At 37.3% G+C, this 72,089-nt stretch overlaps 1 protein-coding gene across 3 annotated transcripts; it reads left to right on the top strand.

Annotated features, from left to right (window-relative positions):
- Positions 1-23,978: 23,978 nt before the first annotated feature.
- Positions 23,979-61,684, top strand: LNPK (lunapark, ER junction formation factor). 3 transcript variants are annotated; one of them, XM_065750279.1, is made up of 13 exons: positions 23,979-24,057; positions 27,434-27,515; positions 28,643-28,684; positions 29,874-30,061; positions 33,035-33,093; positions 36,025-36,065; positions 42,264-42,344; positions 42,431-42,482; positions 46,873-47,097; positions 52,811-52,916; positions 53,525-53,595; positions 54,862-55,032; positions 60,733-61,684. In XM_065750279.1, the coding sequence occupies exons 2-13, from the start codon at positions 27,489-27,491 to the stop codon at positions 60,927-60,929; spliced, it is 1,260 nt and encodes a 419-aa protein (XP_065606351.1). In that variant the 5' UTR covers positions 23,979-24,057; positions 27,434-27,488; the 3' UTR covers positions 60,930-61,684. The 3 variants fall into 3 exon arrangements, with proteins under 3 accessions (XP_065606351.1, XP_065606350.1, XP_065606349.1); XM_065750278.1 differs by having other exon boundaries at positions 28,640-28,684; XM_065750277.1 differs by lacking the exon at positions 27,434-27,515 and having other exon boundaries at positions 23,983-24,057; positions 28,640-28,684.
- The last annotated feature ends 10,405 nt before the right edge of the window (positions 61,685-72,089 follow it).

Here is a 72,089-nt window from a genome sequence, read left to right as displayed (position 1 = left end):
TTTGTCGAGTAAGTAATGCCAAAATGTCTTGGTTCCAAATCGATGCATCCTGACAGTGCAGGACTCAGCCCGCTTTCCTTACTGGACTGACTTTCCCCTCATTCCTATTGCAGCGCACCCCACAAAGAAAAAAAAAAAAAAAAAAAAAAAGTTCAGTATGACTCTGTAAAGTCAGGATTTAACTCCGTCTTTTAACTGGGACCCACAGTTTGGAGACAAATGAAAACTGTACTCTATATGGATGATACTGAGCTAATACTATCAGAATATTTAGCAATCTTATTTTCTCATTGCTTTGCAAAACAAAATATTGACTGTGATTTGGAGCCCTTAAGATGGAAATTACTGTTTGTAGCCAATTATGAAAAACTAGATTTAAATGATGTGCCTGCCATTTTACACAAGTTCTGTAGCAAAGCAGCGTTCATCTATGCCACAAAACCATTCCATCCCTTGCACAGTGGAATTTCCAAGTCACAGCCTGAACCAATGGTTGAACACCAGGTGAGAAGGTGTGGCTAACCCAGGGAACTCAGGTGCAACCAATGCACCTGAGTGATGAGAAGGGGTGGAGCCAGGAGCCCTCTTCTAACCCTCATTTAAGGGTTGGCAGCCAAGGGAGCATCTCTTTTCTGGGTAGATGTTGCACTCCTCTTCAGCTATTACTGGTCGTTAGAAGAGGTAAGCATGTTTTTTTTTTCCATTTTACTGTTGCTCTGTAGGATTTGTATACTAGAAGGTCCTGTCATTGCCTTCTTTGCCATATACCTTGTTTCATAAAGTGTTTCACACATTAATTAACTTCTCCAGGGTATGTTTGGGTTTTACTGATACTGAACTTGTGTGAAGCAATGCTGAGGCTCTTCCAGAGGAACCCGTATCAGCAATGTGCTCAGCAACAGAGATCAGGATCTTGTCCATGCCTGCATCACAGTGCAGCCCTATCTAGTAGTGAGAGGTAAGGACTCATAAGTCACCCTAAAAGTGGCAGTTCCTATGACCTAATTACTTGTCTCCTTAGTCAGCTTTTGAAATAGCTATTTGTATGCAGGCTTTGAGATTAGCAAATCAGCAAGTGATTCCCTCCTTCCTATAGAAAGCTCTCACCTGTGACCTGTCAGTCCCACACTAGAACCACAGACGTTATGTCAGAGCCACACTAGGTAGACATGTTAATCTAGTTTCACTGTTAAATCAGGAAGTAAGTTTGCTGTGGAGGACGTTGCCCCTTCTCTTGTTTCCACCAACTTTGTCTCCTTCTGGTTATGTAAATTTTCTTCTTCCTTTTCCCCCTGAGTTGCTGCTGCATTTCTTCCCACTGAGTCAAGGTGAGCTTAATCACAAGCAATCACTCTTGTGATTCGTCCAGATTTCAATGAGATCTCTCTGATTTGGATCAGACATGCAGCTGGGTCATGTAGCTCAGCAAGAAAGCCAAGTTGCATTTCTTTTGTTGTCATTTCCAGCCATTTACCAGAAATCTGGTTGTGCTTCAAACAGCTTAAAAAGAGGGCATGATCCTTGGATGGGGCACTTGGTTCAGGGGAAGCAAGGGAAGTCTTCTGGGTAGTACAACTTTTAATGGGTATGGAAGATACGGAGGTAATATGCTTGAGAGACCGAAGTGCTTTCATTAATACAGATAAATAAGCAAAGCTTGGGCTGTCACTTCAATTTTTCATAGGTTTGCTAATTCATGTGGGATATTAGGAAGGGTTTATTCCCAGAATGAGTGGTGAGGTATTGGAACAGGCTGCCTGGGGAGGTGGTCGAGTCACTGTTGTTTATGGAAGGGTTAGATGTGGCATTTAGGAACGTGGTTTGGTGGGTGATATTGATGGTGGCAAGATGATTGGAATAATCAATTTGGTGGCAACTGTTTGTAGACCTGGAGATCTATGTTTGGAGCTCTGATAAGGATGTTCAAGGAAGATGCTGACTGCCACATCTCATATAATATCAAAGGGCACGCTAAGGCACTGAGTGCTTGTGTGACATTGGGAAATCCCATTGCTGGTGCATGTACAGAAAATGGCTGAGAGTGGTATTACCACTCAGTGGATTTTTTTGCTTCAGACAAAGCAGAGGGCAAGAGAACAGTGTTTTAATACATGATCTGACCATAATTCTGTTTAGTTATGTTATCTTTACAGAGTTGCCTCTCACTCATTCATTAAACATGTATGAAATAAGTATTTTGGGAATCTCTGAGATATTTTCTTTTTTTTTTGAGATTGTAGGGAAAATATAGTTTGGTTTGAAGAGGCATGATATTTTTGAAGGAAGATAAGACCCTCTTTCCTTAAAGAAAATATTTATTTTTCATTGTCCCTCCTGTTCATGTCAATCTTCATGGTCTGTTTCTCATGGTAGGGCCCTTAAACCTTTCGAAGGGGACTTACTCTTTTGGAAGCGTGGATGAGAAGGAAAAAGTAGGAACAGTAACATTTCTGTGAGCTAGAATTGAATAGAAGTTCTTTTTCAGAGAAGCACTGAATCATTTCTAGAGCTTTATAAAGCATTATTTGGTTGACAATGTCTCTTAAAATATCTGTTTATGAAATGCTGTTTTACTTCCAGAAATCTACCATTTTGTGCCATGAAAAATAGCCTTTTTATTCTGTGGAAAATAAATAAATAAAAAGCAGAGTTAACAACAGGATCTTTAATGTCAAGAAATAGGCAAGATGTCAGTTTTATGCCACATCAGAAAGACAGATATATAATATATATTTCACCATTTCTCCTACCCTATTTATGTTTGCTGCAATCACAAATAATGTAGCTGATATCTCGTATCTATTTGACCTGTATGTATTGCTGCTTCTTGCTCTTAGGGTAGCAGCACTTTGTCATATCTATTTCTCTTCCTTGGGTTCTTATCTAGTAGTTAACTCTCTCTGTTCTTTGGAGCCTGGAAGCATGACTGTGCAGTAGGCAGCACTTTGCTTTAAATAGACTCAGTGCTGTGCAAAGGCTGTAACTTACATGTTAATGTATGATATCCTAATTAAAAAGCTGGAGATAACACCTTTTTTTTGTCTGTGCATGTTATGGCTTGAGTGGCACCATTCAGATGATAAAGTCAGTGTGATGCTCTTTATTTGGGGAGAAGCTTGTTGTGTGCTTCAGTGTGTTGCAGTGTCTTCTCATACACCACTTAAGTACTTTTCTCTACTATGTCTTGAAGGTAGCCATTTGTTTATCCAGAAATGATTCTTATTTAACTTAAAGTTGCATTTAGCTTTCATTAACTTAATCTCAGTTCCCATATCAATTTATGGACTATTACTTACGTTCGTGGCAGACCTTTGTAATCTGTAAATTAGCAATTCCATGCAATTTGTCTTAGATCATTGCAGAGTTCTGGAATGCTGGATCTTCTGCTTGAATAGCTGAGTATGCCTACAGCTCCCCAACTTGTTTTGGGGCAGATAAAGACATTTTCAAAGCCAAACTTGGGGGAAAGCTTATCTCCGTCTTTTCCTCTTTCTATACCTTTTTATTCTAGATAATTAGTACAGTTAAAACCCCTTCCTGACATACGGGAAATAAAGCACACTAATACCCTTTTACTCAGCCTGTTATCAGTCTGTTGAAGAATAAAATGTTCTTTTTCTCCTGCGAAGTAGTGTGAAAACATCAGCAGGAAGCGTTTCCAAATTATTGTATTTCATCTGAATGGGTGAAAATGGTTACATGTGATTCATTTTGGGTAATAAAATGCTTAAAGTCCCCCTATCCTTGAGAAATATCAATACATTTGCATTCTCATGCAAGCTATTGCATATATTTTTGGGAAGATTTCTTGTGGATTTGGAACATTACTTTTTTTTTTCTAAAAGACCCTTTGTGACTTGTTCTTGGATGTTGTAAACAGCAACTGGACAGGGCTAGAAAAAGAACCTTTGTAAAATGTCTATTTTGTGGCTGTACCTGTCAGGAAAAGTACCTTTGACCACAAGTTGAAAACACCTCTCAATTAGAGGAAAATAAGATAAATTGTTACATCAGTTTGTTTTGATAGATTTGTGAACAGCTGCATTCAAAACTAGTCAGATATTGTGGAAGAATGAATACAGTGACTGTGGCAAGGTGTTAGAGAAGTAATGCAGGTGAGGTTTGCCATAGTTTTCTTGTGTAGCGCTAAATGAAGTGAAACTGTTGCTCTGCTGTATGCCCCACTGCTCCACCTCAGACCAGGGATCAAAGCCAAGCATGTTGTCAGCAAGTGAGTTTTCTGAGTTGCTGGAGGAATGTTTCGTGAGTTAAATGACCCTCTTCTTGGCTGGGATACTGAGTGATAGCTGGAGAAATACTGAAGGAAAATGTAGGAAATGAACAACAACAAAACCCTATGCACTTCAGTTATGTTTGGATCTTGTACTGTGTTTGTGACTGAGGTTCATTCCTTCTCATGCGCACTCTGTAACATGCTGAAATTCCAACCAAGTAAAATGTTTTCTTCTGAATCTATTGGCTGCCCTTCTTCATGTAAAGAAAATAAGGATTCACTGGAAAAGCAGGTGACTGCAGCCAACTCAAGTAATGCCTGGCTCTCACTTATTCATTATAGAAAAAGTGTTTAGATCTGTACTTGACTTGCCAACAGCATCAGCACTTGACCTACAGAAAGATCTGTCAGGGAAGACATCACCCAGGTCTGTTAGCAACCCTGCAATTATAGCCTTTTAAAGGCTCATTATAACTGGTCCCGTAATGAGCTGAGACAACATGTTGCAATGTCTCTCTCACTCTGGACAATCAGAGTGACTCATTAGAGCTACATGGCATGAATGCAAACACAAACAGCATCCTCCCACTCAGCCTCCTTTGAGCCAGGGGCGGGAGTGCTGCCCTTTCTGCAGCAAGAGCAGTCACATTCTGGTGACCTTTAAACAGACCAGGGGTGTAGCTGGAACAGCAGTGCTGGGTGCGGAGCTGGAGCCATCCAAAAAACCTCAGCACTTACACCATCTGTTGATGGAGTGGTTATATGGTGAGCACCCTGCTGCCCTGCGTGGGCTGCCAGCTACCTTGTGAGCCTGAGGAGCTCAATAGTAGCTCAAGAGTGCCTCCATTTGATGGCATTTTAGACATGTATTTGAAATAGCCTTTTTTTTTCCCTGCTGGATGAAGTATTCTGCAGTGATCCCTGCTGTCTCCCACGGAGTCACTTACGACATAATTGAGTTGCCATCTTGACTGACAAACTAAACAGGTCAAGTTGTTCAATTCCATACTATTTTCCAAAGGTAAGGAACTTCTATTAGGTCTTGATTAATTTTTGGTCATCTTTGGCGTGTTTTCCATACATATTTCAGTCTGGCTGCAGAGCAGAACTGCTGTGACTGGGACATTTGAGTGCTGATCTCATTGATGCTGTGACTGGAAATGAAATCAAGTCCCTACTTTGCCTCATTATCCGTGAGACAGAGTAGATTAATATACATCAGTATGAAAGGAAATGCCTCAGTATTACTTAAGTGTTACATGGAATTCATGAGTTGAGATTGTGGAGGGGTAAACAAGGACTTGGGACACAATCTGGCTCCAGTACTCTTTTGAGTGGTACGCTGGGTGCCTGGCTGTGGTGATGAAGAAGCTCAACGAGATACAGCCTGACAGTCATTTAGAGCTCAGGTTTCTACACGAGGTGTGCACACATGCTGAGATTGACTTGGTTTGGAAGCACAGCCTGAAGAGGGAGCTCTTTGTGCTGTGCTTCCAATTGCTGTCTAACCCTGGAGCACACCTGGTTTCATTCTGGATGAATGAACTTGGCTGACAACCTCCTGCACACCCACTGTAAAAGGCTTTCAGCCTATGGGCTTGATCAAGAGCTGTCAGAAGTAGGAAACCCCTGTAATATGTACGGTGCAGCTGCCAAGTCCCAGCACCATCAGCTTGTGCTGCTTGTGCATGGTGGTGTGACTCATGGCTCATGCTGGTGGGCAAGAAGGAGGAGAGGCATTTGCACATCATTCAGAGCTTCTGTGGGTTTTCTTTTCAGCTCATTTTGAAAATCTTTTGTTTATTGAAGTGAACTACTCTCATAGCAAAACAAAGGGGCTGCATTATGATGTTGTCAGTACAGTGTGCCACTCCCTGAGTGAGCATCTATCTCCTTGGAAAAGGAACTTTGATATTCTTCCAGTCCAGCCATACAACTCAAAGTGAGCTAGAGAAAGCATGAACCACTGACGACATATGTATTTCTCCATGAATTATTTAAATGTTGTTTTAGCTGTGTTGATTTGGAGGCCATCACATGTTGTGGGGTTCTCTGATGTTTTTTTCATTCCAGCTGATACATTTCAGCCAAGTGCTAATGGTTGCCATCTTGCTGCGAAGTCATCTGTGACACTTGCAGGTGAGAGGCCAATGCAGAGGCATGAGAACATCTCAGACATCTTTTTAAATAGTTCTAACAATCAGAAGAAAAAGTTTTATTATTTAAACAGTGCTTTAATATAATCTTCATATTAAACTTTGCTTAAATAATAAAGTTTTTTTCTTCTGATTGTTAAACCAATATTAAAGCAGGTTGAAAAACAGTTCTCAGTTTCTTCTACCAGGTTCACATGCTTTTAGCATACATTTATAACTACTCCCCTGCCTATTTCTTTTGTGTGTCATAAACTTCTCTCATTTACTGTTGGGTGATGCTGAGTACCCCAGCTGAGAGTTCACGGGATTACCTGTACAGTAAATGAGAAAAATTTATGACACTCAGAAGAGATATGCAGGGAAACCATTATAACTTGTCTTAAGACTCCATACATTTCTTGCTGGTGCTGTACAGCTTGGTCACTCCTGGAAACACTGCATTCATTGAGGTTTCCCATTGGTGTAAAGGAAGCTGAGCTCACGGTCCTGGGGTGAATAGAAGAGATTGATCAGAACTGGTTTGGAAAGAAGTGCTGTTGAAGGAGCAGTATGAAGAAAGCCTCCATGTGATAAAGCTTTAACAAGAAAGTGCTACTGCACTGGGGATTTGTGTAGGTGCTGTGGGATGGTACAAACACATCACTTCCCTGTATGATGCTGTTTGCACTCTTACCTGAGGTCTGTCCACATCTATAGCTGAAAAACATGGTAATGGAAAGTATTTTGTAGGTTGAAAATAGCACCCTGTTCTCACTGAAGAATACCAAACACTCATTTGGCTCTAAACTAGTAGATGGTGCAAAACAACCTGTTTTAGAACTGCTGCAAGAATGTTCACATGCTATACATATATATATTTTTTTGCATCTTGTGGAGAGATGCCTTAGTAATATTTTGTCTGGTAGTGCTATGGTTCCTTTTATGAGAACTGAACTATTTTGCAATTATTCCAGCCTAGATATTGCCTGGTCTGTTTTGAGTTTTATTGCTTAAGTCTATCATTCTCTTATTATGTAGAGCTGATGCTGACCCTATTTCAGTATCAAATGGATCTTGTCACAGGGACACAACTGTTTTTTTTTTCCAGTTACTATGGGATAGAGCAACTGAACATATCCTGTTATGTTTCTGATTTGCTATAATTTCATTATTTTCTCTCCATGAAATCTGGCTGTTAAGTTCTAGGGATAATCCAGTGTTCATACTATAGGTGTGGAGGCACCAGATGCTGGAGATGCAGTAATTGAGGTCCATGGCACACAGGCTGACTAGAGCACCTTTTGTGTGGTGCTGGCCTGGCTGGACTACTGCTTGAGCCCAGAGCAGCTCCAGATCTGGGAGACAGCCTCTCTGGCCAAAGGAATGGGGCTGCTCACTGAGGGCCACTGTTCTGAAGACTCAGTGCTTTGTGTTAGACTCCTACAGCACATACAGTAACCACACAGAATGAAAAAAATCAAAACTATGAAGAGTCATTAATGAATAAGAAACATCACTAAGAACTTCAGATCTTGGTTATCCTATCAGGTTGTAGGGTAAATCACCCTTTCTTTTGCTTTTCAGAAAGCAGCTCTTTCTCACATATGCAGATCTGTCTCCATGTCTGCAGTGTGCTTCAGGAGTATTATTTTTAATACACTATTAAACAATTGTGAAGAAAGTGATTTCAAAGGAATAAGTAGAATAGACAATTTTTCTTAAACAGCATCTCTTTCTGCTTTATGCAATTGATAAGCCACAGGTATATGAGTTGGTACAAAGGCATCACTTCCTAATAAGATGATGTTTGTAGCCTTAGATGTAGAGAGACCTCTGGTATAGCTGAAGAACAAACTCTGGAAGATTAGAATTTGCTGTAAAACGGATAAGGTGGTTATGCTTATCCAACAGTGGAAAACCAGAGGCAGACACTGAGTAAATAGCTGAAGATAACCAAACTGAAACCAACCCCTGATCATTTAAACCTTAAGAGGGCTGTAGCTCTGTTAACAATCCTAAAGTTTTTCAAATAATCCTAACATTAAGTTGTAAGGCATGAGGTGTGTACATCAATCAGAAGACATAAACTTTGTGGATTTTACTATTTTGATACTTTCTTCAGCTTCAAGGAAAGGAAAACATCTTAGTGTTTTTTAAAAATGTGCATTGATATGTTGGTGGCAAATAAGGTTAAATAGGAATTGGAAATATTTTCTAGAAAATAATAAAAGAAAATTTTGCTCTTCCCAAGGCACTCTACTAAAGGCAGTGATCGCTAGCCTTTAGTTCTGTAAAGGCTGGTATTTAAAGTAGAGATGCTATCCGTCTAATTGTAACTTACATCGCGTGTTGTCATCTGATCTCTCCTAGTAGTTGCTATATTTAATTTTGTGGGATAACCTACATTTACCTGAATTGAACTCAGGCTTCAGGGGAAATGAAAGACTAAAAAGACTGATCATGTGATTTGTATGTAATAATTTGCAAAATGAAAAATTGAAGAGAGCACAATGCTCTGTGCAGATGTGGGCATATCTGTCCCCAGGTACACACAAGTCCATTGATTCAGAGCCAGTGTCAGTAGCCACCAAACAAATGATAATTTTCCTTCAGAGCAGTTTGATGGCATTTTCCTGGGGAGTAAGTATTCTGCTCTCACAGGACTTGCCTTTGTGTGGGAAAACTGGTAGAAAACTTATAACTGTCCTTGGGAATGTGACTTCTGAGACATGCACAGAAATAGCAAACAAAAACTAAGCGTCTGTCTTTCACCCAGTTTTGCAATAGATTTCGTAGCAGAATCAAAGCAGATGTATATCAGAATTCAGAATGTATTCAGAGCTTGATTCTTTTTTTTAAATAATTAAATGCTGTTCAGTGGCACTCAGTCTTTTAAAACTGTCATTACTAGACATCTCTTTAATGGTGAACAAATGATAGGTTTCATCTGTGGAGACACCACTTTCAGCCCATGCCTGTGGAATGCATATATGTATGTTTGAAAATGTATTTTACAGGACTCACGTATCAGTAGCATGTAATTGCATTTGCTTTCTGAATGTGTTGTCAGTTTGCTTCCTGGCTGTGCAAGTGATAGCTTTTCCAGCTATCCATTAACATCTATGCAACCTCAGAGTTCTTTTGTCCTTCAGCTGCTGATTTCTTCCTTGTAATCTTTCTCTGAATATTGTTTACTCACTGTTATCCCTTTTTCAGTAAATTCTATTCTATGGGGGCTTACTCACTAACTGAAATTAAGTGATATGCAGCTATGTGTGCTTAGGTATGTAGCCTAGAGATTAACTATGCCATGTGAAGAATTCTCAGCATCTGTATTTTCCACAAGTTCATCTTTGACCATAGCTGACTGTAACTCATATCTGTGAAGTTTCCTGGTTTAGTAACATTTTTAATGATCTATGTTACAGTTAGAAATTTTCTATTATCTTTTTATTGTATTCCTACAATAGTTATGAAAATTAATATTCAGAGTGCCATTGGTGTTCTGATTTCCCAGCACCTCAGCATCTACCCAGTTTTGTTTTGCTGTCCTCTTTCCCATTAATGTGCCTCCAAAGTCTTGCAGCAGAAATTCCTGACCCACCAGGTACTTTCACTTTCTCATTAGAAAAGGCCAAACTTTCTCAGGACATGCTCTAGCTCCATGCATTGTTCAAGACCTCTTCTCTGACAATACTTGAAACGGAAGCAGGAATGCAAAGTATTGAGACTCTTCCTGGAGTACTTCCCTGAGATAATAGTTCCCTCAGAGAATGTTTTGTTTAATAACAGCATTTATAAATGGTTTGCTATACTTTTTCAGGAAATGCAGAAGGCCTAGTTTGGCTTTACTGCATAGGAGCTCAGCCTGTTGACCATAATAGGAGTTCCAGTTTATGGGCAAAAATGTTCTTAATGACACATAGGATTTCAACATACACATTTGCTTTTGATTAAATTCTGTAACACATCAGTACACCCATGTAGAATTGACATTCATCTTTATGAATCTCATGTAAAATGACACTTTGAGTCATGCTTAAGGAATTTACAAGAAGAACATGACAAAACAATGTCCTTTTTGTGAATAGAGCCCATATTGTAAGCTTTTATTGCTTTACCAGTAATACACAATTAAATATGTCTACAAAGTCTGGCTTTGATCCTGGGGCTTTCTTCCCTGGGTTTAAGCTAGATACAGTTCCTGTATCCACAATATGACTACATAGTAGGTAAGGTTTATATCCAGGCTGCACTTTTAAAATCAAGTCTCTTGTGAATTCATTGTACTCTCAAAATAATCTCAAAGAACAGTTTGAAGTTGCAATTACACTTAGATTTAAAATCAAAAGGTCAATGGAGAGATTAAGGGTAGAACATGGCTGCAGATGGGCAACAGCAGATGGGACACGGCACAAAGAGCACTCCCTGTTGCTGTGAGGCAGCAGGTCTCATGCAGTGTGATCTCTGTAGAAAGCTGAGCCCAGTGCCAGCACAGATACCTGCTTTGCAGACATCATGGATGGGGGCTGACCCCCAGGCTCTGCACAGCAGATTATGGAAAAGCTGTAAGGAGGAAAGATATGTTGGAATTCTGTAGAAATACAAGAATGGTTCATTAAAAAATCATTTGCTCATGTTATCTTCTTCCTTTCCACATCATTGCTTTGCCAAATCCTTCTTACACAGGGAAATTATTAGCAGCTGACAGTTATTCTGTTTTTAGGTTGTCCTGAGCAATCTCTTTTCTGAGTAATGCTATGGGCCAAATCAAAGCAATTTGATAGAAAGCAACTAACTTGATATCTTTCCAGTGAGAAGTGGTTTACTTCGAAGTACTCAGCATCTGAAATTCCTTCATGAAACTTCTGAAGTAATAAATATCCATGTGTCTTCATGACAAAATACTGTCTTCAGTTACTCCATTATTTTATTCTTTGTTATATTTGCCCTCTAAGGTTGTTTGGTTATAATTCTTTGATTGAAAATCCTTGTGCAATTAATGTTACTAAAGATCTTTGGGTATCTCCTTAGGAAACCTGATCCTCACACATACACTGACTGCATACATTTTGCAGTGTTAACTTCCAATTCCATGTTTTGCAAACATTCCTAGGACAGTCCAGAGAGCAAGCAGAAGGGAAGGTGTGAATGCTGCCAGGGAGAATTTGCCCATTGTCTGGCACATCTGCGGAACTCCCCTTTTGACCCATACTATCAGGGCTGCTGTGTCTCACAGATGACTTGAGAGGCAGCCAGTCTGTGAAGGGTGAGGTAGTGGGTAGAAGAGGCAATGACTGTGTTTTTGACTAAGAGAAACATTTGCATAACGTATATGAAAACTGAAATGTTTGTGTCACCATAGAGCATGTTTTTAAAGGTTGGATGCTAGGTGGGGGAATTTAATAGTAGCTACTAGATGTGCTGAGTTCTCACTTCCCTGAGAAGGCAGAACTCACGCTTGTCAGAAGAGCAGCCTTCTTGAAAGGAGCTGGTATTTGTCCTGCTTCCATGCAGCAGGAAACACAGGAGGGTTTGATGGAGTTAATAACACCTTCATCTGTTCTTATAGTCAGGGTTCAGATATTCAGTTATATTCTATGTTCAGTGCTGGTTTTCCACTTCTGGAGAGATTACCTACATCATCAGTGTTGCTGTTCTATGGCATAAATTGGAGTCAAATATGGAGTCAAATGCCAAGCTTGGCAGGAATCTCATGGTAGAATATAGGAAACAAGAATAAACAACAGCAAGTTAATTCATGACTACAGGAAAGCACCTGAATTTGCACAGTTACAGCCATCAAACCATCTGAACATGGCTTTTAATCTTCATTTCTCAGTATGTGAATAGCACTTTTTATAGCTATGGTTTCTAACACCTCTTAGAAGTCCTCACTGTCCATTGTCCTTGGTATCCAAGCTTACACTGTTCATATGGGAATGCTGTGTATCTGCCTTTGATCAACATCAGAAAATGTCAGCAATGAGAGTTAAGCCATTGTATTCATGAAAGGCATGTTTTTTTTTTCCCCAAAGTAAAAAGCAAGTGAACAAACACTCTTACAAACATTAAAAAAAAAAAAAAGTTTTTAAAGCTTCTAGTTGCTGAGGACTTAAAACTAGCAGAGAAGTTGTCCTTGAGTTAGAGATCTGTTTTTTTTTTTAATTCCAATTTTTCCAGTAAGTCTTGTTGGGATTTTTCAAGGACAGAATAGCTAAGTTCTCAAAAATGTCCCACCTGCAGTGAAGGTGCTTTGCTCCCTCAGGGCGTATATGCTTGCTGCATGCATCTACATGCCTTTAAAGAGGATTTGAATGGACTTACCTTCCATTGCCTGTGCATGTAACTGTGTCACCAGGCCATGTGACTGGGACCTGGCTTCTCTCAGTGTCACTGTGCTGTTACCTTCTGGCCATAAAAGGAGGGAGAAGTGACTAGTTTTGCAAATCTCCTTGGTTAGATTACAGTGAAACTGACACCCAGAGTCCAAAGACAATCATCAATTTTAATGAGAATCTGCTACAATTATCTTAAATGTGTTGTCACTCTTGCAATTGTATCTATCAAAGCTGTGCAAATGAACTTTGCAACTCTATAAGAAATTGAAATAAACCTTGTGTTGCTTATCAGCTTTACAAGTGAGAAAGAAAGGTGGGGAAGGGAATAGAGATGGGCAGAGGAAGAGACCTCCAGTTTGTATTCCAGTGCTGATCCAGCCATTGGTCCTCTGTCCGTGAGAGTGTTCATCTAGAAGTCCTAAAGTTCTGACATCTCCCTTGAGATTCTCTGACATCTTTTTATCCCTGCTAAATTTGCAGCATTCACAGTCAACAAGTTCACTGTCAACAGCTCCACAGTCAAAATTCCACAATCAACAGCTCTGTTTGAATGGGGAGTTTTGGCTAAAGCAAGGCTGCCCTGTCTCCTGAGGGTTCCCTCCTCCAACCATATCTTCAGCCGTTAGTCTGTTGTCATGGCAATGTTTTTATCTTGCAACTGTTTGAGACAATTCCAGGCATACCACAGATAAAGGATTTTTCGTTGGTCTGCTTCTCTGTTTCATGAGTTGCCAGTCACTGTGCAGACAGTGTGGGATAGAAAGAGTAAGGATTTGGGAAGGACTGGAGAAGAGTTTGTGTGAGGAGGGAAGTCCGATCCAGGTCTGTTGTGTCACAATTAAGTTTTCCAAAAAACTTTGAAGTATTCACCTTCTCTCTAATGGCTTCCATGATAATAATGGTATCTTTGAAGTACTTTTACAGGTTCTTTCCCATCTACATCAGATCTTCTGAATACATCCAGTGCAACCTACTCTTGTACATAGTGATCACTCCCCACTCCACTTCCAAGGCTTGCTTCTTGCATAGTTGTATTCTCGTTCATGCTTTACTTATTGGAATCACTGTGATTTTATGTTTGTTACATCCTCAAAACAGAAATCTCCCATTTATCGCTCCTACTTATCAAACCAAGTCTCTTAGATTGCTGATGTATTGGGCAAACAGCAACCACTTAGAAGGTTTTGATGTTAAAAGTGAAGCAGAACAAGCCATGTGATCATTCTATTTTTAATAAGAATCTCTGGAAAAAGGAATTTAATTCAGTATGAGGCTGATCTTGAGGCTATTTCCTTGAATCTCGTAAGCAATCTGATAGCAAATTGCAATGCCTTTCTTTTTGTCAGCACATGGCTTTCTTTTTTTTCAAAGCTCTGGTTCAGTTTTAATTATCCTGGATGCAAAACTGTGTCTGTTTCTCTTCTTTAATTCTTCCTGTCTCTATTACACTGACAAAGTTACATGCCAAAGTTTGCCAAGCTACTCTTGTGCTTCTCCTTTACGTCATGTGGAGAACTGCCTGCCCCTGTGCTCATGTTTCTCCTGTGATTTCAGAGTCATTGACAGAAGTACGTTTTCTTTACGTTCTTTTGCACCAGAGCTATGGCAGGACTTTGCTTCATATTCACAAGAGTTTCTCACAACTCTTGGTTTCTCAGGTTTTGTGTGAAGGAGGCTGAATATTGGAAGTTATTAGAGAATTTAGGGCTGAATTTTCACGTGTGTACTTGGAAGTCATTTGTTCCTATGACTTTTAACTAAAGCTATGTTTCCTCTTACCATCTTACTATCTTACAGCAGCCGTAAACATAAAATGAGATAGGTGAGTAGTCTACTCATTTCATTAGTCTGAGAGACATACTGCGTGGAGACAAGTACAGGACTTAATAGTAGCAGTATAGAGGAAGCTGCATATAAAGTTGTCTCCTTCCTCTCAGTAATATGAGACTACAAGCAGCCTGTGTGACATCCTAACATCAGTAGTTGAACTGTATGCATGAAGCATGAGGTCACAGTACGCTTCCAGAAAGAACATAGCATTCCCATAGGACAGAGGACATTTTGAATGCACTAATAGCTGGCATTCAAAAATAAGGAGAATTAATGAAATATGGAGCCCAACCTGATTTCAATATTTCTGCAGCAATATTGGTTTTTAAAAAGCTATCACCGATAACTTGCATTGGAACTTGTAGTTAAGCCTTGTTCTGGTACTTTTTGATAGAAAGAGAACTCTCCAGCCTCATTCAAGTGAGGGTATTTCAAAGTAGATATTTGCAAACTTAGAAAAAAAGACTTTTTCATTAATCCATCATTCTGGAAACAGTCACACTTACCCACAACCACATACAAATACAAAAATCCTAATGGGACTATTTTCTTACTAAGCTTGTAATAGTTTACATTCACCTAATGGCCTGGGGTTATAAGCAAACTGCTCAATTAGAGAATTTAGGCTGGTTGCCCACATATTTTAGAGCAAATTATCCCTTCACAGATGCAGAACCCCCTATATAAAATGCCTAAACAGTATTTCCTGTCTAAAAAAAAAAAAGAAAAAGGAAAAAAAAATACTATTCCCTAAATTCCTAACTTAAGCCTACCAAGTTTTTTTTTTATGCTAGTATAGTCATTTTTATGGAGAAATATTTGTTTCTGCCTCACATAACTCAATCTAGACCCTTTTGCTGGAATGTTTTTAACCATCTGAGCAGCTAAAAAATGCTAATTCAACTTTTTTTTGCATGTTTTTGAGAAGCAGCTTCTCACTCTCCTTATCAGCAGTAGTGAAACACAGAGGTCTTCTGGAGTTATTCTTGCCTCCCGTAGCTTCAGGGATAATAGATCTTTCCCTTCAAAGGACAGTCTGATTTTGCTGTTATCTTTTAGCTCTAGTACTAGTGATATTTTTTTCTACTGCTTCTTTTGTTTAAAAGAGAGGCTGATGATTTCAACCTATAAACACCTATTAAAAGTTCCTCACCCTATTATGCCAAGCTGCTGCATTTAATTGTATGCAGCTGGGTGGGTCATTGAATTCTTCTTTCAAATACAAAGATTTTAAAACCAGAGTGACTCCTCGCATCACACCCACTTCTGGAATCAAGATAAGCGTGACTCTATGCAGAGAGCCAGAATCTTCCTCAGAGGGCTCTGTAAGCTGATGAGACACAGTCCCTTTCACAAATTGAAATATCTTATGTTTGTGCTGTGTGTGACTGTTGTGAGCATCAGTACAGTGACTTTTCTCCTGTCTGACATCCAGGCTAAAGAATCAGGTTGCTGCTACCTTTTGCCTTGCTGCTATGTTCTGAAGAATATGAAGGCTTTATCCCATAATTTCAGCCAAGACAGGGACTCAGTCCTCTAGCACAGAGTGGGTAGATGTACTTGCACAACGTTCCGCTTAAGGGAAGAGTAGGTTGTGTTCATAGTAAAACAGAATTGAACCCAAATATGTGCCTATACATAATATCTTTTAAATAAAAACTAAAAAGCAATAAAACAGTGAGAAAACACTTGAACATCCAAGGACATCTTAGAGCAGATATGCCTACTATTTTTGACATGCTTAACATTTTCAGTTCTAACTGCCTTGAGCATTGAAAAGCTTTATGTTGTCTGATATTCTGCAAAAGTCAGAATCTGTGGGATTTCTCCAGTGTGGCACCCATCAAAAGCTGTCACTTTTGAAGGAACAGTTATAAAATTTGGAGAACAAAACAATATCCTGGACATGCACACAGCTCAGATAATGCAGAAGCGATGATAAATAAAAAAATGCATATGCTTCCTTGCAACTTTGCTTGTCTGCAAAAATGGTGAAGGAAAATGGTAGAAATAAACTAAAATTCTCAAGTAATCTATGAGATAGGTGTCACAGAAGCATTAGAGGTAGTAGGCATTGAAAATACAAGTTATTTTTTTTAGTTCTATTTCTCCTCGGGATATACACAACTGTGCAGAACCTCAATAATGTTTTGAGAAAGCACCCAGCTATAAAATGTTCCATTTAGACAATGATGAAGGCATAGGATCTAAATTTGCTTAAAGAATAGAGAAGCTGCAAATCCAAGAGTAAGTATACTGGAAGATGAAGGTGATATCAGTGCCATACAATTGGTTGAGCACAGCATAAAGATACAAGGAATTATTTTAGATGTAAAAGAGTGAAATAATAGACAGATATCAATGCACATACTTTTGTAAGAATTGCTAAAGGAGGAATTTGGGAAATTTCAGGAGAAATTCAGAATCAGTGGACTGCAGTTGGATATTCCTCTAATAGGACAGTCATGTTCTTAGGGTGACTGGTAAAGAATAGCACTCCAGAAAACTCTGAACTTCACCAGGAAGACAAAAGGCAAACAGCCACTGTTTTTCTCAGATGTTCCTGTTAAGCAGGGTTTCTTCTATTAATACGAAATTTCCTTGTTAAAAAACAGATTCCTTCCAAATCTAAGGAACATATCAAAGAAATATGCTAGTATAATAGGGCTCAGGATCAAACCAGAAATTCTGTAGGAACCTGAGTAAAACCAAAATGTCCAATCTCTCTGTGTGATAGAATTTGATTAAGGTTTATTGGCTTTTTACTACAATTTCCAATTTGACAGGCCCTACTAAAGCTAAAATTGAATTTCATATACAAAGCTTGTGCGGTTATGTTTGTTATTAGCATTGTCCTCCCCGGAGATATTTGGATTTTGTTTAACTGAAAAATAAACAAGTTAAATAAATGAATTGCCTGACTAAGACAGTTATATGATGTGGTCTTTTCCTTTCATTCTAGAGATTGTGAGTTTTGGGGTACACGTTTAGGAGTTTGTGGTTGCTTTACTTTAAATCTAATACTATGAACTTATAATGTTTTTGTTCAATGTTCTGCTCTTTTCATATAAAGTTTTGTGTCCTGGCCAATTTATGACCAGACTTATCCAATAAACAAGTTTGTAGGAATTCATTTATAGATTGTTAGAAATATGTGTGGTGCCTGCACTTTTCCCAGCAATAATGTAATGATTTATTTTTACTGTTAATTTTAAGTTACATTACAACAGCAACAGAAAAAAAAAAAAAGGGGGGGGAGGAATAATTTGCATACATCAGAAGTTACTTTCCTATGTATACTGGAAAAAAATAGGAAGATGCCTATAGGTCAAGGCTGAAATAATACCTACTGAGTATGGAAGGGCTCCTCCACTTTTGGATGCCCCTAAAACATTTAAAAGAGACTTAATTTCAAAACTTTAGACACTTGGTACTTTCTTAAAATGGGATCCCTTGCAGTATTTCAGCTGAACCCACTGAAATTGTTTGAAAGTTTTCTTTGGAAAGTAAGCAAGCAAACCAAATAGGGAAGATTACGATCTGTAAAGATGCTTATTAGATCAGTATATTTCACTATGTTATGGAGTAGGAGGCATATATTTGTTCTGTGGAGGTTTTCAGGACCCAATTTGCTAGCCATGAGGTATTCAAGTGCAGAACAGAGACAGCATCAAACTGTTTATAGCTTACATAAGGGAAACAAACAAAAGACAGATGGGCCATGAATAAGATAAAATTCCTTTTTTTTTTTCCCCTCAAATAATTGTTTTCAGTGATCTTCTCTGTGTACAGTGGTGCTGGATCTTTTGTGAAAATGAAGAGGTTGTAATGTTTTGGAGAACAAATTCTGAAGAGACAGAACTAGCACAATGAGAAAAAGTGCATTTCCACTGTACATTAGATTAAGATATTCAAGATCAGCAGCTATCTGTCTTAAAGATAATTAAATTAATATGTAAAGTAAGACTGTCCATTGTAAAGAAGTGAAGTCACTGAAGCAGAAAAAGCATTATAACAAATTTTTGTGCTATTCTGACATGAAAGACTTGATCTACTACTGGGAAAAAAAATAAAACCCTAAATAAAATAACTCAGTCCCTCCAAAAATATATATTTTGCCCTAAAGCAAAGCTCCTGGACTTCACTATGTACTATTTTCTGTATCCCAGTAAATTCTTTTCTTCTCAAGAGGACTTAATTTGTGGTGCTGCCTGTATTGAAAATGAATCAGAGTTTGTCTTCTAATGCATTTTATTAAGGTTTACATTCCTTAAGTAACATAATCCAGATTTCATGTTTTTTTTTCCAACATCCCATCAACAGTCTACCTTTGACTTTTTACAGCTTGCTCTTACTTTCTATTGTCCTATCTACATCTGAATATGTGTCAGTTTAAGAGTGGAACATGAAGAGCACCCTAAGAATTTTCAGTTGAAACAAAACGAAATACCCCAAAATGAAAGTTTCCAAATGCATTTTGAAAACTTGAGACATATCAGTTTTACTGAAACACTTATGTATCATCAAAGTAGCCTTGGAATGACCTGGAATCCTATCATTTGGAATCACTGAAGTTATTTGTTATTATATAAAATATTCTTTTTTTTGTTCATCTTCTACGTGTATTTAAAGAAATTGCTTTATATTAAGAAAATAAGCCCATTTGACATCTTATTAACATAATTAATTCAAGTTTTGTTTCAGACATTTACTGATATGTTATAATAAAAGGAAGTCATGTTGACTTCACTGGAATTTCACATGTGAAGGTGTTATAAATTCAGAACTTATCTAAAGTTTGCAACTATAATAAATTTGGCAAAGAATAGTAGCTGAAATTCTGAATGCTTTTAAATTCCAGTTTTTTTGAAAGCTATTTGAAAACACTGTGTGAAAAGACTAACAGAGGTTATTAAATATAACACAAAACAATTGCTCTTTGTCCTTCTGCTTGCAAGACACTCATTTGCTTTGGGGAGCTCTAATATTTGTCATCTTTAACCAAATGAATTCACAGGTAGTTTTACATGTGGATTTTATTATATGAATTGTTTTATAACCCTGCTACTTAACATGACTATATGAATTACAAACTGTGATTTTACTTCTTTCATAATCTTTGTAGAACTTGCCATTACTTTCACATGTCTATGTCTGGTAATATGCACCTTTGAAATTTTGCCAAAAATATTTATTGTCCTTTTTCAGGCATTCTGGGACTATGTGGTTCTGTTTGGTTTCCAACTAGAACAAAGACTATTAGAAGATCCAGTACTCAGTACTTTGCTGAACACAATTGTATATGCATATTTAATACTTCATTAAAGTAAGCTTTTGTAACAATCAGTAGCATGTACAAAATGCTTTTAATGTAGGTAATGTTCTATCTACTATTTTGAACAGTTATCAAAAGCAAAATATATGTACTAATTAGAACTTTCCTTCTCATTGCTTGTCTCCTCCAGCTTGACTAATCGGCAAGCACTAAAATGCAGTCAGGTTGAATGGAAATGGCACACTGCTGCTGCACTTGCCTGTGCTCCATACACACAGTGCCCTGGAAGGGAGGCATGCTGCTGAAAGAACATTCCCATTCACCCCTTGAATCACATTCACTTGTTTCCAAATTCCATTATTCTTAATCGAGTAAAAATCTTAAGGTCAAAGGGAGTTTCACTCAAATTACTTCATAATTTGGCCCTCATTTTGTTGGGTTAGTTCCCACTTTGCCCAGTAGGCACAGCCACATTTAAAAGGCTATTGGATAGCATTCTTTATTTTATTTAGCTTCAAGGAGATGCATATTAATAAAATGCAAGGATGTATTTAGGTGTTTACTGAAGAGGAGGAATCCCATTGAATCAGAACCCTAATTTGTTTAAAGAGTAAACTGCTCCAGGAAACAAAAATAATATAGCTGAGTTAGGTATTAGTACAGCTCAAATACTTGCAGTGAGAATAATCAGGCTTTCACTGGAAGACTAGAGAAAATGATTTAGTATTTTTTTTCCCTACAGAACATTGAGTTATGGTTTATACAGTCATTTTTCTACCTATAAACATATATTACTCATTACAACCATGAAAGAGTCAGATGCTTGAAATTATGCCCATCAGGGAAGGGTATGCATTTCTGTGTATATCATAACTGCTTCTAAAGCTCCTTAGATGATTTGAAGCACAGCTTATCTTAAATACAGGCAAAACCATCTTCCTGCTTATCATGTGTTAATTTCATACTGAGCTTCTTCTGTTTGTTCATGAGATGCTAGTGACAGAATAAACACATATATGTCAATACTTTATGAGAAATTACTTTCCTGATTCATTGTGCCACAAAAATAACCCAGAGATTTACCATGTTTCCAAACACACTGTCAGAGACTTACAGCAGTCAAATGAAGATGACAGTGTAATTCCTATTTTAAACTTCATGGAAAAATTCATATTCTAGGGCACCAACTAAGAACCACAAAAGTGTTCTTTTTTATATATTTTATTTTATTTAGATCTTTCAAATGATTATATTTTTTTTTACTACAGAACAATAACAAGCAAAATAATAATTGTTTCCCAAGTTGGTAAAAATGAGAATGTTCGCATGTAGCTATATCAAATAATTTTTTTCCTTAAAATGGAATTATATAAAATGTTTACAGATTCCCAAAAATTACTATGTGTTTTTTGTTTATGAAATGCCACATGCACCCGTTCTATTCAGGATGCCAAGGAAGCAGAGTCTGGTCTCCCAAGAAATGTGGTCCACTGCTGGCTAGATTCAGTTTGGCTTCTGCCATTGCAGTTGGCTGGGTACATTCTGCTGGCGATGGCATAAGAGGAAGCTCCAGCAATCCAGCGCTGACAGCTTCACTTGGTTGGCCTTGTATGGTAGCTGTGCAGGTGGACGCCAGAGCTGAGAGGTGAGTGCCTGGACAGTGTTTCTGGCAGCTCAGTCTCGCTTTAATTACTGAAGTGCCTACAGCACGTTAGGAAGTGACCTGAAGAGAAGCTGTGCTGTTGAGGAAGTCCCTGTGGTGTATGGCAATGAACACACAACTGGTTAAGAGAAACAGAGGAGCTGTGGCACAGCATTCAGCCTGCTTTGCTCAATGTGTACATTGTCATGTAATTCTCAAACTCTCTTTCACTGACAGCACTGCAAAAGTACTGGTGAGCTGGGAAGACATGCAGACCATAGTCAGTAGTGCTATGGATTAGTAGTCAATGAACTTAAAGCCAGCTGCATACACTAGTTTACTGCAGTGACATTTCAGACTGCAATGTAGACAATGTTGCAGCTTCAATATCCAAATGAGTTAAACTCAGTGGCCTCACTTAGTCTGCTTAGTCCACTTAGGGTCTGCTTTCAGAGAATGCAAGACATAATTTGGAAGCCTAATAAAAAAACTTCAAGTAAACACAAATTAGCAACGTTGAGCTTCTCTTAACCAAATAGTGTTTTCCTAGGGATGTATGGGACCTTATATTTATTGAGAAAATAAATCAGATTACTCAGACTCCATTTGTCACTGACCTATTTGTGCTACAGTGTTATCGCTTCTCAAAGGCAAAAAACAGGGTGTGAGATGAAAACATTTAGAAGGAGTTTATTACTGATTGTTTAGTATTCTGGGTGTGGAGGGGCTAAAGGTGCTAAATACTACATATGATGATGAGGAAAATTCTGGAGATGTTCTCTGCTGTTAGAGTGGTTATACAGAATCATGTCCAACACCAATCCCAGTGATAATGTTTTATCACTGTTTTAATACTCTGTAGGGGGCAGTTTTGAACCAGATTAATTAAAATTTTAGTCTGTTTTGAAGTTATGGTTCTATACTCAAATCTATTATGCTCACCAGCTACATGGGCACAATTTCGTCTTTTAGGTAGATCTGAGCTAGTTACACTCTGAAGCAAACAGGTCACTGCATACTATCATGTAATGTCACGTAGCTGAGAGACTCCTCTATTTGAAAGGTTCAATAATGGTAGCTATCAACACCTTTTTAAACCTAACAGTTAAATAGATTAATGATTGTATAGAGGCGATTAGAACTTAATGGAGGAGGTCTGCTTCAAAATAGTTTTTATGGCAGGGCTCAAGGACAAAGTACAGTCTGGGATTCCCCTCATGATTCTGGTTCAACCTGAGCTGGGGCTGGTTCTTGTGGTGACTTCAAGTTTATGTCAATAAAAAAGGTGGAGAGGCTTCTTGGAGATCTTACTATTGGCTGTAGCACTACAAAAACAGGCAAACAAGCAAACACTTCAAAGCAAACACCACAAAACATGGTACCATCACTAGCTAGGTTTATTTTAAAGTGGATGCTTTGCTAGACCTTGGAAATAAGATGTTAGTGTGCTTGAAGATTTTAGCTTAAGATTTAAATCAGCTGCTCTCCAGCAACAGACCTCACTGAGGTATGAAGACCAGGAGTAGGCTACATCTGTGCTCGTCAGAAAGCAAATAAAAAACCAAATACATTCTGTCAGCAGAAAAATAGTGATAGCTACAAGGATATAAGCAGATGTGGCTCTGGAGAACAAGCTGAAGAGAAGGTACCCACTCTTGGAAAGGAAGGGTCTCATAGTGAGGAAAACAAAGCTGGATATGTAGCTTACAGCTGTGACCTCTGCAGCTGGTGCCAAAGCAACTTCAGTTCATCCTCTGGCTCTGCACTGACTGCTACTATTTTGTTTTGAAATCCGTTCTAAACTGTCACTGACAGTGAAAGCTGTTAGTTAGCTGGCACTGTAACTAATAATGTAGAGTAGCGGGATGCACTGTGAACACTTGTCAGAAGCTAAAATAATTAATTTCCTAATGTCAAAACTAAGAAAGGATGCCTGGCAGATGACCAGACTCAGCAGCTCCACTACTTAAAGCCCAAAGCTGATCAATTATCTGAAAAGCAGCTGGAATGTCTTGTTTGTCTTCCTCCAACCTTGTTTATTTTCCGTGACATTTGAAATTGGTGAACTGCATGTAGCTGGGATGGAGTTAGCTTTTGTCCCAGCAGCTCCAATGTTTTTGTTTTGGATTTTTTTACTTCAAAAGCATCGATAACACATTAGTGTTTTGGCTATTGCTGAACAGCACTTGCACAGCTTGCTTTTTTTTTTCTTTTTGCATTCTGCCCCTCAGTGAAAAGGCTGTGGTGGGCAGGAAGTTAAGAGAGCACATGGTTTACTGGCCAAAGGGATATTCCATATTAGAGCACGTCACGGTCAGCAACAGAACTGGGATAATAGAAGGTGAGAGACTTTGTCTTCCAGGTAGACACCGCTTGGAGACTGGCTGGGCAACGCAACACAGCAGCATTCCGGTCCCCTCCGCACCGCCTGCGCCCGCCCGCAAAGCTGCTCTCCCCCCCTCCCCGCTGCAGCGCGCTCCGCGGCGGCGCGGCGCTGATTGGCTGCCGGGGCCGCGCGGGGGCTGATGGGAGCGCCGCCGGGGCGGCTGGGCCCCTCCTTCGGCGGGCGGCGGCGGGATGCGCGGCCCGGCGCGCTGCAGGTACGTGGGACGGGGAGGAGCGCCCGGCCCGGCTCGGCTCCGCGGCGGGGACTCGTTCGCCTAAGGGGCGGACGGGGAGCCCGGCGCTTCCCACGTGGCGGGACGTGGAGCCGCCGGCACGGCCGCCGCCCTCCCCTCGCCCGTTGACAGCCTGCGGCTCCTGGGGAGTGCGGCGGCGCAGGCTCGGAAGAGGAACCGCGGGCGGGAGGAGCACGCGGGGCTTCCCCGCGGCGGCGGGATGGGGGCCGGAAGGGAGCTGCCCCCCCCAGCCCGCTCTGTGCGGCCCCGGGCTCGCTATGGGGCCCGGAGCGCCCCTCCGAGGCTCCAGGGCCGCCACCCTGTGCTCCTTGTCCTTTTGGGGAAGCGTGCTTCGTTTCGATTTAGAAGCACGGCGCCTTGGGATGCTTCTAAGCAGAGGGCGATGGAGCTTGGAGCTAACAGAAGTCCGTGTCTCGCTCTAATAGAGATACCAATGCAGGGAGCAGTGCGTGGCAGGTGATGCTCTCCGTTTACGTTCACCTGTCTGAGGCGTTCGGAGCTTATTCTGCTCGTTGCGGGCATCTGAACCAACAAGCTGTGTTTGAGTGTGGGCTCTGGGTGGAAACAGAGAGAGCAGACTCGGACGTGCGGTTTGGAGGTGGCACTTCCATCTGTTGGTGTGATGGTGAGCACCTGAGGAAGTCTATGCTGGAACAAATTAGTAGGCTTGCAGAATATCCTATTTAAATGACGCTCCCCTTTAGGGTGCAATGCCTGTGTGTCTGTACGCTGAGTCCTGCCTGCAACTTTCCAGGTCTTCCTTTCAGTATGGCGCAGTTCGATGTTATTTAGTCTTGGATTTCAGCATGTTAGTTCTTAACATTCAATTTGGGAATTTTAATTTCTGGAGAGCTTTTTAATCTCTAAAACTTCTTTGAACTTAGCTTGAAGAAATTTGAAAGTGACAGTGATGTTCTGCATGCTTATGGGCCTTTTCTGAGGGGAGCCCTGAGGGTATCTGGTGTTGTCTGGACCCTATGTTAGCTCTGAAATGGAGTGGTGTTTGTGCTGCTTGCTATAGGAGGCAGACTGCCTGCCTGTGCAACTTGGTGAGGTGTAATGAGATCATCAAACCATTTTCTCCTTCTGGAAGAGTAGTTTGTTGGGTGACTTTTGTAATTGTGTGTGATCCACCCTCTTACAAAAGAAAAGCTTTTTCTGCTCTAGCAGTCCTTCTGTGGCTTGTCTGCTTTTTCCTAATCAAGTTGCATGTTTTTGGAGTAGAAAACATGATTGTTTTGAGATGAAGGTTATATAAATCAGTGATAGTGTTTTCATGGTCTCCTATGTTGTTTCCATGCTTTTATTGTTGATCTTTTTTAAAGCCTAGGGTTCAGCTATCTTATTTGTGCATTAAACCAGTGGTGATGTGTGCAGAATTGATTGGACACAGGAAAATCTCTTTCTGGTAACTAAGGATTAATTGACTAAATTGTAAATGTGAATTCAGTGGCCCTAATCCTCTTTGAAAATGGGTTTTGGTAATACTGACTCACAGGGCAGTATCCATAAAGCCTGTTGCTCTTGTGGTTCATATGAAATTATGCACGTGATGACACTTGTCAAACCTGTTTCCCTTCCAGATATTTGCCAGATAGTTTAAAAAACATATGGATAGGTACCACTGTGAATTGATATTGATGGAGGTCTACAGCACCAATGACTCACGAATAGTCTTTGCTCACAGGGCCCTCTAAATTTTCTCTGTCGGATGTTCTTCAACTGTGGTGTGAGGGGAAAATGGCCCCAAAAGGCCATGCGTACCTAAAAGAGCTACCTGTGCTCCTAACGCCAGTGGTAGTATTATTGAAGCAAACTAGATTTGGGAACCGTGTGCTAGGTTTACAAGCTTCTTAATTGGTTACTCAGCAGCATTTGTTTTGTTTTGCAATAATGACGCTATCTCAGTGTGGAAGTACTCGTGAAGGAAGCGTCATCTCAGATCTACTCGGTGTGTGTCAAAATCTTTCTGCACATACCTGGGAAAACGAGAATGGTGTAAAATTTTTCATGTTAGAGAACAGTAGCATTGAATGTTGTAAAGTGGAAATGTTGCAGTTGTTTTACTGGGGTGAGTTACTGTAACAGTGATTGTTTGGAGAATTTATGCAGAGGGCCCAGGGGTAATAGTGCTTTTTCTGTATCTCTCGCTCTGTGCTAGTAATCTGGCAACAGCAGAGCTCATGTGTCCATCTGTTCTAGCTTTGCTTTGGCTGTGTTTCAAATACAGATTCGCTTATCTTCAAGGATGGATTTTCAAAATCGTAGGGCCAACAGTTCTGGGTTCTGAAGTCCTTGGCTCTCTTACAAGGTGAAGAGGAGACCCTAATACAGTAGTGTTAGTGAGCAGTGCATATCCTATATTGTGTTAATTCCTTCTGACATCATTGGATGGTTTGGGGGAACACCTTTGAATTGAGATATGATTTCTTTATCTTTCAATCTTTGGCCAAAAGTAACTTAATAAATAAACAAACTAATAGTCACTTATTTCTGCCTACCTGGGCAGTGCTTTGTTTTTTTTTGTTCTACTGTTTCATTCCAGACTGGAGAGAAATACTGTCATCCTTAGGTTCCAAGTTCATTTGTTCCATCTACTTATAGAAGGCTGCAACACTTCTATTTCAGGAACCTAGACCCAGCTTGTTACATTAGTGCAGTTCATGGGTTCTGGATTTGTGTAGGCTGAACTACTTTTACACGCTGGGAAATGCTTTTAGGGCCATTTAATGTGTTGGTGACTGCTCTGTGTTGTGTTCAGGGAACACCTGCCAATGTAGTGCTTTCCAAGGGCACGTGAAATCTCTGTAGCTTGCTTTGAACCTTAAACTGATCATACAAAGAAAGAATAATTACGTTATCTGAAAAGTTCTTGTTGCTGAAGGTGAAAAGGAGGGAAGTTGATGGAAGAAAACCTATTTCTCCTGAATAATAGGATATAAATTGTGGATGTTGGGAGCGTCAACTGAAAAGGAATATGAAGAGTTTGAGCTTATGAGGAATTAAATGGAAATCAGTTTTGTTAAGTATCCTGCTTAATAATTTCCAAAACTTTTTTTTTGTGCTGGAGTATTTTGTCTTGTTGGTAATTATTTTGTTCCTTGTTGAGGGCCCATCTCTGTTTAAATACTTAGAAAGCATAAAGTTATCCACGTTCAGGCTGATAAACAGACCTACACTGGGCCTATGAAGCAAAGACTTGATGTTGTGGTAACAAGTAGGTAGATAACTGCAGTGATCTTATGCACTACATTGATTTATTTAGATATTAGAATACATTATCACTCTTGTAGAATGCTGTTAGATTGGACTTATGTGCTTAATGCTTTACTTCTAGCTGTGAATTCTTGTAGAAGATTAATAGCTCTTCCAGCATTTGTCCACTACAGAAGATGGGTGGATTATTTTCAAGATGGAGGGTAAGTAAAATATTTTAACAACGTAGTAATCTTTTGTTAGTTTGGAAGATTGAGTTTGCAGGGTATGATTCTTAATGCCTATTTGTTGACTTTAATGCTGGTTGAAAGTTAAATCTGAAGCTTTATTTTCTTTGTGGTACCAGACCTGGCAGAGTTTGTTGATTTATAAAATTACTCTTTTGTCTCTAAGGGGTATTGTGTTATTCTATCAGGATAGATACATCAGTATCTGTATCTTTGAAGATTAGTAGCTATTCTCAAAGTGGATATATTCAGAATATTATTCCATGTCTGTTTTTTTATTTTTAATAATTTGGTGGCTGATTGTGCAGATCTTTCTTACTAATTGTTTCTATTGGCTTTTGTATAATTGAATAATATACTGAGTTTGCAAAAGTCGTGAAACTTTTGCCTACTCTTTCTTAGCAGATGTGGGTTGTTGAGTCTGGGTTTACATCTTATGTTTTTAGAGGAAAAAATCATTTAAAGGTGAGAATGTAGTTAAAATTGTCAGCCTTGCTTAATAGAGGGGGGAAAAAAGTCTTTCAAATAATACAGTGATTTTGTTATTGGCCTTAGTCTTAAAATATGTGGTCCAGTGAGTTTAGAAGGATAATTAGTACTTTCCTTGTTCTCAGAAATTAGGGAAGATTCTTAGGAGGTGGATTCCAGGTTGTTTGTAAGGGGGATTTTACTGGTGGTGAGAGCGCTTACTTGCTGTTGCTTATCATTTGTTTAAAGTGTGTGTCTGTGTGGAATGAGTATTAGTAAAAAAGCTTAAAATTGAAGCTTCTTGCCTGTATTTCTTTATTTTGCCTCTTCCTTCCACTTATCAGTTTGCTTCTCATTTTACTTCCTACCCACACACCCATTATTACTGTACACACATGGGTTTTCATCTTCTGTGGTGTAGGAGTAAAGCCTTCAAGGAATAGCCATGACAACTGTAAGACAGCGATGCATTAGTGTCTTCTATTTGTCACTATTAATGTAGGAAAGATTCACATCTTTATGTGAAATAGATGATATGTTAATTTATTACACGTCTTTCTGTTAGGAAACTGTTAATCTACACTAGAGTATTGGTTTAGTCAAATTAATGTCTTTGTTCTTTCCCTTGTAAGCAGGCAAAGCCTTCTACTGTAGAAGTATTAGAAAAAATTGATAAGGTATGTATTTGCCTCTTGGTGACTTGTTCTTATTTGAAAATATGTCCTGTTTGATCATGCTTTTATTCTTAGTAGAATAATGTCATGGAATTTTAAATCTTTGATTATTCCCTTTGGTTGTCATAGATTCTGAGTTTCATACGGGCTGCTGTGCTTTTTTTCCAAAAAAAAATAAAAGCAACGCAAGCATCCCAAACCATGCTAAAATGCTGTATGATAATTACTGAGGAACTACAGTTAAAACATTTATTTAGAAAGCGTGGAATGGGTATGAATGTGAGCTTTTGGCATAACTGCACAAATTTTATTGTAGCTAATAGTTAAACTCCAATGTTATGGAAAATGTCACTTGAGGAAAGTTCTGATTATCAGGCTCGCTAGGAAAGCTTCTATGTGTAGTTTAAATTGCAAAAATAGGAACTGTAGTAGTAGTAAGTAAGGTCAGAGCCCAAATAACAGAACAGCCAGTTAATTAATCAGTTGTGATTTTTATCTAATGTTTGAGACACATGTCTATATTGCGTGTGGGTACTAACTGGTTTGGAATATGCTGTTGATATTTTTTAATTCCTTTAAATTGAAGTGTAGGTACTTCTGTTGTCACTAGAAACACAATTGAAATTGAAATCCTTTAGAGGATAGCTTGATTGCTTTACTGATATGCCAGAGGCATCACTTAGGTTTTCAAGATTTCACTCTTAATGTGAGAAAATTTTGAGATGGAAACATGTGAAGTGACTGGGAAGTTTCAGCAGTTTCCCACATTAGTATGAAAGCAGCAGACACATGTGGAATTCCACATGTCTGATGGAAGTTTTAGAATGCAAAATATACTTGGTACAGACTTCCGTGGTCCCAAAGACAGCCATTCATAAGATATGGAGCGTCTTCCATTTGTCCCAAACATGCTAAATCATTATTTAGGAAAAAGTAATAATTGTCAATAATTCTTATCATATTGGTAGTGATATGTCACTGCTAATACAATGCAAGTGACCCTTATAACTACAGTTCTGTGACATTTATGCTATGAAAGTTATCTCTGGGTAAATAAGGTCATTTATCAAAAGTATGCTTAACTTTTTCTATGCAGGTATTCATATGGCTAACTTTAGCAAGCACTTAAAAGTGGCTTAATGAAAGTCACAGATATATTATATTAATAAAGTTGAACCTATTTTATTTACAGGAAATACAGACATTAGAAGAATTTAGAGAAAAAAATCAGAGACTACAGAAACTATGGGTTGGAAGGCTACTCTTCTACTCTTCACTTCTTTATCTTGCCACCTGCTTAATTGTATATTTTTGGTGCCTTCCTGATGAATGGACAGCAAGGTTTTTTATGACACTTCCATTTTTTGCATTTCCACTGATGTAAGTAAATGTCTTTTTTTTTTTCCGTAAAGTTTGTCCCTTTGATAGAAGGAGATGGAGAATACTTTGTGGCAAGAGTTTGACTTTGTTTTTGATATTTGAGTTGTCATAACTTGAGAAGTTTTTCTTTTGAAGTAAATCCAAGTAGTTAGGCCCTTTCTTTAAGGGAAGTGTTTCTCTTGGGTCTACATTTAATATTGAATAAAGTCTTATCAAAAGGTGTTAGCTTCTGAAGTTGCTTGACTTGTTAAAATTATACCAGAGCTAGAGAGAGAGCTGGATGTGAGCAGCTGCCAGTTAGTGTAATGTGAACAGAAGAGCGCTATCTTGGGTTTTATTTCTGCTGCCATTTTAGAAACATAACACTGCTGTATGGAAGTGACACAAGGTATTTTGCCTCTGTGTGAAATGAACCATATAAAATTGGAGGAAAAAGTTCAAGACTGAATGGGAAACTGAATTTTAGCTGAATGTTAATACTGAAGTGATGTGAAAGATTGTCAGCCTAAATATGCTGAGGATCAGTTTTGTGTAGATAGCTTTTTTTTTTTTTCCTTTTTGGCTGTTTGTCCTCATGAATGACTTATTTTCTAAGTTGACTTTCTTCTATTGAAAACCAAAAAATTGAGTTCCTCCCTCACCAGGCAGTGCCTTTACTTCTTCCTTCCTTGCCCCAGCCATCAGTGAGGAGACTTGGTCTTCTGAAGTGAAGTTGACTGATATACATCATATGAATTTATATCATCTTAGATGAACATGATAAATACTGTTTATATTTGTGCAGCACAATTGTATGGAAACCTGTTTTGCCAGTGTGCTTGCTCTAGACTTCAAAGGAAGAGTCAAACATATAAATCGATGTGGAAAGCATAACATGTTAAAAGACACATGAAGTTATTCTCTGTATGTTATGTTGTGTTATGTGTACTGTAGTCAAGTGTTGCTGTTATAGAATCCTGTGGAGAAGATAGACGGGCAGTGCTGTCTTTTTGGGGAAGAATTAATTTGTAAATTAATCTTTGACAGCAATATGAATTTTGTTCTTAAATACAATGGTTTGAAAGCTTTTGTTGTTAGTGTGCAAAGCTTGCTTATGCTACCACTGAAAGTATGTAGAAAAGGGAACTTTTCTTGAATAAGATAGGAGGGCTTGTGCAGAAATGAAAAATTTACAACTGAAGGTGATGGCTTCTAGTGCTCTGGTGTGAATTTTCACTTTGGGTTTTCTCTAGCTTGTCTTCAAAAAACAGAAGCAAGAATTGGGGAGTGGTGGGATTTCTGAATTAGATTGTAAGTTCATAGCTAGACTTGGTTTTTTTATCATTTGTGACAGTTTGATTATTTTTTTTCTATTGAGATATTACTCATCAGGTTTTTTGACAGATACGAATGGCAGACAATAGCCAGCTTGTCTTTGCTCTCAGTGAGGAGTTGCCACACAGCAATAGCTCTAGAGATTTTTTTGAAGACCTAATGAAACTGGAATATGTCTGCCTTTTCCACTTGCAGGCAGTCACCAACTTGTTCGTGCCTTAGGTCATTCCCTCAGTCTTGGCATGTTACTGGTAGGGTGAGTTAACTGCGAGGATCAATTTAAAATGTGTAATGATATATCTGAGAAGCTTTGTGTTCTAGAGAGATATGCTTGAAATAGAATGTAATTTAAATGAAAACTTTTTCATCTTGCCCTATTTCTCATATAAATGTTTTTTCACTTTAAACCTGTTATATTTGTGTGAGAAGATCATACTTTCACCAAAAGTTTCATGAATTTTCTGCTTCATGAAATCCCACATGTGTTTGCTTAGGATAGAACTTTAGGTAGGAGAAGACTTTTTCTGTATTATGCATAGGTAAAATAAAGAAGTAATGCCTGTGTACTGTAGTCATCTTACTTCATGGGAAGTTGTATCTTACATTGTTAAGAGGCAAAACTGTATTCTTAAGATGTTACAATACGCTTTTGGATGTAGAATAGTTAAGCTTGTTTCTCTTACCTTGGATATGTTACCTTCACATTCCATTTGCTTTGTCTGAGTTATCTAATTGATGTTTTGTTTATTGCTGCTTAAAGCATTTAAAACTGAGTAGCCATTATATAAATACAAAATATTTGATTATGTATTACTCAAAAGTAAGTATTTTAAAAATCTTGTGTGATTTTGCTTGCTAGTTATTATTAAGAGGCTGTTTCTAGCCTTTAGCATGTCTTTTTTTTTTTTTTGCTTAACTGAAATATTGCTACTTGATCATAATTGTAAACAATTCTAAGCTTAAGAAAATATCTTATGGATTGTCGAAGGCTTGTAGGAAACCTTTCAAATATAAGACCGACATAGATCAGTAATTTTATCTTGAGCACAGATAAAGCTGCTGCATTGTTTGGGCTAAGTCAGCTGAAACTGTCTAGAATGTGACTCGATTCAGAGCTCTGTAAAATCAATAGGAGTTAGGGCAGTTACCTTTGTTTGGGAGAGCATTTACACAATAGCTGTATCTCTTGCCCTTCATTGGTATTGAATTCTTTCTACAAACCTCCTGTGTCTTAATTTTGGGAGTTAACTGGTAGGCTTGTTTTTTTTGGCTAACTCGTTTAATTTATCAAATAAGAAGTAATGAGTAAGTAGTTTTCAGCTATCTGCATAGACGTTGAGTTTCCAAAAATTCTCATTGAGCGTCTGAGCAAGCAATGATGTTACTGCTACTGTTTCCTTAGTATTTTTACCCATAGTAGTATTTGCTTAACTATTATTCCAGTTTAGTTTTACTTAGACCAATGTTGATGTCTTGTTGGCAATATAGTACTTTCATTTTTAGCTATCTGCTTAAATGTTGTTTGAAGTTTGTTCTTTGCATTTGCAGAATTAAGTCTCGTGGTAAGTCTTCTGTGGTAAACTGTCTGCTTTACTAAATGACTTCAGAAATGATTACTGTAATATTTTAATTAATATAACTCTTCTTTCTGTTTTAAAGAATCTGGTTTATAAGAACACTGCTCATTTTTTTCTTTTCCAAAAGGACAGAAAGAAATAGTAAGTATTTTTTGTCTTTTTTAGTGTATGGAGCTAGTTGGGAATTTATGCTTGCAATGAGAAAGTGAATATTTTGGATAACTTGGTGCTTCTAGCAATAGCTTTTTAATGCTAAAATGAGTAGCATTAGCTACACTGTTGTTTCTACCACAGCTGTTTAGAGAACATTAAGGAAATTGCTTAATCTCTCACTTTCCTTGGGAAATGGTCATTTTCTCCTCTCTTTGGATGCTTGGAAGTGTAAGGGAATAAAATGAAACATAGAAATGGAGAGAAGAAAAAAATAAAAATAGTCGGAGTGACTTCTTTAATACTTGCATTTTGCAGGTATTCTTGCAGTCCCAATTTGCAGTCTTTATGTAGAAGAGGAGAGATGTATAGCACATATTAAATTCATTTGTCAAGGTGGCTCCCTCCCCTACCAAGTTCTTCAAAGTATGCTTATGCTTTCCTGAGTGTATAAAGAGACAGGTGTGTGGTGGCTTTTTTTTTTGAAAGCTTAGGAAAATTGGGTGTCATGTAACTTGAACGACAACATTTTTTTATTTTAAACACGTTTATGTAGTTGCTAAAGTACACGTAAATTCATTCTAATGTGAAATTGAAAGATTGCATCAGTGACACTGGCGTTAGTTAGACTTCATCTGAGATTTTCTTTGAAAGGAATCCAGCCTGTAACAGTATCTCATGGCCATATGAGCAATAATACAGAAGAACTTCAGTGTTTTATGACTTACAGAGCAACAAGATAGTTTTAATTTGACAGCTTTTGAGTTAAACATAACTTTTGGAGTTTCTACACTGCTTACTTTCTGTATGTAGGGACATACAGAAAGATATAGGCACTTCCTAAATGTAGGGACATACAGTTTTATGTACAGATAAAATTGTCCATATATTTTGTGATGCTGTGTTGGCAACTGAGTGGCTCAAGTACAGTCTTTCTTTTATTCTGGGATAAATTAATATAACACATGATTCATTAGAATTATAAATTAATACAGTGAAAAGTCTACATTGGATAAATGCACCAGTTTTGGGAGCCATGCTCTGAATGAGGAACAACTCCTAGTGAAACTGAAGGAGGATGGGTGGTGTAGAGAGATTAGGGAATTTCAGTTTTTAAGATAAGTTAGTCAGACAGCTGTTGAGGAAGATTTTGGCTGATCTATCCCAAAGCATGGAGAAAATAAATGAGGTACCTTGCAGGTATTGACTTCTCTGGTATGAATTCTTTTTCAGTAGGCTTAATTAAGATAAGATATATTGGTTTCTGGAGAGTGCTTTCCAGTACTTACCATTTGTCCGCCTTGGAAGGGGCAAGCATGAGATGCTTGTCAGAAGCAGGAGGTAAAGAAACAAACGCCCCCTCTATAAACTTACTGTGTTGCTTTGTGGGTGGCTGTTCTCAGGGATGTTCTTGGTGGTTGTGTACCAAATGCAGCCTCCATTTCTTAAATAATTGTTAATAAGTGACACTGCTATTTGTTTGGCTGCCTGATCCCATACCATTGCAGTGTGCAAGCTGTTAATCTATACGGGTCTATCTGAGAGGCTGTTCTAATATAAATAGCAAATTTGTTGGATGGAGGTGCATTAGTTTATTTGAAGATAAAGAATTCCTGGAATTGTCCTTTGTCTGGCCTGGCACTAAGTAGATCTTGCTCTGAGTTCTGTCTCTTTTACTAGTAAGTGATGGTAATAGTTATTTTTTGTTAGCGTTCAACATTACAATTTTGTATGTGCCAGGTTCTCTTATGCTCTCATGAGTGTATAAGGAGATAGCTGTGTTATTTTATACATTTAGTAGAATTTGTTTAAATGTATGTACGTATATATGTAGAATATACATTTAGTAGAATGGCTTATTACATCAAAATGGGTTCCTACGTTCTGGAAAAGTTCAAGTTGTTATGTGTTCCTTAAAATTATTTCCTGAAATAAGTTCTCAAAGGTATTTAATATATCTAATAAATATACATAGATGCAAATGTATGTATATAAATAGAAGTATGTATTATATTTAATATTGATCTTGTTTTTTTATAGCTTTATACTTTTTCTGGAAAACTGAAAAATGGATGAAAAACATGATATTTTACAAGTGAATTGCTAGTGTCCACTAATATTGAGAAAAGGGGGGAGTTTTAAACAGGTTTTTATGTGTGTTAAGCTCTTCTTGCTATGAAGGAAGCAGTGGAAAGCTGATGTTACCAAGAAAATATCTTCTGTACTAGGTGATGGTTTATTGCAGTGAGTTTTCCATGAGTGCCAAGCTGTAAGCACTGACTTAAGGAGAATCCCATTGCATTTGACCTTTCCTCTCTATTCCTACTAGAGATAAGAGCTTAAGTATAGCACTTATTACTTGTGGCAAAGTCTATTACATTCAGTAGTAAAGTGACCTGGTTATCCTATAGAACTTTTTTTTTTCTTCTGTAGTCTTAAAGTAATGGAAGTGTGAAATAGATTCAGATCTGAAGTTCAGAATTCATCTGGCTTTTGAAACTAGCATGTGTAAGAGGCTTACGTGAAATATTGAAGCCAGTAAATCTGGTCCTCGGATATATTAATACTTGGACTTCAAGCATTTTTTTTCAGTGGTTTGACTGCTGAGATTAAGTGCATTTTGTCCATTGTTGTAGCAGTTTTAATGTAGGTCAAAGCAGGGCACTAGCTAGAATTGGTTCTCTTAATGAGGAAATGGTACATAAAACTTTTTGAATAGTTATAACTATAAAATGATAAGTAGACTATAATTTATGAGCAGCTTCAGATAATTTATTTTCACATAAAATTTTGTTGTTTATTTTGAAGTTTACTGATTTAGGTTTGGTTGTGGTCAGCAAACTTTCATCTCACTGGGCAAAGCAGTTCAGAGGGTGCTGAAATTCTCTTATATTAGTTTTCAAATACATGTTTTTCTTTTAGATGATGCGCTGGAAGATTTGAAATCTCAAAAGAAAAAAATAGTAAGTAAAACATAAAGACAAAATAGTTGTTGTGGTACAATAAAATGATTTTGCATCTCTCCAAGTTCAGTTTGATGATGCTGCGTAGATGAAAATCAGAGTGAGGCAGGGAAGAGGGGGAACTGTTAACGTTTCTCTGTTTTCTTGTGTTTCCTAGTACTTCTGCCACTCAGTAGTACTGAAATGCTTCCATATGAGAATAAATGTTGCCCTTGTAGTTTAATTTAAAGCTTCTGTTTTATTGTTGCTAGGTCTGTTAAGTGATTTAGTAAAAAAATGAAAATGTTCTTTAAACTGCTTATTGCTGACTATTTGTTATTTTAAGATTATAAAGCATTAGATATGCTGAATCAAGAACATAGTCCAACTGAATTTTTAATAGTTACTGTCATTTAATTCTTTTTTATAAATAGCAAAAATGACTTTCATCTGGATTTGCTTTTTCATCAAGTCACACATTGTTTGTATATAAAATGCTTCACCATTATTTTTCATCCTCTTCCATCTTATTCTTATACTATATGTTTCTTCCATTATCTTTTTTTCTGCTTGAAAAATGTATAGTGTCTTGTATTAGTTCAATTAACTGTCTTGTGATGGTCTATTTTGGTTGGCTGTGTGGATGAGTTAACTTTTTGAAACTGGTGTATGCTAGATCTTTGTATCAACTGGATCAACGCTTGATCTGGAAACAAATTCTGGATGGAGAAGCTTCTAAGTCTTGAGTAACTTGCTCTGTTTGCAAAGTTCATAATGCTGAAAGGTGTTTAATCTCTGACTAGTCACTCTATAAGGAAGCTGTGTGTCTGCATCTCAAGTCTCTCAGGGCAGAACTTAATAAAACAAAAACCCCGAAAACCTCCAGCTAATCAACAACAAAACCACAAATACAGTCCCTTCCCTCAAAACATCCTCCTGAGGTTGCATTATGTGCCTCTGTTAATGATTTTTTCAAAGTCTTTACCTTGTGCCTTCTGGATTGTTTGTTCTAATAGCTGAATTAACAGAAAACCCACAGCAAAGCTACTAAAAAGGTGTCTGCTAAGTGTCTGAAATCATATGGCCTTCACAAGGCAAACAGAATTCACTGATCTTCCACTTGGGTGGAAATGCTTTGTAAATGTATAAATGGCACAGTAAACTGTAACCTAATTATGTCATTGTCCTTTACTAAAGAGGATTTGCTAATTTATATCTGCTAATCTTTATTTTTAAGGAATTTGTTAAATGAAAGTGTCCTTTGGCTGGAGAGGTGATTAAAAAGGGTTGGAGATGCTTAAATTTTGTAGGAATGAAATAAATTAATATGGCAGATATATTTCTAATCTTATTTTATAGAAACGACAACCAAAGTTAGTTAATATTTTCAATTTACTCAGTTACTGAGTTGTTTTGAAGGGAAATTCCTGAGAACAGGAAAAGCTCGATGGAGAACAAAAGAGCTTTGGAGTCTTGAGTGTAAAACTCTCAATTCATTTAAATAAATAGTTTTTTGTGATCGTTATCTTCATATTCTTGAAGAAATAGTCATGCTGATCTTGTCTGTGAGTTTCTTAGGGTTTTTTTTTTTTTGTTCTTTTAGATAAGACAAAACGAGATAGATTAGTCAGGATAAAAAAAAAAAAAAGAGGTTTTTTTACTTGGAATTGATGCCACTGAAATGTGGTGTGTCTTGACTTTGCATACGCAAAATGTATCATATAAGAAAAAAAAAAAAACAGTCAAAACAATAGCAGAAGTGCCAACCTGTAATAATTGAAGACAAACTTCTACTTAGAACTTTAGCTCAACTAATTTTCAGTCTGAGGACTATAATAAGTCTGTGATAATCTCCTGAGCTTGTGGATGCCTGCTTCCTTGCTAGGAAGCAGAATGGCCTATTGAATCAGTGTGGTGTTGGTATTTTGAACTCAAAAGATTTTCTTGGAAGTTTTGTCATGGTTTAAAGGTATTTAATTAAGCTCAAATCCTACTGAGTTGAAATGAGCTGAAAATGGGTGCAGGTAATAAGGTATGGTGAAAATTTTTATTTTGGAGAAAAACGTTTTTTAAATTATGTAACAATTAAGCAATAATGTGATTTTTTTTATTATATTTCAGATTTAGTTTTGGTTTTGTATTAATGTACCTGTGGTGATACCTAGTTTGGTGTTAAAGAAATGAAAACAAGCTAAAAAACAACCAACCAATCAAAAGCACTCAAGCAAAGTAATGGGAAGAGAGAAGGACAGGATCTTTTTTTTTTTCTGTTGTATTCTAGTTGCTAATAACAATTAGTTACTGAGATATTAACATAGTGATCTTCAAACAACTTTGGAATACATAAATTATGTATTTCCTGTTTATTTGCAATGTGGATTGTCTTAGCATTGTGAGCCTGCTACAGTATCTATGGATTTTCAGTTTATTGAAGCTCAACTGCCTGACTGCTGGAGAGTCTTTAGACATCTGGCCTTTTGAGAAGTGTTACAGTACTTGAGCTTTTCTGGTCTGCGATTTATCTTTTTCCTGGTGATACTCCTTAATTTCCGAAGGGTGCCAACAACAGATTAAGCTTCTCACCTACTGGATGGAAAGCCCTGGTGATTGTGCTGTGTGAGCTACCAAATGGGCCCTTTAGTTCTCCTCAGAACTTTAGTTCAATCTTTGGTAGCATTATTGTGCGGGTGGAAATCTGGGTGAAATATGTGACAAACATTTCATCTTGAAGTAGCCATTAATGTTGTCTGTTGAGACAAAGTATACAGTGTGTACAACATGTTGCACAGAGTTGAGTCTGTATGGTATTGTTTCCTTAGTGGTCTAAAACATGTTGCGATTTTCTATGGTATGGGGGTAAGAATTGAGTGCATTAGCTATAATTAAGGCACTACTTCCAGGTACAGCTTTTTCCATTGTTATCATAAGGGATACTCTGGTTGTGTTTGTGATACTGTAACTCTCCTTGGCCTTAGTTCTTTGTCAGTTAATGAAGTTGTCATCCCTTAAGCCTGCATGTGTTTAGATGAGCAAATTCAGAGGGTTAAGTAGATTAAAAGCAAGGGCACAGGACATGTATTAAGCTGCTAGAAGTGGGAATTAACAGAGACTTTACCTGGAGTAGCGGTCTTAAGGATGGGATAATTCTTAGCCTGAGGACAGAGTTGCTAAGACAGCATAGTAATTACTGACCACTGTGTGAGCCCAGCCATGCCTGCTCAATATATGTTAGAGTACAATACTCACAATAGGAAGCTCAAAGTGCAATAAAAGTTAATTCTATTGATGAATGATCAAGGTGTCTTTTTTTGTAGATGTGTTGCAGTGTTCATACAAAACAGTTACTATTGTGGCTTATATTATTTGATATTTTAAAGTTGCTTTTGTATGTGCTTACAAATCTTATACTGTGGATTGAAATTAATCTTCACCTTTGCATAAATGTAGAGAATTATTTCTCCATAGTGAAGTTTGATGTACCAAATAATCCAGTTTAAGAACTCTCAAGGTAGTGTGGTGATAAAGTAGCTTGCATTGTGCTAATACATCAAATTTACATTTGCTAAATCACATTTTCAAGATGTTTAAAATAACTTAGCTATATTGAAAAGTAATATGAGTAACTGGTGTAGTTTCTGCAGGAATTCTGTTTGGTTGCCATTTGTAAAAGAGGCCATCCATGCCATTTCTAATAAGAGAGAAAGTGGTAAATGACTGTGGTTCTTTGTAAGATGTGGCTAATTCTGTGAGTTAGTTTGAAAATCCACAATTAGGGCAGTATTAAGCTTTATAGAGAATTCACTTGTGATTCTGGTTACTCAGCATTTTAGCTTGACAAACTGTGAATTTTCTTTTGGTAGGAGATGGAAAATGTTTTTGTGAGGAAAAAAAATTGAAGTTATTATGGAGATGAGCAGAGTTGTTGGGCACTTTGCTTTGTTTTTGAGCCGTTGTTCAGCACTGGGTGAATAATTTCTGGGGTTGTTTCAAAGTAGTGAATGATCCAGAAGTCAGTTGTTTGATTTGCATTCATAAATGAATTTGTGGTAGTGCACAAGTAAGTTTCTTCTGTCACGCAAGCTTATAGTATTCCAAGCTTATGTACACAAGCCATTATTTGCTGCTAGTAATTATACTAATTTGCTCAAGCAGTAAGGAAAGTTTGAACACCTTACTAATTCTTTTGGTATTGTCAACCAAATTTAACTGATCTCAGGAAAATATATTCATAAGTGAAACCATGAGATTTGTGAGCTTGCCTGTAGAAATCTTGACAATTTTTAGAAGCTTTCAAGAAATTTTTAAGAGCTTGACTGTAGATTTGAGTTCTCATTCAGTTTCAGCTTCTGGATGTATAAAGCTAAGTATAAACTTTAAAATATGAAGAATAACTTACTGGACAATTCAGCAATTTGATAATGTAAGAATGACTGTGACATCTGAATCTTGTGACAAGAAAGTTTCAAGTGATGGTGGAGCATTCTGTTTTTTCTTTACCTAGAAGTAATCTTGCCTTGCTGAGGTTTTCTCATTTTCCTGGATTGCTATGAAGACAAATGCATGCACTGTACGGTTGCTTATGTGAGATGACTTGGGGCTCTTCCTTTTGCTTTTGGGACCAGATGTTGACACTGATTGTTGATGTTTCCCTACTTTCCCTTGCTAACATCACCCCTTCACGTGAAGGGTTGCCTCATGGTTTGCACTTTTATAAGCAATAAATGCTTTATTTTTCCTATTGGACTCTTAATTCTGATCTAACTGCATACTGTGTGGCATTTCTTTTATAAGTTAGTGGGTTAACTCCAAAGTGCTGCAGAAATAAAACTTTAGGAAACTTACTTTTTTCTACTTCCCTATTTGTACCCTTTTTGTTTCAACACTCCTTAATTATTAGCTTGTGTAGTATTCCTTGCCTTGAACTTCTGGTAGCGTGTGTAGGAGTGAGCTGTTAAATGGGTACTGTGTGTCTGTTAAATGGAGTGGAATTTATTTATCTTCTGAGGTCTATTTGTGATTCTGAGGTTTCTCTAACGGTAAAACTCGTGCAGGGACTGTATATATAGTAAGGCTGAGATCTTAGTTTCTCACTAGTGAAATACTTGCCTAAAAGTCATGTTAATGTACATCATTTATTATTTTAGCAGTGATAAATGACTTTGAGGGAACGTAATTTTTTGACCACTGACCTTTTCAGTTTTGCAGCTTATGCCAACAGCAAATTTAACAAACAAACAAACAAGACCACTTTTAGCTGAACGTGGCCATTAGTCAGCATATCTAAGAGAAAAGGTCTGCTTAAGATACTGTAAAATGCATTATAATTTCTATGTATATTTGCTATTTGTCATAACTTATGCTGTTTTAAAGTTAAGCTTCTTCTGATGTTGACTGTTAACCACTAAAATGATACTTTACTAGTGATTACTTTTTTAATTAAGCCCATGTATTAGCTATAAAGCCACTTGAGTGCTTTGTAAATAAAATGCTGTAATAATGAAGTGCTTTAATTGCACTCTGTAAAGTATGCATAGTTCTCAGTAAATTTTTTTTATTTAAATTCTTAACATGTTCCCTTTTTTCTGAAAAGCAGTTTGAATTGCTGTAAAGATGGAGTTCTAGCCTTTAAAGTCATTTGACCAAATTCCATGGCTTTTCTCTAGTTAGTGAGTTTTCACAGCGTTTGCAGTGAGCTAATTGCTTCTGCTAATAAATAATCTAAAATCGATGCTGACAGCGGTTAATTGGCACAGAGACTTTATTCTGTAAAGCACTTGGCTAACGACCTTCCTTAAATTAATAGCATTAAGTGCTATGAGGAAATAAATCTAAGGAATTGCCTGTCATTTGCTTGTCATGTCTAATAACTTCCAATAATGATGGCTGATAGATTTTTGCACATTCCATTATTGAAGTTGGTGCATGTAATTATTCTCCTCATTATATGTAAACAATTAGCAGTATTTGGTTCTTGCTTGCAGTAAAGCTGTTAAATACAAATAGCCTGTTAAGAGTTGCTAAACTTTTGGAAACAAAATTTCATATCCATTGTATGCACCAGATCTACAGTTACTTGAATGTGTTATGTGAATTAATCTGAATGTGACTCATTGAGTAGAGCTTCACAGTTTGCTAACTTCTATACGTTGTTTGTAAATAGGAGTGTGGAGCAAATGCTGAAATAATTCTGTTTTGATATGTGGAACCTTTTGTTTCCAGCTTGAGGAAGTAATGGAGAAGGAAACATACAAGACTGCTAAACTAATTCTTGAAAGGTTTGATCCAGAATCAAATGTGAAGGTAAGAATCTTTATTGATAGTCATTAAATGAGGAAGGTACCATGGAACTGTACATTCAGATGATGTTATTTATAATTAATTGGCAGGAGGCTGAACTGCCATCTGCAGGAACATCTGCAACTCCAAGACCTGGACAAGGTAATAGCCCTTTGAAACGGCTGCTCTTTAGCAAAGATGCTCATCTTTCATTGCAGTTTTCACTCCTGGAAATCTCTCTGTAACAAAATGTGTAGATTGATTTGACCTTTATTTAGGGTTAATAGACTGTTCATTAGACTATGTTTGTGAATATTCTTTATTTTTTCATGCAATGGATCTGTTAGTAAAACTGATGCACTCTCTAGAAAGGCAGTGTTAACATCAGCAGTAGATATTGAGGTATTAAAATAAAGTTCTTGTGTCATATACTTTTTTTGTTTGAATACTATGTGTCTGTGAAATCTTAAACAGTTTCCCTTGACTTCACTTTTTAGTTGTGCTATGGTGTGTGTATAGTCAGACATTTCATAAGGCAGCACCTAATTTTTGTGGCAGATGGGTAGATTCCTCAAAGCTACTGCAGAAATGGTATTTTTGTAGGTGCTAAAAATGGTATAGTTTGTCACAAAATATACTTGGATTTTTCTTAAAGTTGAGTATAACATGCTATATTTAGACTGAAAATGATACTGTTAATAAAGTACAAAGTACACCTGGTATAGTGTTATTGAAGATGACTTACCTACAAAAAATTGTTTTGACGAAGTGTGAAGAGTGATTTAACAATATACCAACTCAGACCTGTGGGAGCTCATGCTCAAACTAAACTGCACGATTTGATGTACATAATTTTCCATTAAAGGAGCACTTCTGTAGAGCACTTGCTAAAACTCTAAACTTTTGTCTAATTCTTGTGAGAAGAATTTGAAATAAAGAAGCCTGTATTTCTTTCATTTGTTGCTCTTGAAATTGAGTTTTTGGTAGGTGCACAGTACTTCTATCTGTGCTGTTTGGTTTTATCTTTTGAAATTTTGGAGACTTATTTTCTCAATACCCCATTTTTTATATGTGCAGTAATTCATTCATTTTTAGATACCAAAAGTGTTAGCTTATTTTTCATGCTAAATATCTGCCCCAAACAAACACACTACACAGAATAGAACCTAACTTAACTTACTGCAAGTAGATGGTACCTTAATGTGGTTATGGTACAACTTCTTGTATCTAATATACATAAGTAAATTATATAATTCTACTATATAAGTAGAATTAGTGATTTGAATTTAATAAAATAGCTAATAAGTTAACATATATACTTCCTTGGGCTGCTTTTGTCTCAGTTTGCAAACAAACTGGTCAGGGAGCAGAACTCATTATCTTAAGCTATCTTAGATAATGACCAACCAGACTGGACTTAAAGTTGTATGTGGCAGTTAGTGAGAGGTTAGTTTTTAGGTGTTTCTATTCCAACTTGCAAGTTAAAAACTCACATTTAACAAATTATTTAGTTAAAAGATCTTTATCGTTCAGCTTTGCATATTAGTTAACTCTCAGGAAACCACTCAGCAGCTTCATCATGTGCTTAGCTTTTTTTGAAGTTTTTGTGATTTTTTTTTACATACTTGTTAAATAACTGTAATTTTAAGAGATGATTTGTATTAGTCTTGAGATTTTATATAAGTAGATCTTGTGAATTCAGAAGGAAGGGAATTTGAAAACTGAAGTGCAGTTTTGTCTGTTAAATGCCTAGAGAGATGGAGTTAATAAGCATTCAGTACTCTGTCCATATGAAGAAAACAGGGTAAGTGGGAGAAAAAAATATAGCAGTAATATCCTATTGTTGTTACCTGTTCCCTTCAATGTGCTGATACAGCTGTTAGCGGGGCTCTATTGTAATTGAGATCACTGCATGACCTGAATTAAAAATAATGTAATAACAGATGGTTGCAAGCTGTGGGTTGGGTATGTACAGCAAGGGTAAAGAAATTGTTGGTTCATCGTTACCACTAAAGCCAACAAGTTTATGAACTACATATTGACTGGTATTGTGCTCTAGATATTTTAAAAACTATGTACAAAAATCAAGCAGTTTTGAAGGATAAAATACTTTTGCTTGTAAACATGAAAGCTATAGCTGTCTCACCAGAAGCAGTATCTTTAATCTTCAAGGGATCATTCTGAATCATGTGTTAGGAGTAGCCATATTATCCTATGTGCATATGTATCCATATTGTTCAATGCCAATAACTGCAGAATTTGAAATGAAGCACACCTGAAGGATAAAAGGGCCATTTTCAAGTTATTCCTCTGTCTTCATACAGTTGATTTGCAGATACAAAGAAATCATTTATGTGGGGTAGGGAAAGAAAACCTTTAAAAACTGCAAAACTTCATTCAAGCTACTTCAGCAGTTGCTGTATGTTGATAGAATAGAGGCAAAATGGACACTTTACCTAGTTAACTTGTGGGACTTTAATTATGGGAACCTGGATGTTTACAAGAGGTTCATAATTAACATGCAATATATTATTGATAGGTAAGTTATACTTGTTGGGCAGAATTTTAGAGATGCAAATGAATAAATGGAGAGGGTAGTTATTCTAGTACAGGTTTATTTGAAATGTTGTTAGTAACATCTCCCACAAAAAACTTTCCATGTCAGTGGTGATGTTTATCATAGATGAATTCTCAATTAAAATTCAATTTTTTAACAGAGGATTAGTTATAAAACAGAAACATGCTACCAAGGAAATCTTTACAGAATTTTTGCAACTACCTCACCAATTTACCCTGTTATTTGGATTCTTAACAGTTTAAACGAGGGGGTTAAATTTGTTAACACCAACTTAAAAGCATACAGTGTCTTCACACTCATTGGGTGATCTAAACTGGAAGATGAAGTGTCAGTTAATGCAGCAGTGCACATGATAGTGTGGAAGAAGATGCTAATAATGTGTTTTGTTTAGTATGAAACTGAGCTAGATAGATATTTTTTTACTAAGATTGTGGTTGCAGTTTTCTGACTGTGAATGATAATCTTTTATTTCTTCTGGTGTATACTAAAGCTACTTACATGTACAGATCAGTAGGCAAGAACGTACTTAGTGCTATGGAATTGCAACATGTGGGCTGTTGGCAATTGACTAATTGAACTTTAGATTGACCTAATGCACCAGTGATGGCAACTCTTCCTTGGCTAGTATGAGCTCATGTTACACAGTCACCATCGTGATAGTGTATGCAAAAGCTTAGTGGGGTAGTGTTTTACTTCCCAGGTACAGAGGTCACTCCTTCAGACTTTAGCACACCCATCTCCCTGTGGCCATGCAGTTGCTGATGGACTTGCAAATTGCCTGTTAAGAACTGACACTCTTCTGGCCTGTCAGAAAGTCAGCGTAAGTTAAAATATATCTTGAAACTCAGGGAGATGATTTTGAAGTCCAAATCAAATGTTAAATTCTTTCTTTCTTTTTTTTTTTTTTGGTGAAGATAACTTAAGCAAGTTCAATCAAAATATTGTGGGTGCTAGAAACTAATTCTGGAGGCTACTGTAGCCTCAGGTGTAGGCGTTCTGGGGCTTCTAGGTTGAGCCATCATGTATTAACAATGTTGATCTTCTGGAGCCCTGAAGTGAAAGTTAATTTCAATTTATCCTCTTATAGTAGAGTATTTCGAAGCTTCTCTGAAGGTAATAAGATGTAGATAGGATGAGGAATAGTTAAGTGGTTCCTGGTCACTGTTCCTGGCTTGCTTTGGTGAACGAACTCTTAGATAAATGTAATGGAACTTCAAATTTTCATGACTTTGTAAAGTACTCATACCATATTGTATTACTGGGATGGTGCTCCTATTCTTGTTAATGAGAACTTTCTCTTCATACAAGAGGAGGTGAAGGAATATGTAAAGATTTTCATGGATATAACTTAATAGTAACTCAGTGGTTGAGGACTGAGAAAAAGGTAGAAGTTAATGATGCAGTAGATTCTTTACCTGCTTTGTGAAAACTCGAGCATGTGGCTTGTTGGTACATTTATTGAAAAGAGTGAACGAAACTTTATTATCTGCTTAAGGTAAGCTTTGTAATATCTTATTGGCATTCTAGAATTTTCATTTATATAATCTGTGATTATTTAATGAGGAAGTTTCTTAATAGCACTGCATATTTTAGGCAATGACTGAATAGTTCTGAATAGTTTTTATTCCAATGGAAAACTAAATGCTTGGAAGCATGTTTAAATCATAGAGTAAAACAGTAGTCTGTTCTATTTGTGCTTTCTGGTTTGAACTTATGTGCTTGTCTGTCCAACATTCTGCCTTAGAATACAAAATTGTAAGGTAGGCATCTACTTATTTTCTTCTGGAAGTCTTTTACCTGAAGTATACAGTTAATCATCATTACCATTGAAAACATAGCGTTCTAGCATTCTATACAGGCTTTATTTTTTTGATGCGCTCAGCCATTCAGTTGGCAATCTTTAGTTATAGACCTTTCTGGTTTATTTTTTGCTTATAATGCTAGATATTAAAATAAATGTATATATCTTGTCAGAAATTCGTCAGAGGACTACAGCTCAAAGAAATGCTTCTACACCCATGCCTGCTACTCCTAAGCAAGGCTCTCCGAAATCGCTTGTTCCGGTAACACCATCTCCTAATCTGCAGAGGGATGCATCTGCTCTTAGTGGACCACCAGAAAGAACTGTTGTGCCACCCTTGCAGTCAAATATTCCACCAAGACGCCCCGGATCCCCAGCTACTTCAGTGCCTGGAATGGGTAAACAGAATGCTTACTGTTATTTACAGTTTATATTGTTTTCTCTGGTTACCAATAAAATAGGCCATTTTCAGACAGTATGGAAATAGCATTTCATTTGGAGATTGCAGAGCAGTTATCTGATTAAGCAGGAGTTCCATATTCAATTAGCCATAACTCTTTACAGCTGGCACCTCTTGATGCTGAAACCTATTGCCTGAGCTCATTTAACTGTTATGGCTCCTTTGTTTAAATGGCAATAAAACTTTGCAGTATTCTGTAGTCAACAATATAGCACACCTTTTTATGTTCTTAGTTTAGAAGAACTCTACAGTTATATAAATCAGATATAGGGGAGAACACTTTTGGAATACATTCATGTTTCTCACTAAACCTTGCACGTATTTTTTTAACATGCATCTTGACATTTATTTAAATTTTTATGCCAGGAGGTATTCAGGCGATCTATATTCATAGATTTTAAGTATGAAATACCAAATATGCTAGAAAAGTTGTCTGTGTTTTAGCTGGATTTTTTCTAAAATTGCATGTTATTTTGGTGCAATAGTCAAAAGTTTAACAACAGGTCAAAATCTTGTAGAAATGAATGCTCCTTAAAACTTGGTTTCATATCTGGAAAGTGTTTGTTCCTTTTGTTTCTGGTTTCCTTTTGTGATGGGGTGGACTTAATAAAATTGAACATGTGCAATTTGGTTCCAGAGGAATGCTAAAACTTGGGAGATTTTGAGAGGAGAGACCTTGTTCTGTTCACTGAGGGTGAAGCAGTAGGGGGCAGATGCAGGGCATCCCTCTGCTGCCGGATATTTGTCAAGTTGGATCTCAAGATAGTGAAGGAGATGAGAGCACAGTCTTGAAAATTGAATCGTGGAATCCTTAGAGTCGTAAGAGACCTTTAAAAGTCATCTAGTCCAACTCCCTGCAATGGACAGTGATGTTCACAGCTAAATCAGCTTGCCTTGGTCCTGATCCAGCTTTGCCTTGAAAGTCACCAGGAACCGGGGAATCCACCACATCTCTGGGCAGTCTGTTCTGGTGCTTCACTACCCTCACTGTAGAAGACTTTTTCCTCATATCCAACCTAAATCTACCCTCTTTGGGATTGGTAGAATTCTCCCTTGTTTTGTCACCACAGACCCTGCTAAAGAGTCTGTCCCCTTCTTTCCTGTAGATCCCTTTAGATAGTGAAAGGCTGCTCTCAGGTTACCATGGTCAGTAGTTTCCAGGGTCATTCTTTCTACCCTTCTTAAAAATAGGTGTGATGTTGCCTTTTACTTCACCTTTTTGCCACAGCTTTTCAAGTATCATTGAGAATAACTTGGTGACTCCACCTGCTAATCTCCTCAGGACTCTGAGTTGCATCTCACTGAGACCCATAGACCTGTGGATGTTCAGGTTCCTCAGGTGGTCACGGGCATGCAAGTGGCCAAGAATGTTTTCAGTACTGCTGTAATCTGGTGCAATGTTCTTGAGTAGTGATCTGTTTTCTGCAGTTTGTTAAGCCTTATTACTGCTTAGTAATTGTTTACCTTTATTATGAAACTGCTGAATTTGTTTTTATTCCTGAAGTGAACTATAATGGCATGATATTAATACTTCTCGATTATCTTGAAGTACTGTAAATTAGCTTGGCATACCAAGTAAGTGGTCGTTTAAGTTCAGAAGGTTTACTGAAACCTGCTTATTGAAAACTCTTTAATGAGTTTAAGATCACGCGTTCCTTCCTAGTTAAGATGCTGGCTTTATAATGAAGTATCATGGACTGCTAGTTTTCTTACTGGGAAAAGAATCCAGTATGATGAATAAACTGGGTGAATGTTAGCCTTCACTTCCAGAAAAGGTTTAGAGGGGAAAAAAATTAGCTTGTGTAGAAGGACAGTTGCCAAGATTGTTAATTAAAATGCTTAATGTAATTTTCGTGATAATGCTTTATATGCATGTACATTTTTTCTTCTTAAATGCGTTGTTCTGTTGTATGCTGTAACTGTCAATGTGAGAGCCTTCTTTTCTCTTGAATTTTCCCAAACCTTTCAAGCATATAAAATCGTAGTTATGTAGCTGTAGTGGGAAGTATGTAAATTCACTATCTGTAAGAGTAATATCGTTGCCTCTGAGTTTATGCATGGCTTGCAACAAATGTGAATAGCCTTAATTATCTCTAAAGTAGAGAAGATTAATAATTCATTTTCATTATACTATATTTTGTAGAGGAGAATCAATTTAACGTGTATTACCACGGAGCTCCCATATGTTTGAAAATTAATAACCAGCAGGTAGTTGAGAGTTTGCCAAGCTTTGCAAAAATGACCAGTCTTTCTACAATGATTGCTTTTGATGTTCATATTAATTACTGGTGTCCATAACAGCATGAGAACTAAGATGGTTGGTTTGAGTTATTAGTAGGCAGGTAATTGAAGTTTTCCTTGGAGCATGTTATAATGCTAGGTAGTTTTCCTTAATTTTTACCTTTTTTTAACTACTAAAAACTTCTTTATAATATATGGTGCATATAAAAATTTGAGCTTTTGGTTATTAATCAATGTTTGAATACTAACCAGATATTGGGGAAAAAAATATTGTAGTTTTAGTTTTATTGCAGATTATATCAGTCTTCCAAATTTTTGCCATTGCACTTGTGTTAAACATTGACTATTCACTTTCTTTTAATGAAGCACTGAGGTTTTTTTCTTTTTTTTTTTGGTGAAACCATAGGAAACACATTTCACTTAAAACTGTCTGGAGAAAACTTCTGAAAAAACCTGTAAAATGTAGGGTTCTGCCTTGCTAGCGTTGCAGTGAATTTGTTCTGGTGACTGCTTTGAGGTTTTAGTCTTAAGTACCACTTGTTTGCAAAACTTGTGAATAACTTCAGAATGCTGACTTATATCTCCTGATTTCACTTCTCTTGTTTGCGAAAATGAGGATGATTGTGACAAACAAACCAACCCAAAAAGCACAAGTATGTTAAGCTAGAAACTATGTGCTTATTGGAGGAATGTAAATTGCAATGTATTCTGATCAAATCCTATTGTGCACGTGTAGATCGGAACAGACCATTTAGGTCAATTTTCCAGGACTGATGAGGGGCATTTCTTTCAGAAACATTGCACCCTTAATGACAAGATTAATCTTATTCTCTGCGGGATATGTTAGGGGATGTTGCTGGGAATGTCTGAGACCTCCTCCTTGAAACAGTGTTTCTGATTTTTACCTTAGGAGATGCAGATATGACTACTGAACTTTGGGTTTACAACTGATTGTAGCACATTTTGGCATAGTAACTTTTTTCTTTCCTTGGCTCCCATCTGTGGAGGTAAAGAGATGCAAGGTTTGAGAGATAATTGCTGTTGGTTACATTTAGTGCTGTTTAAACAGAAAGCCTATCTTTAATCAGCTTAAGACCTGCTGTCTTGTCTTTACCTGTGTATACTCATGGTATATGTGTTGTTTCTGTGTGTATGCTTATGAAGGAGTATCTGCTGGAAATTGTATTACTGGAAGGAATGACTTCAGATAGAGACAGCACCAGGACATACGTAAGAGGGATACAGGAATGATGAATTTTTCTTCTGTGAAGCTTGAAGTCTGCTTTTTTTTTCCCCATAGTGTCTTTCAATTAAATGTCCTTCTGAATTAGTTCAACTAATCCAATCTGTGAAACACATCTTTCCAAGAAGAATACTGCAAAAAAAAAGTATCAGAAGCAAAATGTGTGGTCACTGAAAGCCCTTCTAAGCTATGCCTTTTATATATGTATTTTTATTGGATAGATTGAATAGTTACAAGCCAGAACTCTTCCCTGTGAGAGTATTAGTTGCTTTTTGGGCCTTGAGAATTCTGTTCCTAAGGATTAAATATACTTGGTAATCTGAACCAGTGCAATAACTACATGTTGATTTCTTTCTTCTTGGCATTGAGCAAAATCACAGCAACAGGACAAGTTGTCTGGAACTGATGCTGTGTGTGTGGCTACAAGTATTTTCCTTCTATGATGTGGTAGAGATGTAGTTAATGAACTGCCAAATACAATTTCAAATGCTGTAGTAGCTTTTTCAACTGTTGAATGAGCTTTCAAGTATAGACATTAGTCTGTTGTGTTAAGTCAGTGTAGCATGGTCTTTCTCTCAGGTATGTGATACTGGAAGGAATTTCTCCTTATCATTAGTGTGAATGCAGTCCGGATTGAACAATCCACAGAAACCTTTTTCATCTAAAGAGTCATTTCAGGTCAGAATTTAGGAGGCAGTACTTTGGGGGAATAGGAATCGTATGTGTATTCTCACAACTCTGCAGAATGTTCAAGCTGTGGAGCAGATGGCAGTTACTGCCACCTCTGAAAGTCTGAAGGATGGGGGCGTTAACCCTGGACAGTATAAAGAGTTGCTAAAGGACATGTTCTCAGGTTCTGTCCTCTAAGGTGAAGAATCAGATATTTTCAGTTGGTAAAACTTATGTGAACTTAGCTTGATGTGGATGGTGACTGATAACTGGACGCCCAGTGAAGAGGTATAACTAAAACTAACTGATCTTGCAGTTTTTGAAACAATGAAGCATTGTCTGTAGCCTGAAAACATGACACTATGATATGCCAGTTCTGGGAGGCATACATCTTATTGCATAGAATTACTGTGGCTTAAAAGCAGTGTTTCCTTTAAAATAGTAACTATTAATTAACAGGGAAGTGGAAGGCAGTATAGGTTGCCATATAATCTCATAAATGTATTAAATTTTTGAATGTACTGTAACTTATCTCATGTGTGTGTCTGAAATGGCTTTTGGCCAGGAGTGTCCTTGGGAAGAGATTGTAAATGTTTGATATTTGAGTGGTTAGGTCTGAATGATTTTTGCTCACTATGCCTCACTTCTTCTGTGTTAAGACTAGAAAGGAAGATAGAGAAGTATGGATGTAAGTGACATAAATGAAAATTGGTGATATGTAATACTCTTTGAGTAGACCAGAGGTTTTCAGATTTTGTTGAAAGACAAGTGTGTGCCATTGGTGTGTTTCAATTGCTATATGCAAACAGAGATGAAGGTGGTAGCAATTAATGTTACTTGTTTTTAAAGGAGTTTTATTTTGGTAGTAGCTAGATGCATGGAATATAAAAATATTTTGATATCATTCGAGGTCTTCTGACTACTTTCACTAAGCAGAGATCTGAAAATATCCAACTTTCGAGCAGATGTACAATTACCAATGTATCAGATAGCTAGGTATGTGTAGATTGAAGGGGCATGTTTTCTGTTAGGCTCCTGCTGCCTAGTGACTGCAGAAACCAGTGGATGCTTCTTTTCTAACATCCTTAGTTATTCTTTTGCTATTGTAATAGATTTTTAAATCAGATTTATTGTTGTGAACATGGGAAATTACATATACAGAGTTGAAAGTGTACAAAGAAAACTCAAAATAGAGCAGAACTTTTCTTTAAAAGTCTATAATTGAGTCATTAAATATTGCTGGTAAGGTTATATATTTTAGAAATCATAAATTTGATGGTGTGTTTAACATGTATAAGTAGAGTGAGTTAATACATGCTGAAGGAGCAGACTTCAACTGTTGTGGGTTGAAAAAAAAAGAAATTACAGCTTTCCTAGTGAATTAAGGAATATACATTTATATGGAGTAGGTGGAATTTTAATGGCACTAGCATGCACAGTTGACAGATTGCATACAATGTAGTTGAAAATCCATTTGATGTAGTTCCTGTCTTCCTAGGTCTTCATCCTCCAGGCCCTCCTTTAGCAAGACCTATTCTTCCTCGAGAAAGAGGAGTTGTGGATAGAGTTATTGAATATTTGGTTGGTGATGGTCCTCAGAACAGGTAAAACATTGCTTAAGGGAGTGTGCAGATACTTGAGTTAGGGAATTTAACTTTTTTCAATCAGAAGAGTCAACTCAAGTATTGCTAATTTGTTAATGAAATGGCTGCTTCTTAGTGCTTCATGAAATCTGTTTGTAGGGAAAATAGTAACCACTCTGATGGTTACTATGGAACTAGCCACGATACAAAAATAAAAAAACCTTGATACTCAAGTAGGTGAATAAATTGTTCAAGAAGCCCAACCATTTAATATCTTAGCACTTCAGCTTTATTACCATTATAAATGCTTTGAATGCCTTCAGAACTCTGCAGACATCAGATCTCCCATATTAGCTGTGGTCGTTAATGTAGTACAAACATTTAAGTGTTAAATGCTGGTATTACAAGTCTGTTCAACTAGGAGGTTTAAATTGTAGCTGTTTCTAAACCAACTTTAAAAATCGTTGTTAAGTATACAGATTTAGTTGTCCTTAAATAGTAACAATTTCACTGAGTGAATTAATTTTTAAGAGTAAATATCTAAGCTATTAGTGCCTAAAGTAAAATGCTTCTCTTGCTTCAGTGTGCTATTACTTAAAGGTATGAAATTGTGTATTAATGTTTTCTAGGTATGCCCTTATATGTCAGCAATGTTGTTCTCACAATGGTATGGCTCTGAAGGAGGAGTTTGAATATGTAGGTAAGAAATCATCTGTAGTAGACTATAATAGTTGGACTGTGTTTTGTAACAAGCATGCATCATGCTTTGTTTTGTTTACGGTTAAATACTTAACTGACACTGTGAAATGCCACTTCATATGGGAACAGTTGTCTGGTAACTTACTACTCTGCATCTAAAGATTCATTTTAAGAAGTATTTTACTGCAACCTCCAGGCCAAGGATTCTGTGCAGAAAACTACTCAGTGGAAATAACCCTCCTCCAATACATCCCTGAGAATTGCTACTGACTTTGAATGGTTCTCGGAAGGATTTTATGTTGAGAAATGATCTGACATTAAAGTATTCCTCTTTTACCAGAACTTAAAATTTTGCTTTGGCAAGAAGATCTTGGGGAGATAACAGAAAAGGAGTGGGAACAAGCCCTGGGAGGCTATATGTGAATTTATGGTTGACAATAACTTTAGACAGACACAGCTCTTTATTGAACACAGATGTTTTATTTTGCCTCCTTTCTATCACAAGTGTAAGCCTGATGTTTGAAAAATGAGAGAATGCTAGATAAAGTCTATTTAGTCTTGTTTCCCTTAATTTTGTGAGAAAGTATACAGCACTGTAAAAGAATAAGATGAAAGTTTCCTCCAAGTCTGAATACATTTAGAATATATGTCATCCTAGCTCAAGTGTATTCACGGTTGTAGTGTACAAGAGCTGACCATTTCCCCCTGCTTTTGTCTTGGTGAAAATATGCACATAACCGTTACCTGGTATATGGTACTTCTTCAGAAGAAAATTGCCTTTTCTTAATTAAGCATCACTGAAGCAGAATGCACCTTGAAGTGCAAATAGTGAGGAAATGTGTTAAAGTCTGCAGCATCCCTTTACTTGAAAGATGAGCACAGTGACATCTTAAGAAAAAAAGTAATCTGCCAGCTCAGGTCTTCAGGTCTTTTGTAGGAAAGAGTAGAACAATTGATACTGAAGGTACTGAATTGCATTATTTTGTTGTCAAATATTTCACAATTATGGGCAAAAATACCCACGCAGAAGTGCAGCAGAGCTGAGAGCAAATAGGTATTTAATAAATAAATGTATGATGAAGGGGGAAAAAAAAAAGGGGGGGGGGCTAAATAGAATACTTTGTATAAACTTGTTGGGAAGAAGCTTAGGTATTGATTGTCGTTTAACTCTCATTATAATATTTTGGACAGTCAAGATATTGTGCAGGAATAGGGTGAAACAAGAAGTCTGTTAGTGAGGCTATTGACTGGATGTGCTTTCTTGCAGCATTTAGGTGTGCCTACTGCTTTTTCCTGAATCCTGCAAGAAAAACGAGACCTCGGGCTCCACGGCTACCAGATTTCAGTTTTGAGAAAAAGCAACTTCCAGAATTGCAGTCGGAAACAGAGCGTCCAGAATCAAGAGAGAAAGAACCGCAGGGGAATCAGCAGACAGAAGGTATGTGCTATTCTCATCTGCTCTTATTTAATGTCCAGTGAAATCTCCATGCATGCTGGTATTAAATGTCCCAACTTTTGTTGTTTATATAAATCTATATTTGTCTTTACTGTACATTGAGAGTTCTCTGGGTGATTTTTTTCTATAGAAATAGCTTCATAGTAGGTACAGTCTATAATTTTTTTCCATGCTTTTTGTCCCTGCTTCTATCTAAACTTGATGCTGTTTTTGATTCCAGACTCCAAAGTTACTTGGTATAATGCAGTATGTCCTGTGCAAATGATGGCACAGCAAAGTCATTCATACCGTTGTTACTGATAAACACACAGAACAGCACTGTAAATTAGTTAAGGAGGGAATATGTCCTGAAGTGGTTAACTGTGTTCAGCAGGTCATTTCATGAAGTTGTGTTGGAATTTCTGCCTTTGTTCCTTTTGCTGTTTTCCTCAGGGCAGGAAAATCTAGTAAAAACCACCTTGTTTAAAATCAGGGAGTTCAAAGACAAATTGTCAATTTTAATTTAACGTAGTTCCTTTTGAGACATTTTATAGTCTGCAGATACAGTAGGCATCTGGTGTACAGCCAACAGGAAGATGCAGTGTTTTAAAAGACTTCGGAAATTACAATTTTGAACCGAAGAGATGATAAGACTGAGAAGGGATCTGATCAAAGTCTATAAATATCTAAGGTATGGGAGGCAAAGGGACAAGGCCAGACTCTTTTCAATGGTGCATGGTGATAGGATGAGGGTAAGTGAACACAGATTGAAGCATGGGAAATTTTGCATCACTATGTGAAGGAACTTCTTCACAGTAAGTGTGACGGACACTGGAACAGGCTGCATGGAGAGGCAGTGGATTCTCCTCTGGAGATGTTAAAGATATGCCTGGATGCCTACCTGTGCTACTTAGTCTAGGGAGTCTGCTTTGGCAGGGGAGTTGGACTGGATGATCTCTAGAGGTCCTACAGCCCCTACAATTGTGTTACTGTAAAGGAATCTCCAGTTGGCTACGTTCTTCAATAATTACTAGCATTTTACATTAGTTCAAATCAGGGAGTGTATAGGAAAATGTTATCTAAGATGCTGCAGACCTGATATTCAGGCAGGAAGCTCACCATCTGTAGTAGGCTGTCAGATTGTAACAGAATACTTGTTTAATCTTGAAGTACACAATGGCATCAGAATTCTGGCATGGGAATGCTGATTGAAACTGGTAGGGAAGATTTATCTAGCTGTAGCCATCTCTGTGGGTGTGGTCTGATGAAAGGTGCATTGCAGGGAAAACTTGCTTGGCTTCTTTTCCTGTCAAAGCAATGTTTGTAACAGGGCAGCTTGCCTCAGCTAGTTTCAGTGTAGTTCCCCAACCAGCTGTCAGCTCCCCTGAAAGAATAATGCCTGGTTTGTATGTATCATGGAATAACATGCAGGAGGGGAGAAATTGCTTCTGAAATAGATTGGAAGAACTCCACATTCAAGTATTCATTGGCTGAGACAGCGTATTTTATTTCTCTCTCTTCAGTTTGCCTCTATGCCACAGGTTACAGTCTGCCTTAAGTATGTAAATATAGCTATATCTACGGAGAATTATGGTAGAATGGCAACAGATATACTTAACTATTTAAATGTACTTTCATGTACTGAAACAAGAACTATATCAGATGTGTGAAGCCAGACCATGCAAAAGTGAAATTTGCCCTCTAATTATCTGATCTTTAAAGTGAATAGTGGATGGACTGATAAATTCATGGCTACTTTTAAAGGTGGAAGATTGCTGTAGATAAGAGTTAAGGTCTTCCATACTCAGATTTTCTTCTTTATGTATCAAATGAAGAAGCCCCTGCAGACTGATATTTAACTCTTGGAGATGTGTGCCTTGAGGGTATCTGAGTAGTGTTCAGCTGCAGGCTTTTAGAGGTTTTGAGAGAAGGCGTGCTAATTAGGCTGGCTTTATCTTTGAAGTAATGCTTATCAAACTATACTTTTAATGGGTCTCAGCTGCTGTGTCAGTTTATAGATGTTGTAAAAAAAAAAAGACAGCTTTCAGAATTAGTGTGAGGTTTTCATTAGGCAGTTGAAATGTGGAAATGAAAGTTCTGTGAAATACTACTTTTTTTTTTTGAAAGTGGAATTTTCAGAAAAAACAGCTTGTTTTTTTTGTGAAAGTGGTATTTTCAATTTACATTTAACATTGAAAATTACTCTTTTTTTTATATAGTCTTTGTATTTTGGTGTTCCTTTAATTTAGAACGACAAAACCAACAAATGTGTAGCCACTTCAGGGGTTCATTCCCTAGTTATCTTTTCCTGCTGAGAAGTATATGCTGAAAATTATTGGAGGAGACATAAGTAACTTGGTGTGCTGATTTCTGTTTCTGTGTGGTTAAAATACCTGATTTTTTTCTGAATATTTCATCTACAAGGTGTGAACCATTCTGTTTTGATAATTGGTAAGCAGCCAGGAATAGAGTATGTGTTAAATATTAACGTAACTAATATCTGTGTAACGTCTTGTTGATGCAATATATGGTGCTCTGTTTGTCACTGTGCATTAACTGCCTGTGTCCTGACACAAAGTAATCTCTTAGGAATGAGAAGATATCATTTTCAATAAATCACTTTTTCTATCAGAACCCGAATTTTTAATATAACTCTGCTTACAGACAGTTGGGCTTTATTAATAAATGAGCATCTTCCTTGATTGTTTTTTTAAGCTGTGAAGGTATAGCTTTGGGGGAGGCTTTTGTTCACTGTAGTAATATAAATGCTGTCATAGCAAGAACAGAATATCTTCAGCTGATGTTAATGTTTGTTCACATCTAAGAAACCAAACTCACCACAATGTTGACAACACAAGGATATCCAACTCTTTTATGTAATTTTTTAAAAAACCATAGCTATATAGCTTGAAGAAACTGCAGGCTAATATGATGCACAAGTGCTATAAATATTTTTTAACCATCAGCTACTTTACTAATGAATAGAGCATGAAGCTCAGTCTTTTTTCTGCTGTGTGCTCACACAGTGACAAGCATGCTCCTATGGATAAGAGATCTGAAGAATGGTTATGTGGAGTGCTACTGGCTGAACCTTGGATTTTGTAATCCTCTGGAAATATGAAGTCATCAGCTGTCAATCTGATTCAAGATTACTGGCACAAACATTATGCTTTGCTACTCTGCAGTGCAACTTGGGAGATTGTAGTACCAGAATGAAACAAAGTACTTCAGTTTTTAAGAAAAGGATTTATCTTTTTTTTTTCCCTGTCAAAGGCAGGTCTCTTCTGAACCTCTAGGAGTATTCGTGTTTGGATGTTATATGGGAGAGGGAACACATTGGGGATTACTTTCACCTTTGTGATTAATTCTGCCTTTCCTGTGTTGGGTACCTCTGCACTGTTCTTGATGTAGGTTTATCATTTAGCAACATTTTGAAAGTTAAAATAACAGTTTGACAGATGAGTATTTTGTTGTGATTATCTGGTGCTGGTGTTCATTAGATGCCTTTGAACTTCAGATTTCATTGTAGTGGTCAGAAGTTGATCATCAGATAGCTTTACTTGCATCTCCAGATCTGCATGGAGTTCCCTGGCTGTCTTAGAATACTTTACAATTACTTAATGCTCTAGGCATATAGCAACTGTTGGTATGTTTGAAAAGATCTCTGTTTACAAGGCAGATGCAGAAACTTGGTTTGCACTTCAACAGAAGTGTTCACAGTGATACTGTTCTCAAAAAACACTGTTCTGAGCATATGCTTGAGTTCTGCCGAAAGTAGAGCTTGGCTCTGGGCAAGTGTTTCAGGTGGAGCCAGAAATGGTGGATGGTTGGACTGGATGATCTTGTAGGTCTTTTCCAACCTTGGTGATTCTATGATTAGAGGAATAAAACTGGTAGAGAACAAAATTAAGGAGTAAGTTGGTCAAAATGGTCTGTTTACTGTGTTTTTAATAATGGAATGGACAAATACTAATCGAGATTTGGCTTCTTTGTTAGGTATGCTCTGCTTTCACAAGGCACTCTGAATGTGCTATGTCTTTCTAAGCAGATATGTCTCTTAAAATACATGCAATTCTGCCTGCTATGTTTTTTTTCCATAATCCAGTTAACATGGCTAGAGTTCTATGATTTTGAAGCAGAGCTGGGTCATCTTGCCTGGAGTTTAATGAATTGTTCACGATTCTTTTAGCTTAACATTCTGTTTTTGTCTGTAACATGAGTATTCAAATCTTCCACTTAATCTAGTAGTGATGCAGTGTTGTGATTATCGCTTGGTTATACAATGAAGTACCTTCTAAAAACAGAGGGCTAGATGATCTCATATAAAGTGAAGTATATGTGTTTTGTAAGTATTAAGCAGAAATGTTAGGAAAAGGGGAACTGCTGTAGCCAAAAACAGGGCTTTTAGATTTGCAACAATACAGCTCTTAAACTTGTCTTAGGGCATCATAGAGCTGTTTGCTGTTGATCGTATGTGTAGCTACGTTCCTCAGTTAAATCATGGATTAATGATTTATCAAGAATACTACCTTTCTTTTGTTGTCTTTAGCTTTAGATATATTTCTTAGCTACTGTTCCTACAATAATTTAAACTACTCAGTATTAAGTTCAAATTCCACTAATTGCTGTATTTAAAATGGAATCATTGTATATAATTAATAAAGATTTATCGTGTTTATAAGTGGAGTTAGCAGTACCATTTACTATGACTGCCATAGTTTCCTGTTTTAAGAACCTGCTCTTCAGTTCCTTAACTTTGTCAGATCTTTAATTATTGTGCTAGCTTTCCAGGTAAGATTTTCTTTTTTAAACGGTATGTTTTGGAGAGTTTCAGCTGCTTCACTATGTTTCTTTAAAACAAAGTGAAGGGAGAAGTCCTATAAAATAACTGATTGTTTTATTTAGAGAAAGTGCCTCTCTCTCTTTTTTTTTTTTTTGGAAAGTTAAAAACAATGTACTTCTGCAGTATGTTCAGTGTTGTTCTGTTAAGGGCTACAGGACTGGGTAGATAAGTTATGATTGGGCTGTACTAGAGAAGAATAGAGGGCATGGAGTTCTTTTCCTCCCACCCTCTACTTTCTTTGTCACTCAAGCTTCAACAGCTGCAATAAAAAACTAATGTTGAGTTTGGAGGGGCTGGAGCAAAAAAGGCATACATTCATTCAAAGAAAATGAGAGGTGAGACAAATAGCAAGATCAAGAATATTCAATTTGTTATTGGCTGTTTTCAAGTGTTGAACTAGATTGTTCTGTTTTTTTCTAATTTTCTAATTACCTGGCTCTTTGTGTTTCAAGTAGTTTTTACCAAGTAGAATACTTTAAAATCACAGAATTGTAGGGGTTGGAATATATTTGTATGGGGTTCAACTCAAAAAAGCTGTATGGTTTGTATTGTTTCCATTACTGAGAATAAAGAAGCTGAATTACCATAATATGAGACATTGTTAGAAGTAGATAATAAATGAAGAAGCCTAGAAAGGTTCTGTTGAGTATGAATGTATACAAATAGTATGTAGTATTTTCAGTGCAGTCTGAGCTTTTTAATTGTAGTCTTTCTTCTTTATATGTTTTACTTTTGGTAGTTGAGAACTTTATGCAGTGACTAGTTGAAACATGTATAAGATTGCAAACTATTTTCATGTGCACTTTAGAAATATTAGCTGATCTTCATTGTGAAAATAGTTATGTGATTTCTTCCCACAGAATCTGAGGAAGTGGCTCAGATCATTGAGACAAATAAGACAGATGAGAAAGCTCCAAGTGCTGAGCAGTTGAATGATAGTCTTGTTGAAGAAGTTGAAAAAGAATCATCAGAAAATGTTTCGACAACTGAAGACTCCATTTCTGATTCTGCTATTTCAACTGAACAAAGTGAAGAATCTTTAGTGAAAGCAGAATAAAGTACTTCAAGTGCCTTCTGTAGCTAGTTTTTAGCTTTGTTCATGCCTGTTGTTACTATTCAGGTGAGCGTTTTTAAATGGTACAACTTAAAAATCTCGCTTGAGCTTCAACTGCCTCAGCTGCCACAGTATGTCAAAGCTTTGTGTAAAAGTGGATATTGTAAATTAAGCATGTCTTTAAGTTAACTCACAGAATGTATAGTTGGTTGAAGTCTAACAGTCATAGACATTGTTCACTTTGCATATTTGAAAAATTAAACTTTTAAGTTTTATTAAAGGTGACCTGTAACTTGGCATCTCTTTAGCTGTCAAAGAACAACTACTGTCCCACAGCTGATCTAGTTAAGTTTGGTTTAGTGAACTTAGATACCTTTTAATGTTTCCCTGTTGAAGTGAATTGAATACATCTTGAATACAGATGTTTACAAGCTGAAGTGTCATCAGACATTTGACTTAAGTGTATGGAAAGTGTCATTACAGTAGTGTTGATGTTATTCATAGTTTAACTTTTTGACAGAATTCAGTTAAGTGACACTCAAAAATGTCATCTCCTTTGGTATTTGCATTGCAGATGAACCAGAGGCACATACATACTGATCTGTTTTGTGTTTACATAAAATATAGAAAGTCTCTGCACTTGATTGTACTTGAATACAAAGCACTATTTATACCTGTAAAATAATGACAAGATACAAGTAAATCTTGTGCCTTTGTGTATTTTGTTAAAGGAAAATAAAGATATCTAGCAGCAAACTTGCTTTGTGGTTCCTAGAACAGTGTATCCATGCAGTCGTTCCCATTAACTGTTTCAGAGTGTTTAGAAAAGATGTTAATAATCACAGATTAAAAGAGTGGCTTGCTTGAAAGGGACTTTAAGATGTAGTTTCAAACCCATATTTTTGTAGAGAAAGATCCATTTTTAACTTTGTATAATTTTTCAAGGATTAAAATTGTTATGTGAGATTAATTTGCAAGTCAATGCAGACTCAGGGATATATATATATATATGATACTAATATGACTCTAGGCTTTCCTCAATTTACAGCAAGCATTTACACATTACTCATGCCAAGTATGTGTGCTGTGGTCCGGACACACTTGAGAGGAGATTTTGTTTCTGCAGCAGGTGCATCTTGACTTCCATTTACTGCAATAGAGGCAATATTAAAAAAAAACAAAAACAAAAACACCTGTCCAGGAAGAATTGGATCAAAATGAGTGTCAAGGAATCAAACAAAGTTTATATTTTGAGTCGTGTCTTTGACCCCCAAAAACTTGAAGAATTATGTAAAGCAAAATTTGGAAATCTGGCTATTAGCAGTGTTACTTAATCCAGTTGCAAACAGACTCACAGAAGATGAGAGGAGATAGAAAGGGAAAAGAAATACTACAATTTGGTTGTATTCTGACTTTCTAATAAGTACTTGAATCTCATTTTATTTTAGAAATACTTGAAAATCTGATCCTGTGAATGTCTCGCTTAATTATGAGAGCTGGTATGCATTCTCCCTTCTGTTGTGTGGGTAGGTGGAGAGTAAAACCTTGAAGTAGTGTTAATAAACAGCTGTGAAGGTTATGGACGTTGGGTTTTCGTTGCTTCTGAAATTTTGTGAGTCATTTCTGAGGCTTCCTTTTATTTTGATAGCGTGTGTGTATATTTTAGAGAGAAATTTCTGGGCTACATAAAAACTGCTGTGAAAGAGGAAATGAGTATTGCAGTTCAAAACAAAGCAAGTCAGCTGGTCAGTGTTAAGAGCATTTCAGAACAGAGAAGCGAGAAAATAATACTTTACATTGTAATGCTTACTCAAAAGGGGAATATGATTGGTTGCCCTTAGACATTTTGAGATCATTTAGTGAAATCAATTCTAGTATGAAAATGGTTTGTCTCAAGAAAGCTGTTTGGTTTACAAGTGGGAAAAATGGAAACTGACAAGGAAAAGCAAAGATGATATGGAGGCTGCCTCCACTTACAGGCTGGTTTAGACATGTTTCATCAAACATCACTAGAAGTGCATATGTTTGCCTTGAAGTCAAGATCAAGAAGGTTGTACTGCTTGTGGTGCTGGAGTAAATCCAATGGGAAGACTTAAAGAACAGAATCATGAGGTGATACCAGTTGATGCAGAATGGAAAGCGGAAGTGTTTTTGTGTGATGAGACAAAGCCTTAAGACAGAGAAGGTAAGACCTTGAGAACACTAATTTTCAGGAATGGTGTTATGGTACTGCATGACAGTAAACATCCCACGTTAATCTTATGTTAGAAACTATGTCTTTGCAATTAACAAAATTATATCAGATAAACCTGTTTGCTTTAGATTTAATCCCAAAATTATTGGGTAATGGTAACTTGGTAGTGGAAGACTGTTTAGCTGTTACTAGAGGCAAACAGTAGAAAGCTGCTTTTTTCCTTTCTATTTAAACAGAAATGTAAAAAACTCTGTACTCCTGAATCTAATGCTGATTAATAAATAATAATCACTGATATAATGAATTACTAACCTTCAGAAGCTTGGGAAAAAAATGTGTTTCTCCCTTATGTGATTCTGCCTTGTCTTCTAAGCAATATTTGCACACTTGTGAGTTTGTGGGGATGGGTGCATAGGATAGATGAAGTTGCTCATTTTTGAATAGTTAAAGTCTCAAATGTCTTAATCTTCATACAGTCTTTAGTATAAGAATACTGAAAGTTTAAAAGACCAAATAAAATAAGCTTATGTACTAGATGCTTTTTTATTCTGGCTTTGTTAGATCTTCCAGAATGGGAGTCCAGAGGGGTGTGATCTTTCTGTGGATATTGCACTACAAAAAATAAGAAACACTGAAGATAAGATTTGCCAGAAACTTTCTAAATGTTATTTGACCAGTACATCAAAAGTTTTCAAGCAAAATCTAGGCTATCACTTCCTTTTATGTTCTCCTGATTTTTTTCACGTGTGTAGTACCTCTCAGATGTTCTTTCCTGTTTGTTTACCTGGTTGAATATTAGCACCTCAGCAGCTCATTACTTTCTGGAATTAAGTGTAAACCTGTCCAGGTTCCTGACATAATGAGCTGCTGAAGATTCACATAAGTTTGTATTTGTAGTGTACAGTTTATTTAACAGACAAGCAAAACCCTACAATTACAGCATATAGAATGCAAAAAATAGGAAGAAAATGAGTTGACAGTGCTTAACCTCAGGCTGGAAGTTTGGATGTTCCGGATGATTTGGACAAAATCTTGTAGCGGTTGAAGGTTCCAAATGGAGGTTGAGAAGTCAAAAGATTATTCAGTGATCATTGGATCTTTTTTCATGTGTTTTTCTTGTTGTCTTAAGATTGTATTAGATGATGGGACCTTTGTGATAATTCATGGCAGAGGAAGCTTCAATACAATGAAAACTTTTGTAAAACTGTTAATTACCAATCTGTGGCAGTGGTCTAATTTTCCAGTTCCTGGTCTTTAGGTGGAGTTGGCAGTTTTTCAAGTTTGTGGAGGATAAGGGAGGTGAGGAATTACAACCAACTCCTTCCCATAGTTGTCCCTACTGGGCTGATTGGCACAGGATTTTGCCTTCCAGGTTTTGTTGTGTAATAATGCATCACATAATCTGTTAGGGGAAGTTGTGAACTTCCGTCAGAAATGTTCCATGCTTGACCAACTGTTTAGTACTCCGAAGTCTGGTCCTTCAGAGGAAAAAGATGGTATTCTGAGTAGGATGGAACTGTTTGGTGTTTGGTCTTTATTGGCAATTTGTTTATGCAACAAATAGAATAAGTTACAGTAGCTTTTAACAATGAAAACTGCTTCCCTCTGGCATTTAAAAGTAAATAAATATACTGAGTTGTCCCTTAAGATCCTGAGTCACAAGGAATTTGACTTCTCTCCCCCATTGCTTTTGATTTGTGAACCTCTCTAGGGTCCTGTCAGGTCACATTCAATCTTTTCTCTGCAAGAATAAGACCTACAGAGGTGTATGATGGGCAGGATAGAGAGATGGGTTTTAAAATGAAACATATTGATTATACAATAATTTGCTCCCAAACCATGAGGTTTTGAGATTAAAGCAAACACTTTTAAGATTCTTGATAGATTATCTAACCTGGCAACGGTGCAAAATCCAAGCACTGAATCATAATATAGCCCTTTCAAGGTTGCATAAAATCAATTTGATCACAACTTAATTTTTACATAGAAGGGGAGGGTCCTGACCAATTCCTGTAATGCTGGTTATTTCTTACCATAATCACCGTGGGAACAAACATGCTTCAGTGCTACTTCTGGGCAGACCTAGCACCATGCTGCTAAGCATTCTGTGTACAATTACTGATGTTAACAAGGGTTTTGTAACCCTTTTCCACTCTGAAATCACGCATTCTCCTGTTTTATGATGAGAATTATATATATAAGCAAGATTGCAACTGCTAGGGAGTAGTACATGCTATGGAAAATCTGAAATAATTGCATGTGGGAGAAAACGGGGTGCAAATAGTGGAGATCTGGCAATTTGGGATATTCAATTTGTAAATTCAAATTCAGCTCTAGATTTGTAACTTATATTGAAATAATACTTCTTTCTCTTGCTTTCTCCATTTTGCTGCCTAAATGAAAATAGGGATGCTGCATATGTAGAAGATTCAAGCAACAAAGACCTTCCTGCTATCCTAAAATGATCTGCTCCTTAATTCCTTGCATTGCTCCTGGGAGTTCTACTTAGTTGAAGGAGCTTAGTTTTGAATTGCTCTGCACACAACATTTTGCAAGAACACCAAGAAAATTATTTTTCAGAAAAATATTTTACATGTTGTAAATTTGAAAGTTAGTGTTTCTTGAGGAATATTTTAACTCGTATCCTATATATTTTGTAAGTTGAACTTTGTCATGTGTATCTATGGTTTTTCTATTAATTGTAATGGCCTTGTTGTTGCCTGTGTAGCATGTAGTATAACTAGTGTCCTTATTCAGGGGTATCCTGAATAAAGGATATAGTAGAATTCTAGCAGTGGTCTTGGTGAGCAGTTGCATTACCTGCAGTTGAACATCCATTAAAGCCAATGGCAAAATGTGAATTTTTAGGGTCTGATAGACTTAATGAGCTGTTTCCTTATAGGACAGCATTTATTGTTCTTTGCTTTTCTGCTTGTAAGCAAGAATTACTTAAACTTCTGCTCTCTTTTGAAATCTTGTGTTTTCCCAATTAGACACATTTTCTTAGAACTATGAAATTATGTAGATTGCCCTGAAAGTAATGCCTCCTATTTATTTCCAAGAAAACGACAACACATATAAAGAGCATAATAACACTATTTGTTAAAGCCAACAGTGACCTTCAAAATACTATTTTTCGACACAGTCACCACCATTAACTATGTGTTTTCATCAGTGATGTACAAGGGCCAGCCTGCATGCTGTGCTTGTAAAAATGCTCCAGTGGAGGTGACCCACTGTTACTGCTGCTGAAACACACTACTCACTGCCTCAGTGTGCTCGCATCCGCTGGTTGGTCTCCATCAACATTCCACAAACATCGATGAATGACAGTGGGTACAATTTTTTCCATATGGAGGAATTTAATTCCACATCTTTGCCTCCATATGTACTTCCATGTCAGAGGCCATGTTGTCAGACTGTCCTCCCTTCCCTCTTCCTCCCCCCTGCCATCAGTCACAGGGCAACAAAATGGAATGGAATATGGGTTGGAAGGTTCAACCTCTATTGCCATACCACCAGTGCCACCTTTGCTGTCAAGGGCCAGCAGAGTAAAATAGGAGGCAGTACTTTCGGAGCAACCCTTGTATATAGATAGTTGTTAAAACTTAAATTGCCTCTGCTGTTTATGTAATTTCTTAAGGGATAAAAAAAAGACAAAACAAAACAACAAAAAACAGGATTCTGAAAAAGCTATTTTATGTTCACCAGATTCAGTTCATGATGGTGGCTGGAGCCAGGGGCAGGTTGCTCTGTGTAGGAGTGACATGTGCTTTTAAGGCAGTGATACTTTTTAGTGGTTCATTCTATGATGAGTGTACTGAATCAACTCGGGTTTAATGTTTTGTTATATAAGGCCCTTGTATGTCTCCAGAAAAACGATGACAGTGTCACTGCTTTTTTAGTGCAACTGTATCCTCACAGCTGGAGGGGCATAGGTAGAAAGGTTGCTCAGGGTTAAGTTCTGATGAGACCCATTTATCTGTGCTACCAACAGTTGTGAGAGTTCCTGGTTGATGACATCCAGAGCCAGCTACCTTCAGAGGTCGGGCTGGTGTGTGGCTGCAGAGCGCTGTGTGTGCTGTGCAGGAGAGGTGCTGATAACCTGCCTTGACTTAATATAAAAAAAATTGTGTGGCAACACCAACCAGGGTGGGGACTGGAGTTGTGAAGATGCTGACTTTTGCCCGTGCTTCCAAAGACATGTTTCATGGTGGGTAGTGCAGGTTTTATTGTATCCAAATGGTGATTTATGTCCTTATTCTTGCATTATTGTCCACAAGGTACTGCCCTGTGTCACAGGCCTGTATTACCTAATTTTTTCAGACCGTTTCATTTTCATTAGTACAGCTGCTTTAGCTTGTGATCAGTGTACTGCCCCTCATTGATAATCCGAGGGAGTATTAGCTGCACAGAACTGACACCTAACCCTGTCAGTCTGCCTGATTGACCCCTCAGCTTCCAAAACATGGGTTCATTTTTTTTTAAAAACCCGAGTTAGCCCTACATCCATTTTCACACACATTCTGGGCAGTTTAAAGGTTGGTCAGGATCGAATATTGCTCTTTCAAATTTGATAATGTATGAGTACAGAACTGTGACCTTTGATACATAGTAATACATCAACATGACATGAACAGTAAGTGCAGCAATTACCTTTACTACGCTTGAGATTGTGCTTTAGTTCTCATCTTGTAAGCAATTATTTCATGAAAAAAAAAGGATGCTTCTAAGTTAAATATATTTTGCAAATAGTATAAATGCAGAAATTAATCTTTGGACAGGTTTTGACTTACAGGTGGATGTTTTCAAATGAATCTTGGCTGTTAAATTAACAGTAGATAAGTGACAGTTTCATGGTACTTTTTCCTGAGAGAGTACCTTTAACCCTTTTTGTTGTGCTCCAATGTGATCTATTTCGTGTTCTGATTTATGGTGCAAGGACCTGATCCTGCAAGCAGTTAGCACATTGCGTTCCCATCACTCATGATAATATTCATAAAAGTTACATGCGTGATGATAATGCTAATCTGCATGCTTTTAAATCTCTTTCAGTCACCTTGTTTTGAAGGCTGAGTTAGCTTCTCCATCAGTACTTCATCTGTTTCCTGAGCATAAACAAGTTTTCTTCCTCACCTGTTGTTACATGCCATTGCATAATGGCAGTGCCAACCTGTCAGACGCTGTGAAAACCCAAACCAATACTCCTCCACAAAGAGCCAAAAGCCTCTGGAAATCTGAGGAAGGGAAAGCTGATAGTGGTTGTCTTTTCTGCTCCTTAGGGTAAAAACCAGAGTAAAATTGCTGTGTTATTCTGAGCAAGCAGCTGAATTACCATTGCGTGGTGACTTTGGATCAGTGCTGTCTGTCATGAGCAAAACTCAAAGGAATAGCTTCGAGCAGAACTTGTTCTAGAAGACCTGCTTCCTCAGCAGCCGGGTGCTGAGCTTGGTTGCCTTGCTGGAGTTGTGTGCTGAACTTTCTCCCCTGTGAAGATCATAATTTGTAATTCAGGAGCTGGGAAGGGTTCTGCACTATACTGAGGTTGCTAGAAAAAAGGGGAGGAACAACCTTTCTGACAGCAGTTAGAAAACTTGACTCCATAGGATCTTTCCTCTTCCAAGGGGGACAGCGAAACAAGTGCATTAGATCGTTATATGAATTAGTTCTAATCAAACTTTTGATCATGCAGCTGTATCGCAAAGCCCCCTTTTTGGTTGGGGCTGTTTCCACAGGGAGTTCCCCTGGCTGAGGTATGCCATGGCACAGGCAGGCGGCTGGCTGCAAGTAACTGTGGCAGGCCCTGTATGTGGCCACACGTTGCTATCTGTTTGAGTCTTGTTTGCTCGTTCTGAATTTATTACTTCTAGTAACAACTTAGGCATCTCTTATTCTTCTCTGTAAACAAAATTGTATAATAGTAATTCTTTTTTAATTGTTACTATTTTTTAAAGAACTGACAGCACATTAGTCCCCAATGGCAGGGTCCCGCTCAGAATCTGGAAAGTATTCCCTTTCATATTTTAGAGGGGGGAGTGAACCTAATATATATTTTTTTCATTGTTGTGACTCTAACAGCGAGTGGAAGTATTCTATTTATTTTATTTTTAAAGCTAAGATTTTTGTTTGTTTCAGCTATTTGGTTTTGTGTTGCTGGGGCCCTTTTAAAGGGACAGGGAATGAAAGCATGGTTGTGGGGAGTATTTTCTCCGCAAGACTTATCTTTAGACTTGTCCTATAGGTTTGCAATGGTGAAAACTTCCAGGAAGGAGCCTGTTGATTTACTGACCAAATGGTGAACAGTTGAAATGTAGGGAACGCTTGATGAGAACTACTCAACTATGTGCAGTGTATTGAGAATACCCCTGGTACACTATAATAAGGCATCATGCTCATCTAGACATGGAAGCCTGATCTATTTGGATTCAAAATCTCAGATGGTTTAAGAACTTTCAGAAGGTGTGTTATAAGTAAGTGCAGTGATTCTGGCGGATGGAATATTGTTAGCCGTTGTGAGCGGTAGTGAAGGAGTCTCAGGATGTATAATGTGATAGATGCAATTTTGTTGGATTTTTTTTTCCTAGGCCAATTTAATTTTGATTTATTTGCCTCATTAACCCAAGGATTCAGAAAATTGAATGCCACCTGAGTGAGGTATTATTAACGCTAGTGAAATATCTTCAAAATTGCTCCATGCTTATAAATTGCTCTTTTGAAAGCATTTTAAAAGCATAATGATACTGTTGTGGAAGTGCACAACATCATTTAAAAACTGCAAAACGCTTATTTGATTCCTGAAATAAGACTTGGTCACCTGATTTAAATCTATACTGATCTATTATTTATGCTTTAAAAATAGAGCTGATAAAAAACATAAGTGTTCTTGATATTATATTTTGTCATATCTAGCTAGAAAGATTGAAATCCAGAGAAACAATTTTCTGAAGAAATGAAATAGTATGCCCTCCTGAACCCCTGGGGAAAATAGCCTCTCTGTTTACTCAGACTACGAAGCAGTAAAATCATATAAGTAAAACAGACAGCCCATGTCACATTCCTATTTGTGCGGTTTGGAATGATGCTTTAAAAACATTTTCTAGTTATTTTTGATAAATAAATGGTGCAAATAACATCTGCAAGCCAACCCTGCTGATGTAAGATTTTTCAAATCAGGTTTGTTTGTCAGTGTAAGTCAGAAAATTGCTTTGCAAAAGTAAAGTTGTATAACTCCCCCCAAAATATGCATAACAAATGTACATGAATGCCTTGCTCTCCTTTTACCTTGCCTCAAAGATGGTAACAGTGATTCTCTATCATTGTGTTTGGTCTCAGAATGTAACTCAATGAAGGATCAAAAGCTCAGTTACTAAATGCAGATGTCTGTGTGTATGCTAAACATCTGAATGCTCAAATTGGTGCTGAGATGTCTAACAGTCCTTTTGGAATGCTGTGTGCTGCATCAAGCCTTGAGATTTCCACTTGAGCCAGTTGTGCCCTGGAGAAAGATCGTAAGGGTTGTCAGATTCTTATGCAGGTGATGGACTGGGAGGAGCAAAGGGAACCATAACCATGTGGTGTTTCCTGGCTGCTGCTCTGTGCAGGTTGTGCCAAAAGCTGTTGTACTGAAGGTGAATGAGAAGTATTCTGGTGGCTTCTGCAAGTGCATTCATCAGTGAGTGAACATTGACTCCATTTTTATTTCCTTCACAGAGGTAAAAACTGAGATGGGAAAAAATTCCCTGTCAGCAAGATTAATCTGACATCCCAACTCTATGGATGCCCTGCTGCCCAGTACTGACTAGGAGAGTGTCTGGATACCACCTGAAACGTGGCTTGTTTGAGGGAGTGGGCTTTCAGCTGCCTTCAAGGGGTGTGTGTAATCAAGGCAAACTGTATTTGGGCAGATTTTATTTTATGATGCTTGAGACTTCTGCTGTCCACAAAATTGCTTAAAAATATAACTTCAGTTATGTTTTTGATAAGGATTCTCAAAGGACTGAATTCTGATCTATCTGTATAGCATAAGAGGCATGTGTTCCATAGAGAAAAGAAAATTACAAAAATAAAGAAATTTTTGTAAGCCTTTACAGATACAATGGTTTAATAAAATCTACCATTTGAACTTATACAAAACTGGGATATTTTAATTTGATACATGAACAAAACCCATACCCTAAAGGGGCTGGTTTAGTTTAACAGCATTTTATTGGGCGTATTTCTCTTCATTGAATGAGAAAGGCCTCAGACAGGGAGTCATTGCCAGGGTCAGGGGTTGAATTCTAGGAAAGTTATTTTTGTGTTATAGTTATATATGTTCACTGCTGTATATAACAGTAGTGTTGATAACAGAGAATGTGACACTTCGAATCTGTGTGCAGCAAATACAAGAAGAGTTGAACAAGGTAATGCTAAATCCCAGAAATTCCAGCATTATTTATCCACCTGAGATTGATTTTGGGTTTCTCTTTGGCAAAAGGCTCAAATGCTTTAATACAACATACATCTACCCATAATTTTTGATAATGACAAGGATGTTATATATAGTCATGAAAGGATATCACCATGATTTTATTGAACCTCTTTTTATTAAACCGTTTATCTCCTTGGAAATTTTGTTTTTAATGTGTTTGTCCAAATTATTCATTCATCTTTTTTGATAAAACACTCGATGGTTTTTACAGTGCTTAGTAGAGAAGTCCTTGGTGATAGGCAGGTCATTTTGTTCCTGGCCATGAGAACTCTTGCACAGGGCATGGCTAGGTCTTGTCTGCACTGCTTATCCTTGCTTCCTTATCTTAGTATATTATTTAACAGTGTTACATCATCCTTCCATCCAGAAGATCTTGGAAGGAAAAGACAGTTTTCATCAGTTTCATTCTATTCTGAAGCATACTAGGACTGTAGGTAAGTTTTTGTTTTGGAATTATTATTATTATTACTCATTGGACTGCGAGGGAGCCTCTCTAGAA

Source organism: Cyrtonyx montezumae, unplaced genomic scaffold, assembly GCF_038088225.1.
Source record: "Cyrtonyx montezumae isolate F1298 unplaced genomic scaffold, pur_monq_1.0 scaffold_7, whole genome shotgun sequence".
Taxonomy (NCBI): Eukaryota; Metazoa; Chordata; class Aves; order Galliformes; family Odontophoridae; genus Cyrtonyx; species Cyrtonyx montezumae.
Note: the sequence above shows the minus strand (reverse complement) of the source record. Positions and strands in the feature narration are given on the sequence as shown.

Excerpts from the sequence above, each read along its gene's own strand:
- LNPK (XM_065750277.1), top strand. The coding sequence starts at position 23,983 with ATGGGAGCGCCGCCGGGGCGGCTGGGCCCCTCCTTCGGCGGGCGGCGG. Across the intron at positions 30,062-33,034 it reads TTTTTTGCATTTCCACTGAT|AATCTGGTTTATAAGAACAC; the intron begins GTAAGTAAATGT and ends TCTGTTTTAAAG. Across the intron at positions 33,094-36,024 it reads CAAAAGGACAGAAAGAAATA|ATGATGCGCTGGAAGATTTG; the intron begins GTAAGTATTTTT and ends TTTTTCTTTTAG.